This window comes from Brassica napus, chromosome C4 (genome assembly GCF_020379485.1).
Source record: "Brassica napus cultivar Da-Ae chromosome C4, Da-Ae, whole genome shotgun sequence".
NCBI lineage: Eukaryota > Viridiplantae > Streptophyta > Magnoliopsida > Brassicales > Brassicaceae > Brassica > Brassica napus.
In genome coordinates, this window is record NC_063447.1 from 2,096,604 (window position 1) to 2,168,485 (window position 71,882).

Genomic DNA, 71,882 nt, shown 5'->3' on the forward strand with positions numbered 1-71,882 from the left:
AATTTTAAAAACAGAGTTTAGTAAATAAACAAGGGAACTCATAAACAAGCGGGTAGCTGATAAAGGTATTATTAATACATATGAACAAGTGGCTTATTTCATTTAACGGGTATTTTCGTCATAAATTGGTTCAGATCTAATATCGAGTGTAGTATTTAACCCCTCTCTGTACTTCACCAATTTTTGTTTAATTAGTTTATAATTTTAAATACATCATGATATTGTATAGTTTTTTTTCATACATCATTTGGTAGTTTAAAAAGTTCAATATTTAATCTCCCCACAAAGTGTTATATAACAAAAATGGGAATAGACATTTAGTTACGGAAAGATGAGACTGATAAACAGAAATGTATACATGCACAATTGCACATAAATATATAAACTGCATTTATATAGAGCACTTTAAAAGAAAAGTCCGAGATCTATCACATGAGACCATCTTACACGAAGCTAAAAGCCCTTAATTTGCTCCGTACATACATAAATATATATATAGACACTTTTATACATGTTTGTGAAATGGATATACATCTGTACGGTCGGTGCGGAAGTCTGCGACACCACTCATCAGGGTTCAAGAGGTTCTACCGAGAGGCTAGGCTCATTAGAAGGAGAAAAGGCCAAGAAAATTAGGAGAATCATGAGGAGGAGAGGGAGCAGGAGGAGCGTGGCTGGAGGCGGTGGAAGCGGTGGAAGGAACGGTGGCAGAATCAGAAGAAGCAGAGAGACAAAGAGAAGAACTGCGACGGATCTCGCCGTGATCAAAGAACTTCCGGTCAAACCCATCGGCTTGGGTGTGATATCAACTCTCAGCCGTTGATTATGTACCCTCATTTTTCATGAGTAGTAGTTTATCTACAAAATAAATACTTTTGTTCTTTTGGTTTAGTGACTTATAATCCTTCTGCGGTCTCTCTACCTTTGTCTCTCTGTGGCTCTCTACTTATAGTGTGGGAAATTGGGATAGTTGGAATATCTACGTCCATAAATGTTTATATTCTTGTCCGGTATATTTTTTACTTAGAAGTGTACATTTTCCATAATTACAACCTACACATTGTAATAAATCAATGTAACATGTAAAAAATAGTTTACAATTTTTAAGAGGTTTTCAATTTGATTAATATTTGGCAAAATATTTTACTTAACCAATTTAATTTGTTTATTAACTTTATAAAAAAACTTCTAGAAGAATAAAGTCATAAAGCTAAACAAGTTAGCAAAAAGAAGAAGAAGCTAAACTAATATTTTACTGCAAGCAACGTGAAGAGGTAGATGCATGAACATCCCAAGCTTTATCGGTATGTTGACGGTGACCGGAGGCTGAAGTACTTTTCTGTACATTGTTTTTGAAGTTCCCAAGGCGGTTCTTTGTCTAAATTCGCCTTCTTTAGAAAATCACAAATCTGACATAAAAACAATACATGATTATATACTGCATCTAATAAAACATTTAGACTTTATTATATGATATCACAAAATAATAATGATAAATTTAAATTTTACCAGAAATTTGATTCTACTTTTCAAATTTATATTTAAAAGATAATCATTTTTATGAATAACTAAATGTATGATCAAAAAGACTAAACTAACTCTACGAAATCATTTATATGTGTTTAAAAATTATTTATATGTTTATAAATACAATCCAGCCCTAAATATTAAACCATAAACAATAAATATTAAATTCTAAATCAAAATATTATAATATTTTTTAAAAAATTATTTAAAAAATTAGTATTCAATTAATAGTATTTTAATTATTTTCTCAAATAATATCGACTTCTTAATTTGCATTTTCTCATACCACAATTACTGAATTATGCAGTAAAATAGAAGAAATACTCAGATTGTAGTGTGAACAATTGTTGGGAAATAAATGAACAGACGAACTAAACAGTATAATGGATTTATTTTGTTGATATAAAATGTAAATATTATTGATAACTATTAATTTGATTGACCAAAAACTAGCCATGTCATTAGTTACTTACGTGAGACATTTGGAGTAGTAAAACCATATATATATTTTTTTTTTTTTGAAAAAATAGTAAAACCATATTTAGTTTTAATTATTTATGTATGTCACGACATATATATACAATCTTTTATATACGTAATATCATCATCATCATCATATATATTGTATATATATATACACTTACAAAACAATTATATTTCGCTTGTGTTTATCAGATGAAAACACAGACATGACTAACGTTGATGGTCAAGTGTTTTCATTTCCTTTAAAAATGGACATATATTATCAGATAAAAACACAGACATAAAATTTCTCACGTAATATCATCATCATCATCATATATATTGTATATATACACTCACATGGTAGAATTCTACTGTGTGAGTTTTAAAAATGGACATATATTAGCCATTTAGCCTAAATACTAACCTTTGAATCTGAACGCTTGTGAAAACGTCATGAGAACTAAAAAATGATGTGCTTTTCCTTTTGCCAACAGTGATGCGGTTAATCACGGGTAAAACGTATTTCACTAAAAAGTTGGGTCATGCCTGTGAAAAATATTGAGAAATTTTCATTCCTAACTGGAGAATGCATTGCACCTAACTGCACTATTTTGTATACTTTCCCGTGTATTTGGTATTATTATTTGACCATTTGGTTATTTTTAACTTTTTCCATTTTAAGTAGTTTCATTTTCTATTTGGCCATCTCGTTCCCAACTTGGTAGGCTTTACAGCTTCGTTGATGCAGTCAGCCTAAAAAAGTTATATTCCCTTTTGCAGTTCTTTTGGTACCAACAAAAAAGAAGCATTGAATCAATCGTTAGATATAGTTGAAGAAAAACTCAATGTTTAATCATTCGACAGTCTTTTTACTTTTTAACAGCACATTGTATTACACATTAGTTACAATACTAGGTAATATATTCGAACATGTTATAATTCTTTGACAGTACAAAATAATTATAAAAATTAAAATCAAGATATAAACAACGTTTCTGTCGGACAAGTGATACAAGAATCATTTGTAATAATGTCTCATTAGGATTAGGATAAGAAATGCGCTTTGCGCAGGGTGAGTTTATTTGTATATATTATCGATAGTTTTTTTTATATATGTGATCATTTTATTTATATATATAAAATATTTTTTTGTTGTTATTATATAATTTCTTTCCGATGGATCGGATCAATTTTTATTAAAAATAATGGAACAAAATTATAATTAATACATCATGGGTTGATCGGATTGGACATTAAACAAATTATAACATAAAAACTTTATTTTTCCCATTGAACACATTCTTGAAAAAAGTGAACAGTATTGTTTTCACAGTTGAATTATTTTGACTTTTATCTTCCATATGGTTTTGAAAGCTTTCAAATCAACCATCGAATTGATACATGTCATTTTAATGTTTTTAATCGTATACTTAAGGAAAACTTACATTTTTGTAATTTAAAGTCGTTTTAAAAAATTCAAAATATAACATCTAAGAAAAAATCTAACATATAAGGTGTCCTCATTTTTGTATTTTAAAGTCTTTTTAAAAAAAAATAACATATAAGGTTTCCTCCTTTTTGTAATTTAAAGTCATTTTAAAAAATTCAAAATATAACATATAAGAAAAAATCTAATTTTTTATTATATGGTTAATGTGATTGTTTATTTTTTAATAATATAAAATTAAACAAAAATGAAGAAGGATGCACAAATTGTTATCAAATCTTTATTATTCATAATCATTAATTGTCATATATATGTAAATCATATTAGGTAATTCTGTAGTTTTTATTTAAGGAAAGAATACACACTTCTTATATTTTAGGTTAATATAATGTTCTCTAGTGGACATTAAACAAAATATGACATAAAAACTTTATTTTTTCCAGCGAACACATTCTTGAAAAAAGTGAACAGTATTGTTTTCACAGTTGAATTATTTTGACTTTTAACTTACATATGGTTTTGAAAGCTTTCAAATCAACCATCGAACTGATACATGTCATTTTAATGTTTTTAATCGTATACTTAAGGAAAACTTACATTTTTGTAATTTAAAGTTGTTTTCAAAAATTCAAAATATAACATATAAGAAAAAATCTAACATATAAGGTGTCCTCATTTTTGTATTTTAAAGTCTTTTTTTAAAAAAATAACATATAAGGTTTCCTCATTTTTGTAATTTAAAGTCATTTTAAAAAATTCAAAATATAACATATAAGAAAAAATCTAATTTTTTATTATATGGTTAATGTGATTGTTTATTTTTTTAATAATATAAAATTAAACAAAAATGAAGAAGGATGCACAAATTGTTATCAAATCTTTATTATTCATAATCATTAATTGTCATATATATGTAAATCATATTAGGTAATTCTGTAGCTTTTATTTAAGGAAAGAATACACACTTCTTATATTTTAGGTTAATATAATGTTCTCTAGTGGACATTAAACAAAATATGACATAAAAACCTTATTTTTTCCAGCGAACACATTCTTGAAAAAAGTGAACAGTATTGTTTTCACAGTTGAATTATTTTGACTTTTATCTTCCATATAGTTTTGAAAGCTTTCAAATCAACCATCGAATTGATACATGTCATTTTAATGTTTTTAGTCGTATACTTAAGGAAAACTTATATTTTTGTAGTTTAAAGTCGTTTTAAAAAAATCAAAATATAACATATAAGAAAATTCTAACATATAAGAAAAATATAACATATAAGGTGTACTCATTTTTGTATTTTAAAGTCGTTTAAAAAAATATATAACATATAAAGGTTTCCTCATTTTTGTAATTTAAAGTCATTTTAAAAAATTCAAAATATAGGATATAAGAAAAAATCTAATTTTTTTATTATATGGTAAATGTGATTGTTTAAGTTTTTTTTAATAATATAAATTTAAACAAAAATGAAGAAGGATGCAAAAATTGTTATCAAATCTTTATTATTGATAATCATTAATTTCCGTATATATGTAAATCAAATTAGGTAATTCCGTAGCTTTTATTTAAGGAAAGAATACACACTTCATATATTTTAGGTTAATATAATATTCTCTAGTGTTATATAATTATGGAATAATGTGACACTATTAGATTAAACTATACTTTATATTAGATGCTATAGAATTTTTTGAAATGAAATTTAGAAGGCATTTAAAATGCCACCTAGGATTTGGAGTTTTTTTTAATTAATACAAAATTAAGGTTCTAATTTTTCAAATGCTTCTCAATTAATATATATGGGATATAAGTAATCTACTTGATGGCTTGATGCCTTGTGTTTATTTGTTTACTCAACAATTTCGTCTTCTCACCTTAATTATTGATAAAAAAAAAATTGGGCCCTTGCTTCAAGTTATCAAATGTTGGTTGTTCAAAAAAAAAACTGGGCCCTCCAGTTACGGCTCAAACTTTGATCATTAACCTAATCTTACACCATGATTAATGGAGAGTTCTTAAGGTGAAATTTTTATCGGAATATAAGAACCTGTCTCTTAACTTTTAACTAAAAAAACTAAGAACCGGTTTTATTTAAGAGCCGGTTCTTAATTTTTTTAGTTAAAAGTTAAGAGACGGGTTCTTATATTCTGTAATAACTTCACCCTAAGAACCTCCCATTAATCATACTCTAATCCCTTAATGTTAAGGCCCACAATTTGATCATTAACCTAGTCTTAGTCCCTTAATTATATATCAGCTACAATTATTATCGAAAAAAGAGTATAACTACATGTTAGAGGTGTTCTTAGCCGGTGCATGATTAACTCCAGTCTCTTAGCCGGGATTTTTAACTTATGATTTGATATTTTTTTGCTTTTTGTTTTTTGTTTTACATTTTTTTCAGCTAAGAGACACCTTTTAGAACATCATTATCCATGTATGTTAGGGGAGTTTTCGGAGGAAATTACGATTAAAAAAAAAAAGCAACTAAAACAAGAAACGCATCTTAAATTCGTCTCTTAAGTACACGTGTTGAGACTTGGCTTTTCCTTCTTCCTCTTTTGATTCTCCTCTTGGATCAATCTCCGGCGCCATGGCTCCCAATCAGTTTCCTTTCCCATCAGTTTCGGCGCCATGGCTCCCAATGACGATGAATCTGTGAAGCTCTTCCTCAGCATCGGTCTGGACGAGAAAACCGCCACCACTACCATCAACAACCCCAAGGTCACCGCTAATCTCACCGCCGTTATCCACGAGGTATCGTTTCTAGTCTCTCCTCCTCCTTCTTCTCCCCTTTCGCCATCAGTATGTATTCTGATGAAATTGGATTGAAGATGAATAAGTATCGTTTTACCTTTCTCATATGTTGACTGAATCCAAATTTTATGAACTCGATTCGAAATTCTTGGTTTGATTGATGATTTGGATTCTTTGCATGTATGCATCTGGTTTAATTTGATCACTTGGTTTGCTCAATTCCATTATCAAAGCTCTCTTATCTTTTGTACAGGCTGGTGTAACTAATGGATGCGATCGAACTACTGGAAATCTGTTGTACACGGTGAGATTTGTTTTGATTAGCGTTTTGAATTTGTATCAATGCTGGAAAGAAACTTATTGATGTGTTAAAACTCCAGCACAATTGGATGCCGCAGTTTCGTTTTTTGACAATCACGCGCTCCTGAGGACTTCAAGTTAAATGAATTTGAGGAGGCATGTGGTGTTGGTAAGGCGTTTGGGTCATACTAGCCGGGATTATATTTATTTTTCAATGCTAGCATGTATAGAGTTTCTGTTTTCTTTATTTAAATGATGCTTAGAGGTTATATGTTGTTGTGTTTTATATGAATTTGGAGATGAGATCTTCATTATCTTTTTGGAATAGGGGTTGAAGTTTCTGCAGAAGATATTGAGAAAGCAGCTGATGAAGTTTTTGAAGAGAATAAGAAAACAATAGTTGAGCAGCGCTACCGAACTAATGGTTAGTCTGTGCGCTTTACCTGTTTTTTTTTTCCTGAGGCATATCCTTCTGTGCATTTCTCTATATATTGTTTTCACATAACCAACTTATTATGTTTCTTGGTTGAACTTGATGTATTTGTGTTGTGTAGTGGGTCAATTGCTTGGACTGTCTGGAAAAGTTTGCCATGGGCAGATCCTAAGATTGTAAAGGTGAGCTAACCATTTTAGCACACTGCCTTCTTTGCTAGCCAGAAACGAAATCTTAGTTTTCTTATTTTGTCGTATTTCTGTAATAGGACGTCATAGCCAGAAAAATGTATGAACTGCTTGGTGTTCTTTGCTGTTCATTTCTGTTAACCTGTGTGTAACAAACAAAGTTCACTTGATGAGCAAGAAACTGAATAAAGCTTTTAGGTTATACTAATCTTCGTTTTTTTTTTTTTTTAAATCTATGTTCAAAATGTTATGTTTAAGAATTTAATAAATAAATTTGAAGTTTAATAAAATAATGTTTAATATTTTTTTTTAAGAACCCTTAAATAAGAGACTTGCAATGGACCACACAAATATACCCGTCTCTTAACTAAGTCTCTTAAACTCACTTTTCCAACTAAAAATTATTAAAAAAAGATTAAAAACCCCTAAATGAGTATGTGGGATAATGATGCTTTTATATCTCTTATTTAAAAGACAGTTCTTACCTTTTTTTAGTTAAAATCAAAGAAAAGTTAAGAACCATCTCTTAGCCGAAGGTAAGAACCCAATCAAGAGACTAGGGTTAATCGGTCTCCCTTAGTTATATCAACTACATTTTCTTATGTAGACCCATTCTTTGGTTTCGAGTTAGTTAGGGATCGCACAAAACACATCGTGTTCTTGTACTCAACAATTAACAAACTTTTTTTTTACAAAAATAAAATTATTATACAAAGGACAACCTACTTGTTTAAGCAGAAGGTACAAATTCATACTATTTCGATTCTAAACTTGAGTTTTAAGGAGAGACAAAAGAAAAGACCAAATCACATCAATAGTTATTGTATTATTTACACGAGTTTCCACATTTCTCGTACAAATACAACAACCTATCATTTAACTCTTCGAAATTCAGATTGCAATTATCCATCTGAAATAAGTGTAAAAGAGTCTCTCTCCTTGAGACCTTGAAGATGAAGCATCCATAAGAACCAACCCATCTTCTTCTATTCCACCCAGTAAATTTCCAAACGAACACTTTACAGTCTGTAACGATGAAATTTGGACCATTACTTCTGTTTCACCGAGCCTAGTCGCAGATACAGTTGATGCATAACGTGTGCCCCCTTTCTCTGGATTACCGTTTTGGTCAGCGTAAACCAGATCCTTTTGACCCGAGATTTGGAAAGAGAGGTCATCTTTCTTCTTTATGAGCTGCTTGACTTGCTCTTGCAGCTCTGGTATGTAGTTCAATGCATGTGAAACTGTTGCGGAAACACTTAACTTCTTCTGCAAGAAATATTTAAAATATCTGATCTTTCATTGCGTTTAAAAACACGGATCACAGTGTTTTCTATATAAAAAAATTAAAGTTGCAAAAGCAAATGAATGAGCATAAACCTTAATTATGATGTTATACTTTTATGTTGAATATTTTTTTTTTGGATCAAATATGTTGAATGTTTTTTTGGATCAAATAAATATGTTGAATGTTTAACTTGTAAATTTTAATGCAACTGTACGAGTTTTCGTTTTAATTTTTATTTGGAGTAAAAAGTAAACTTATTTGAATTGATTGTTACCGATTGATCGGAAGCTGGAAGACAAGAACGAAGAGATGAGAACATAGTGTTGATCTTTTTGCGACGCTCACGCTCACTCGCGTTGTGATTAAGCTTCTTCATCACGACCTGATTCTTTACCTCTAAGATTCCATGTCTCTCCGACGACACATTCTGATGAGCCACCTCCAAGTCCGGCAACGGAAATCAAGAAACGTGTTGGTTAGGTCGTCGTTTACATAATAGAAGCTCTGGTCTCCACAAGGCCAGTCGAAATGGGGAAATAATGGAGGGACGAGTGCACACATTTTGTTTAGATAGTGTAAAGGATCTGTTATTTTTTTAGTCTTTTTCTCTAGAAGCTATTTCGGTTGGAATATGCTGGTGAGTTAGTTGGATTATTCACGTCTCATTCATTTATATATATATACACACGGATACAAACAAAATAGAAATAAACAAAAATTATCCAGTGTATAATATCTATGATATGTAAGTTAAAATAATACTATAGGGCGAAATGTATGGGCCACGAGTGGACATGCGTTGTCACGTGGTTAAGTATTTTCTCCCCAAGCAGGAGCATGTTCCAAGGATCACCAGTTGACACACTACATGCATGTAGAACTCTTTAATACTATGATATGATGAAATCTAAGTTATCTATGGAGTGATGTAACTCTATTTATGTCATTACACTAATCAAAATGTGGTAAAGCGAAAACATAAACTTCAAACGATAAAAAAAAACTCTAAATATTCTCTTAATGTGGTCGAATATAAATTTTTCATTAGAATTATGTATGTTTTTTTTTTTTTTTGAATTATGTATTATGTATGTTTTACATAACTATAAGTTTATAACCCTGAGGGGCACACGAGGGATACACGGGTTTGGTGGACGTGGAACTGTCGAGAGGCACGTGCAAAGTACGTGGAATACTTTTAGGCTTTTCTCCTGGTAACAAGCATATCTATGTAATTAACCGGTAAGCATGTACTATGTAATTAACCAGTAAGCGTGTACCTAAGAGCATGATTAACTCCAATCTCTTAACTGGAATTCTTAGCTTCGGCTAAGAGACGAGTCTTAGTTTTTCTTAGATTTTAACTAAGAAAAACTAAGAACCGTTTTTTAAATAAGAGATATAAGAACACCTTTAACCAAAGTGGTTTATAGAGTGCTTAATGATTTTTAGATTTAAAAAAAAAGGAAAATGATGAAATAAGGGAGGAAGCGGTGCTTAATTAGGCACATGAAGAAGCGCGTCTTATTGGACACGCGTCAACAACTCGTCGACCCTCGTCCCTCGTCTCTCTCTCTCTCTCTCTCTCTCTCTCTCTCTCTCTCTCTCTCTCTCTCTCTCTCTCTCTCTCTCTCTCTCTCTCTCTCTCTCTCTCTCTCTCACGAAACACAAGTTTTGTGTTTCTCTCTCGACGACTCCGCCTCATCGTCTTCTCTCAACCGATCTCCCCTCGACTCCACCTCGACGGTGCCGTGATCAATCGACGATGATCTCTCCTCGTCTCTCTCGTTCTCCTCGACGCCTCCGTGATCAATCGACGATGAAAGCGTCTTCGTCTCTCTCGCTCTCCTCAACGCCTCCGTGATCAATCGACGATGAAAGCGTCTTCGTCTCTCTCGCTCTCCTCGACGCCTCCTCGACGAAATCGAGGATGATCTCTCCTCGTCTCTCTGTCTCTATCCTCGACGAAATCGAGGATGATCTCTCCTCGTCTCTCTGTCTCTCTCCTCGACGACTCCGCGATGAATCTCTCGGCGTCTCGCGGTGTCGATCTCCTCGAGGATCATGGAACAAGCCATCTCTCTCTTGACGACTCACCTCTCTCAGGGCCTGAGCTCTCCTCTACGAAATCAAAAGCAAGGTAAAGCTATCTATGGTGCCTTTTATTAGTTTGTTCTGTTCGTTCCATCCTCATGATTTGTCTCTGTCTTTGTTTCTTCAGATGGACTGAGCAAGAGACGAAGGTTCGTCAAACAAGACGACTACAACAAAGGGTCTGTGATTCTCGTCTGCAATACAGGTAAAACTTCAACACGATTCGATCTGTCTAATGCATTGAACGTTTGATAAAAAGCTGTGGTTATATGCGTAGCTCGTTTATAATTGAGTTGAGATGGTATGAAATTGAATCGAGATAGTATGAACTGATTGTTTATGATCATGTGAAATTGAATGGAGATAGTATGAACTGATCGTTTTTGATATTGAGTGTCGTTCTTGTCTGAGTTGAATAGATTGTTTTATGATCATGTGATTTGTGTCTCTGTTTTATGTACACCAATTGATCCGTAACTTAACTGAACCGAGAGTCATCAATGGTTATGGTCTAAATTGATAAAGAGTGAAATTATATTATTTAGGGTCATGAATTGGTTTCCTTGATACTCGTTTTTGTTTTCTTTCTGTGTGTATGTCGGTTGAGTTGCATGGATCAAGGTTGCTGAGGAAGAATCGTCGAAGCTGAGGATTGCATTTACTCGACCAATACAGGTAAATGTCTTCATCTTTTAATGTTTTGGTCAGTGGGCATTGATGTTCGTATTTAATAGAAGTGATGTTGAATTGAGAAAATGTTTGAGTGTGGTTGAGTTGGGTAGTTGAATGAGTTGCTTCGTTTTTGAAATTGAATTGATTACGGTTGTATGTGGTTTGTGTTTGATTACGGTTGTGCAATGGTAATTAATATAAATTAGATATATGTCAACTCCATTCTTTCTTTCTATCTGTTATTTCTTTCTTGAATGGATTCTTTCTTTCTATCTGTTTTTTCTCTTCCATCTTTAAAACACTGCCATTGTATTCTACATAATATCTCTCTTCCATCTTTAAAACTCCTTCCTTCTTTCTTCTTCCAACAGATTCTCATATGTTTTTTCTCTCCTCATTCACTTGGGAAATGAATTTTAATTCATTCACTGAGCCTTCAAACTTTGTTGAACTGCTTAGCAGTCAACAAAATGTTATCTTTGGTAACGTATCAAATAGCGTGTCACAATCTTCACCGCAAGTTCCCTTCACCGATGATTCAAACTTTTGTGAAGACAGTCAAGCAGGGCCAAAGGAAAGAAGGACTTGGACGCCTTCTGACGATGTGGTGCTCATCAGCTCGTGGTTAAACACGAGCAAAGATCCCGTAGTAGGGAATGAGCAAAGGTCTAATGCTTTCTGAAAAAGAATAGCTGATTACTTCTCTGCTAGTCGAAAGCTTGCTGGTAGTGACAAGAGAGAGGCTTATCACTGCAATAATCGGTGGCAGAATATCAATGACCTAGTATACAAGTTTGCTGGAGCATATGAGGCTGCATCGAGAGAGAGAACCAGTGGGAAAAATGAGAATGATGTTCTCAAAGTAGCCCACGAAATCTTCTTCCCTAACCATAAAACAAAGTTTTCTCTTGAGCTTGCTTGGAAAGAGTTGCGTAATGATCAGAAGTGGTGTGCCTTGTCTACTGAAAAAAAAAGAAGGAAGCTCCAAGAAGAGACGTTGTGAGGATGGTTCAGACTCCACAAGCTACAAAGCAACCGAAGAAGATTCTGCTCTTGATGATGAAGGAACACGTCGACCCCCGGGAGTTAAGGCCGTGAAGAAAGGCAGCAATGAAAGGCTGTCTAAGAAGACAGTGGATGACGGGAAGGAGCTGGCTCAGTTTGAGACAATGTGGAGCCTCAAGAAGCAGGATTTAGTGGTGAAAGAAAGGCTGTCCAAGATGAAGTTATTGGACAGTCTCATTGCTAAAAAAGACCCTCTTGCGGATTATGAAAAAGCTTTGAAGAAGAAACTCATTCATGAGTTAATGTCAAATTAGTTTAAGTGGTTTCAGTTTGTCTTCTATGTCTTGTTTGTTATGTGTTGTTGTTCATCTTGTTGCTTAAGTTTCTATTGTCATGGAGTGTAACTTGTTGCTTAAGTTTCTGTTTAATATATATGTTTCGTGTTCTAATGTTGATCTTGTTTTTGTTGTCAGGTGAACGAATGAAGCATCCTTGTTCTGTTGGAGCATCCGTGTGCCATTGGAGCAACAAGCTTCTGTTGTCTTTTATTTGCTTCTATCACGGACCTTGAGTCTTTTGTCTTCTTGTGCATTGTCTGTTTTGTTTGCTTCTATCACGAACGGCTGGAGCAGCCTTGTTTTGTTGTGCATTGTCTGCTTGTATCACGGACCTCTTGTATCTTGTATCATAGATTGCATCTCTCGTTTGTATGCATGTGTTGCATTATATTGTTTCACGAGACTTGTACCAAGTCATTGTACCAAATCATGTCTAGCATTATAAAGTATTCAAGCTTCAGTCTTTCTTTGTACCAAATCATTTTCTCTCCTTCTCATAGTTTCATCGAACATTAAATCCCTTCTCTCCTTTGATCAAAGTCACCAAACCTTCTCGTATAAACATCAAAGTCACCAAACCTTTGATTAAATCGCTTCTCTCCTTTGCTCACCATTTCTTCCATCTCAAGTTATCTCTTTAATCTCAACCGCAACCTCACTCCCGATTTAAAAAAAAGCAACCATAAAGAAACACTCTCAACCTCACCCATATCCAAAACACCAAAGTTTATTTCTTTACTCATCTTTTCTTTTCAATCACCAAATATGGCTTCTTCTTCTTCTCAAAAAACTTTAGATGATTCATTTGATGAAACATTTGATGAAGCATTTGATCAAATGTTTAATCAATATTTTGATCAAACATTTGAGAAATTAACCATCAATAATGATCAAGAAGAACAAAGGAAAAAAAGAAAAAAAGAGCTTATATCGAAAGAAATCGTGAAGAAGGCAATGTACGTTTATGGAATGATTATTTCAGTGAAACGCCCACGTATCCTGAAAATTATTTCCGACGACGTTTTAGAATGAACAAGCCATTGTTCATGCACATTGTTGATCGACTCTCCAATGAAGTTGACTTCTTTCGCCAAAAAAAAAGATGGTCTTGGAAGACTTGGTCTCTCAGCACTCCAAAAGTGTACATCAGCCATTCGTGTCTTGGCATATGGCAGTGCGGCTGATACGGTCGACGAATACCTCCGGCTCGGTGAAACGACAACTCGGTCATGTGTGGAGAATTTTGTGGAGGAAATAATTTATTTGTTCGGCGATGAGTACCTACGAAGACCAACACCGGCTGATCTTCAACGTCTACTTGATATTGGAGAGTATCGTGGATTTTCCAGGATGATAGGAAGCATCGATTGTATGCATTGAGAGTGGAAGAATTGTCCCACCGCTTGGAAATGGCAATATTCTCGTGGTTCGGGCAAACCAACAATCGTTTTAGAGGCGGTTGCTTCATATGATCTCTGGATATGGCATGCATTTTTCGGACCTCCAGATACCTTAAATGATATCAATGTTCCTCCTCACTCACCTGTTTTTGACGTCATAATAAAAGGTCAAGCTCCGCAAGTGACTTACTCTGTCAATGGAAAAGAGTATCATTTGGCTTACTATCTCACAGACGGTATTTACCCGAAATGGGCAACTTTTATCCAATCTATTTCACTACCACAAGGGCCGAAAGCAGTGCTATTTGCTCAACGTCAAGAAGCTTTCCGAAAAGATGTCGAGCGTGCTTTTGGAGTCTTGCAAGCTCGCTTTGCCATCGTTAAAAATCCAGCACTTTTTTTGGGAAAAAGTCAAAATTGGTAAGATTATGAGAGCATGTATTATACTCCACAATATGATAGTAGAAGACGAACGAGATGGATACACTCAATTTGATGTTTCCGAATTCCAACAAGGAGAAGACAACGGAAGTTCACATGTCGATCTCACGTATTCTACAGATATCCCAAAAAATATCGCCAATATGATGGGTGTTCGAACTAGAATTCGTGATTGACAAATGCATGAACAACTGAAAGCTTATTTGGTTGAACATGTATGAAGTAAATTTGGACGTGATGAAGACAACAATTGAGCTCAGATTTTTCTTTCAAATTATTCTTGATTATTGTACTAATCTTCGTTTTTATGTTTTTTTTAAAAAAATCTATGTTTTAAATGTTATCATTAAATATGTTTTATATAGTAAATAAATTTTATCTTTTATAAAACAATGTTAAATAAATTTTTTTAAGCACCCCAAAATAAGAAACATGCATTGGAGGTAAAAAAATTAGAAGTTTCTTAATAAAATGCTTAACACATATTTTATACTAAAAAAATGATTAAGCACCCCATTAGGGGTGCTAGGAATAATGGTGCTCTAAGGGCATGATTAACCCCGGTCTCTTAGCCGGAGTTCTTAACTCATGATTTGATATTTTTTTTATTTTATTTTTTTTACATTTTTCGGTTAAGAGACGGCTCTTAGAGCATGTTTAATGGGAAGTTCTTAGGGTGAGGTTCTTAGCGGAATATAACTTTTAGCTAAAAAAGCTAAGAACCGGTTCCTAAATAAGATATTTAAGAACCGGTTCTTAGCTTTTTTAGTTAAAAGTTTAGAGACGGGTTCTTATATTCCGCTAAGAACCCCACCCTAAGAATTCTCCATTAAACATGCTCTTATATTTCTTATCTAAGAGACGGTTCTTAGCTTTTCTTAGTTAAAAAACTAAGAAAAGCTAAGAACCGTCTCTTATCCGAAGCTAAAAACTCCGGTTAAGAGATTGAGGTTAATCATGGTCTAAGAGCCGTCTCTTAACCGAAAAGTGTAAAAAAAAAATTGTCAAATCATGAGTTAAGATCTCCGGCTAAGAGACCGGCGTTAATCATGCTTTAAGCATTTCCCTTTATTAAATTTAGCAAGTGTAGATTCCCTATTTAAAACTTATTAGCTAAACTTTTGGTAGTGTAGTGGCTAACGTTTTTATATATATACTTTTAAACTCATGTAGCATAAGAATATTAGTATAAAGGTCAACTCCAATCATCTCGGTTAGGCTAAAAATGCCTTGATTCTAGTTCTGAACAGATAACGGCCGATATTTGAGATTTAGTCGCTCCATTTAGGTCCATCAAATCAAAAGAACCTAATGGTTTATTAATAAATAATAACGATGGGCCCAAAATATTTGTTTTAATTATTTTAAGTTATAGGAAAAAGAGTGAAAAATAAATAAATTTCAGGATATCCAGTGAGTGCAGCACGCATCACTATGTATCTCTAGCATATGCAGGATGAACCGAAACATAAGGTTTGTCTACAGAAAGCAGTTAACCTATACAAGAGATACCCTGGCAAAAAAGAAACAAAAAACAGGGTATCAATCAGCTTGAGAAAACAAATAACTCCAGGAACAAGCTCATGGAGAGACAGAAAGAAGAGCAGCTAAAAGGGTCATATTTTCATATGAGCCAAAGTGTCATAAGGGAGCAGAACAAGCTCATGGAGAGACGTTTGGTGTTTTGTTCATGCATTACATTGTCGAAGTTCAAGTTTGCAAGAAAATGTCATTACGTAGGTTACTATTGCTTTTAAACTCTTAAGAGATTTGAGCAAGCCTGAGAGATTGGTTTTACCTCTTTAAACCAAGTAAATTCACTTTCCTAGAGCCACTTGTTACAGCCTGCGTCTCTAGCAGCGCCCCATTTATCGTTCATACGGTTATTACATGCATGAAATGTTTCTTCAGATCCACTCCTAATAATTTACAAGCGGTCAAAAGATTTTGTAAAATATACTTTTTAGTGTACATACCTCCAAATTTTTTGTTAACTACACTTTTAGTGTAACTTTTCTATTTTTAGATGAGAAATTCTTGGGTTCACCCCCTAGGTTCACCAACCAATAGTGGTTGAGTATTTGATATTTGATATCTTTTAAAAAAGGAAATAAAATTGAATATCCAAATTAGATTATATTTTTAAAATAAAATAATAAAAATACATAAAAATAGTTACAAAAAATAAATAAATTAATATTGTTAAATCTTCAGCAAAATACTAAACTCTATACCCTAAATCCTAAATCCTAAACCCTAAACGTTAAACCTTAAACTTTGGATAAACTCTAAACCGTTGGAAAATCTTAAACCCTAAATCATACATTAAAAACTAAATTTTACTAACACTAAACCCTAAATCTTAATCACTAAACCCTAAACCCTTGGGTAAACCCTAAACCCTTGGGTAAACTCTGAACCCTTGGATAAATCATAAATTCTAGGGTTTAATTTTAAATATTTTTGATTTAGAGTTTATGATTTATCCAAGGGTTCAGGGTTTATCCAAGGGTTTAGGGTTTAGTGATTAGGGTTTAGGGTTTAGTGTTATTAAGATTTAGTTTTTAATGTATGATTTAGGGTTTAAAATTTTCTAATAGTTTACGGTTTATCCAAGATTTAAGGTTTTTAATTTAGGGTTTGGAGTTTAGGATTTAGGGTATAGGATTTAGTATTTTGCTAAAAGTTTATCAATATTTATTTATTTATTTTTTGTAACTATTTTATGTATTTTTATTGTTTTATTTTAAAAATATAATCTTATTTGGAAATTCAATTTTGTTTCCTTTTTTAAAAGATATCAAATATCAAATACTCAAACACTATTGGTTGATGAATCTAGAGGTTCACCCTAGGGGGTGAACCCAAGAATTTCTCTTTTTAGATTATCTATATAGATATTATATATATATATATATATATATAGAAAAATAAAAATAACAATGTTCTTCGAAAATAATACTTGTTGCCTTACTTTAATCTCCAAATTTCCATTATTCTAGATCCAATTTCCATTCTTCTTCTTGATCACCAGATATCTTCCAAATTTCCATATAAAAAGAAACTTTTTGTTCTTTACAAAGAACTCAATTTTCCATTTTTACGGAGGTCGATGAGCAAGCGCGTAGTTATATATAAACTTGTGTAATCATATTCTTTTCTCTTTGATCACCTTCTCTTCAGTCTTCACCGTGCAACTTTTTAGCTCTCTTAAAAGATGGTTCGTTTCTTTTTTTTAGCAAACCTATCGAGCAAAATATAAATGCAATTACTATACAAATCCAATGAAGTGTTTTTTCTTATGAGATAACTAAAGCTTTCGTTTTATTTCATTGTTTGTAGTCGTCGAAAATTGTTTTTAAGTATCGGGGTTTTAACGAAGAAACCAGGAGGAAAGCACTTCGAAGTCTGTCTCATCGTACCGGTACACCAACATCCCAATAAACGGCCTTACACCATTGAGACACTTAGAATAAACTGCTGGCTTAACTGAACCAAGTTAAACCATGTGTTATATATATATATATAGAGAGAGAGAGATAAAGATGTTACTTTTAGTTAGGTTTTCAATTTTGAACAATGTGTAATAATGTTTTATTCTTTGTTTTATAGGATATGAGTATGCGGATTTTAATTTAGACCTAGACGTTCTAACGGTGACGGGACAAAACATGAATCGAAGTAAAATCCTGAAGAAATTGAAGAAGATTTTTTACTCTATCGACATTCTTCAGACGTTGTGTGTTCCCCCTAATTAGTATGGTTTTTAAAGCAAGTTCTATTGATATTTTGATAATTAGTGTTGCTTTTTGTATGTTTATCTCTTTTTAATAATGGTGTGTTTTGTTATATTTTTCGTTTTGCGCATTAGAAGCTATATAAACTATTGGGGTGGAAGGCCCAATCAGTTCATTTCAGTGTTTTTAAAACCGGACCGGAAGCTGAACCAGAAATATTTTGGGTCACAGTTCAATATGGTTCGACCGGGCCAAACCTGGTTCAATAATATGATTTAATATTTTTTTAGTATGTAAATATAAGAGTAATATTAGTAAATATGATGCATAGTTAAAATATAAATCAATTTTGAACAAAAAATATTATAAATATAAATTAGTTTTTTGTTTATATGGATGGTTTATAGATTTTTGATAGTTTTAGTGGTTTTTATTGGTTTAATAATTTTAAAATATAATCCAGCTACGTGGCCGGTTCATGGTCGAACCAATTACTAGACCAACCTGACTATATAACTGGTTCATGGTCGAACCCGGTCCAACTATCGGGTCGGTCCGGTTTTAAAAACACTGGTTCATTTCTTATTTTAGACGAAGGCTTTAAAATTTTATAACAGTGAAAGTTATGGGTTTTATCCTTATGTTTGTCTCCCAGACCTAAAGTCAGTTTTTAAAAAATATTTTAACTAAAAGATAAAAAAATATACTAAAAGTAATTTGAATTCGAGCCACAAAAAAATTAACCCTTTATATTATCACTAGACTATCAACACTTGATTTTTTTTTTAACACTTGATAATTTTAGTGATTTTTTGAAAAGAAAAATATTTATTTATTCATTGCAAATTATACTGATCTTTACCAAAAGAAATTAAGGGTTTGATTTAAGATTTTGTGATTGCTTTTGGAATGAATAGATGGGCATTATCCGTTCGAATGGTGGGCTTTGAAGTCTAAGATGAGTTAGACTTCGTGACTATTATTTTGACGTGTACACACCATGGGTATGTCCAGAGCATGTAATTTACACATGGAACGACATAGATGAGTTTCAACATTCAACTACTGCCATGGGTTTTTGACAGGAAGCAAGAGCGGGTATTTGATATATATATATGCAGTTTTATCAAGTACACCTAATTTGATTTGTCCGATAGTTTTTACAGCTCTTTTGTAATCGACTGGGACATATATCTCCAATTTTATTTTTTATTTTTTTGTGCACACAATATTTTTTTTTCAAAATCACATTTCTAATGTTTTTCCTTTCAAAATCACAGTTCTAATAATATCGGTGATGAACTTATAAGTTATAATACGATGATTACGCCTGCCGATGCCCAAATATTAATCGAAGGGATTTTCAATCAGAACGAGTGTGCTCATTGATATATTTATTTTCACATTTTCTATAAAGCGTAAAAATCGTTTCCCCCCATTAAATATGTCGTTATCTCCCCTCACTCACTCGACATAATTGACCGGTCTCTTGTCGCAATGTTTTGCAGCCCAACTATTAATAGATGTGCTGTGGTCATACACTCTTCACTACCAAAAACATCTATCCTCACAACAAACCGAACAAGCTCAAGTAACGAAATCAAAGCATGGGAAGCCTCAAGTCTCTGGTTATCTTGGCTTTGCTTTTTTCCCTCTCTCTCGCTGTTTTTGCCGACACATCCAACGATGCTTCTACACGTATACAACTCTATATTTATCATTTCCCTTGTATAGTTTCACATTACTGATGATCGAATGTTTTATACATAGCCTGACGCAAATAACATGAACATCACACGTGCAGCTAAAGATGAAGTGAAGCCAAGTGAAGCGACCGATGCCATAGGGCAACATCAACCCCAGGCTGCGGAGGCCGAAACCGAGGCCAACGATGTTGTTGTTGAACCTCAGCAGCGGGTCCGTTGTGGCTGTATAAACGGATGTTGCGGAATCTGCCGTTATGGACGGTGCAGCTACTGTTGTCCCAGACCACAATCCGAGGAGGCCGTGGAAACCGAAGCTATTGATGCCAACTTTGTTGAACCTCAGCAAGGGGGCCGTTGTGGCTGTAGATACAGATGTTGCGGAATCTGCCATTATGGACGGTGCAGCTACTGTTGCCCACGTGCTCAAGCGGAGGCTGAAGTTGTTGAGCCCCAACAACGTAGCAGATGTAGGTACGGTTGCTGCGGAAGCTACGCTTATGGGCAGTGCAGTGCTTGTTGTTCCAAGAAGATGGCTACTGAAGAAGCGGAGAAAAAGGAAGAAGCTAAGCCATGAATGGTGTGTAACACAAACTCTATGTTTGTACTTTGTATGCATGGACGCATGGTATATATTACTGTTTCGTACATATGTCAAAATAAGAGAAAAATGATGCTATGAGAAGGTCTATAGCTCAATAAAAAAAGTCACAGGATCATATAATATGTATTTTGTTATGGAGTGTTTTCCTCGTGAAGATTGTAATAATAACTACTGTTTAAATATTAAATCGTTGATTGCAACATTTAAATTGTAATCGTGAAAAAGCATGTATAGCTAGGTCAATAAAACCACACAGCGTTGTATAATATGGCATCACGTAGACTTATAATTTTGCGAAAAGAGAAATATTCATTTATTCATAGTAAATTATAATAATTTTTATTAGATACAAAATATCATACATAATTAGTTGGAAGAGATCTCAAGCAATATATAAAGATAGATGAACTAATACACTTATTATCAATTGGTTTTATATTGAAAACCCATCTATTTTAACATGATATCAAAGTCCGATCCACGCAGTCCAACCCGATCCATGCAGTCCAACCCGATCCACATCGATCTGGTCCAAAGATGGTCCATCGATAGACACCAAAGAACCATCATCTCGAAGAGGCGTATTAGACACAAACTCTCTCAAATCAGTAGTTAAAAATGATCTTAAACAATATATAAAATTAGATGGACCAATCCACTTATCACCAATTAGTTTTAGGTAATAATTTTATCAAAAGAGAAGGTGTTTGATTTAAGATTTTGTGATTATTTTTGGAGTGTATAGATGGACGTTATCCTTTCCAATGGTGGGCTGTCTAAGTCTAAGAGTTAGTCTTTGTGACAATTATTTTGACGTGTAAACACCAGGGGTCATGTACAGAGCATGTCATTTACACATGGAACGACATAGAGGAGTTTCAACATTCAACTACTGCCATGGGTTTTTTGGCCAGAAGCAAGAGCGGGTGTTTGATATATACGTAGTTTTGTCAAGTATTGCTAATTCGGTTCTTGTCGGATAATTTTTACTCAGCTCTTTTGTAAGGGACTGGGACATGCCTCTAATGTTTTTCTTTTCAAAATCACATGTCTAATTTTTTTTTTCACATGTCTAATTAATATTTTCTCTTTCAAATTACATCTCTAATATTATCATAAATGAATTTATAATACAGTGACTACATCTGCCGATACCATGTATTAATAAGGGAATCAACCAGACGAATGTGCTCATTGCTATATTTATTCTTACATTTTCTATGAAGTGTAAAAATCGTTTTCCCCATTAAATATGTCGTTATCTTCCCTCACTCACTCGACATAATTGACCTGTCTCTTGTCGCCATGTTTTGCCGCCGAACTATAAATAGATGTGTTGTGGTCATACATTCTTCACTACCAAAAACAGCTATCCTCACAACAAACCGAACAAGCTCAAGTAAGGAAATCAAAGCATGGGAAGGCTCAAGTCTCTGGTTATCTTGGCTTTGCTTTTTTCCCTCTCTTTCGCTGTTTTTGCCGACTCATCCAAGGATGCTTCTACACATGGTATACAACTCTATATTTATCATTTCCCTTTTTTAATTTCACATAACTGGTGATCGAATGTTTTAAACATAGCCTGACGTAAATAAAATATAAATCATACGTGCAGCTAAGGATGAAGTGAAGCCAAGTGAAGCGACCGATGCCCAGGCTGCGGAGGCCGTGGCCAAAGATGTTGTTGCAGAGCCCCAGCAAGGATGGCGTGGTGGTTGTAGGTACGGATGTTGCGGTGGCTGGTTTTTTGGACGGTGCAACTACTGTTGTCGTAGTCCACAAGCCGAGGAGACCGTGGAAACTGAAGCTGTTGAGGCCAACGTTGTTGAACCTCAGCAGGGGGGTCGTGGTGGCTGTAGATATGGATGTTGCGGATCCTGGCGTTATGGACGGTGCAGCTACTGTTGTCGCAGTCCACAAGCCGAGACCGTGGAAACCGAAGCTGTTGATGCCAACGTTGTAGAACCTCAACAGGGGGGTCGTGGTGGCTGTAGATACGGATGTTGCGGATCCTGGCGTTATGGAAGGTGCAGCTACTGTTGTCGCAGTCCACAAACCGAGACCGTGGAAACCGAAGCTGTTGATGCCAACGTTGTTGAACCTCAGCAGGGGGGTCGTGGTGGCTGTAGATACGGATGTTGCGGATCCTGGCGTTATGGACGGTGCAGCTACTGTTGCCGAGGTGCTCAAGCGGAGTCTGAAGGGCAGAAAAAGGAAGAAGCTAAGCCATGAATGGTGTGTAAAACAAACTCTATGTTTGTATGCATGGATGCATGGTTTATATTACTGTTTCGTACGTATGTCAAAATAAGGAAAAAGTGTTGCTATAAAGTCTATAGCTCAATAAAAAAATGTCGTAGGTTCATATAATATGTATTTTGTTATGTAGTGTTTTCCTCGTGAAGATTGTAATAATAACTACTGTTTAAATACTAAATCTTGGATTGCAATATTTAAATTATAATAATGAAAAAGCATGTGCCTAGGTCAATGAAAACCACATAGGTTTTATGGTATCACGTAGATTTGTGATCCTAAACATGCATTATGAAAGACGACTTGACATATAAAATAAAACTAAAGCGTTGGTTAGAATATCTTTATTTATTCTGTTTCATTTTAATGATGTTTAAAGTTGATGCATATTTATTAAAAATTCAACTTTGATAAATTTATTTTAATTTTATAAAAGTAACATCAAATAAAATTAGTAAACTAATAAAAATCTACAATACTATATAATTGGTCATAAATACAAAAAACATTAAATTTTTATTTAAAACAATGAGAACATTACTTATTTTGCACAAAAAAATTCTTAAACATCAAATAAATTGAAATGTAGAAAGTATCATTATATGTTGTATGAATAACAATTGAAGATTTGTTTAGATTTTATACACTCCAGTGTAGGGAGTATTCACCGATCCAACCCATAGAGTTCCATCACGCTCCTCCACCTCACTTATAGAGATCCACTTATTTCCAATTGTACCCTGGAAAACCTCCGATATTACGCCACTACCTTCGCTCAACCTCACGGCCATCCCGTTCCCTTTGTACTTAGCCCAATACGAATGAACTTTCATCCAGTCCACCGGCAAGCCCAAAGCGGCGCGTCCTAGCCAGGCATTCGACATGGCGAACTTTGTCAGCTTTGAGTGTTTTGTATTCAGGCCTACCCAAAATCCACCACGTGGACACCTCTTTATGTTGTCGGGGAACCCAGGGAGCCCCTCCGCGAAAATCTCATACTTCTCGTGAGATTTAGAAACCGACCTGTCGTTGAGCCAGTAGCGTAGGACTCGAGATGTGGCAGTCTCTGCCACGAGAAGGTAATCCCCGTTTTGGCTCATAACAACGCCGTTTGCGAACGCAAGGTTGCTTAGAAGAGTTGTCACTTGGTTCGTATTTGGATCGTATTTCATCAATCTACCGGTTCTGTCCCCACTCATTATTGCACCTATATAATTCCTGAAAAAATTAAACAATTTACGCTCTTATATGTAAGATGAATCATGAATGATCGAATATTTGCAGAATTTTAAGTTATAAAAAAAAAAAAAAGGAAAAAGATATTTGCAGAATTTTACCTTCGTTGATAAACCGAACTACTATCAGTGAAGTAGACAACTCCAGTCCGTGGATCTATTTCCACAGCGTTGGTAAACCTAAGGGGCTTATCCAGCTGACGTGTAGATACTTGATTGGCTAAACCACCTTCTCGACCAACTTTAAGAAGTCCCATATAAGCATCGGCAATATAAAGATCACCAGTGGATTTTTCAAAGGCCAGGCCCAATGGTCGACCACACTCATGTTCCGTTCGTTGGTGCTCGTGCGGGCCCTCGCAACCTTCTCTGCATTTAATTAAAACGTTAAATACAATAGTCATCCAAGTGTTAAGGAACCCTAAGTGTGAACAATGAACAGATCCCATCATAAGTAACTATTTTCATAACTATAACTATTCTTTTATATCAAGGCTACCATCAACGCTGGGTTTAATGAGTTGTTTAATTTTTTTTTTTTTTTTGCTAAATTGTAAATATCATAGATGAAAGGAAAATTTTACAAAGTAAAGACCTTAGTTCTGCACCATCTTGGCAAAAAAGAATAAAAACAAGATGAGACAAAAGAAATAAACACCAACAAAAGATAGGTAAGCTAGTTTTATCTCAACCAAAGGGTCATGAGAGGCCTGAAGCGCTTGTTGTGTCTCCTGGAGGAAATGATGTTTATGATCTCCCTGTCTATACCATGAAACACAATAAGACCTTAGTTGTTTAATTTTCTTTACATGATTGTTGTGATAATGAGATAATGATATGTAATATTTAGATAATGATGTAAATATTAGAGGGTTTATCTCTAATATAGTCGGCTAAGTAGATAAGGCCAAAGTCGAGTTGTATATAAAGAGCTCCAAGCTCACGATCAATAACACAAAATATTCAGCATTACTTTACTTTACATGGTATCAGAGCATAGATCCAACTAAAGATTTATACTCGTTTTTTTCTTCTTTTCATAACTTATCTCTCTTTGTGATCATCATCTACGATCATGGGAGACGACAAGGTAGTTGTGGCTGGCGTGACCGGCGAAAAGGGAGCAAGTTCTCCTTATTCAATCTTTGCTTCTGATAATCCAGGAGCTTTGATCACCTCTGTTCAGTTGAAAGGTGAAAATTATAACGAGTGGGCTACGAAGATGTTGAACGCACTTCAAGCCAAAAGGAAGGCAGGTTTCGTTGATGGTACGTTGCAGAAGCCGCCTGAGGGACACGTAGACTTGGAAAGTTGGCTTAGTGTCAATTCTATGATTGTCGGTTGGCTGAGGACGTCGATCGAACCAAAAGTAAGGTCGACCGTGACCTTTATTACTGACGCACACAAGCTTTGGGAGAATCTAAGAGAAAGGTTCTCAGTGGGGAATAAGGTGCGAGTTCATCAGTTGATGGCAAAGCTTGCCTCGTGTAGGCAAGATGGAGACGCGGTGATCGATTACTATGGGCGACTTGCGAAGATGTGGGAGGAGTTGCAAACATATCAACCACCACCTACGTGTACCTGAGATGCAGCAGCTCTTTACGAGAAGGAAAGAGAGGATGAACGTGTTCATCAATTTGTTATGGGGCTAGATGAATCACGTTTTGGGCATGTTGTTACGGCCATAATCGAAGCAGACGCTCTACCGGATCTTGGAAAGGCACACAACAAGATAGTTAGAGAGGAGGATCGCTTGAATTCAGCAAAGACACGGGAACAACAGCAAGATGCCGTTGGTTTTGTGTCTCGGCGTGAAAATAGTAATGGTGATTTGAGTGGAGGACGTGGAGGAGTGCGTGATGAGTTTGGTTCATCAACGTCAAACTCACAAAACAGAGGAAAAGATAGAAGTTGCTCAAATTGCGGTAGAACCGGTCACGATAAGAACACATGTTGGCAGTTGATCGGCTATCCTGAGTGGTTTACAGAACGAGGAGGACGAGGAACTCGTGGTACAAGTAGAGGAGGAGGACGCAGTGGAGCAAGCAGAGGAAGGGGTCAGTCTAACGCTGCTTACGCTACCAGTGCCAATCCCGGTGCAACAATTCCTGAGCTTACCGCAGAGCAATGGAGAGCTATAAGTCAGATACTCCAGGAGAAGCCCAGTGGTAGTTCAGATAAAATGTCTGGTAAGAAATTGGGAGATGTGATACTTGATACAGGAGCATCGCACCATATGACTGGTGATATCAATCTACTTATTAATCTTGAAGATATCTCTTCATGTAAGATCGGATTTGCTGATGGAAGTAGTACGGTTGCAAAGAAGATAGGCGTGTTGCCTTTGTCCGACCGTATCTCGTTATATGGAGTTTTATACGTACCAGACTTGAATTACTCATTGATCTCTGTCTCGAAACTCCTCAAGCAATCAAATTGTTTTGCGTTTTTCACAGATACGTTGTGTATTTTGCAGGACCGGTGTTCGAGGACGCTGATTGGAGCAGGTGAGGAGCGTGATGGGGTGTACTATTTCACGGATGCTAAAGCTGCTCGTGTCAACAAAGCTGCGAAGGTCGAGGATAAGGTTTTGTGGCATCAGCAACTCGGACATCCAGGGTTTTCAGTTTAATCTTCTTTATCTGTGTTTTCTGGTGTTAAAGATTCTGCAAGTTTAGATTCATGTGAGGTCTGTTTTAAGGCTAAGCAAGCAAGAGATTTGTTTCCCGAAAGTTTAATAAAACTAAAGCATGTTTTGAGTTGATTCATATTGATGTCTGGGGGCCATATCGAGTTCAGGCCTCTAACGGAGCTTCATATTTTTTAACCGTGGTAGACGACTATTCACGTACTGTATGGACCTATTTGCTTCTCGAGAAATCAGAAGTTAAAGAAGTGGTGCAGAAATTTTACGCTTATGCAGAGACACAGTTTGGAAAGCGAATCAAGAAGGTTCAAAGTGATAATGGCACAGAGTTTGTGTGCCTTGGCTCATTTTTCAAGTCAAAAGGGATAATACATCAAACTTCATGTGTGGGAACGCCGCAGCAGAACGGTAGAGTAGAAAGGAAACATCGTCATTTGTTAAACGTAGCGAGATCATTGATGTTTCAGGCGAAGATGCCAATCAAGTTCTGGGGGGAAGCTGTGCTTACAGCGGCTCATGTCATTAATCTTACTCCAACCAGAATACTGAAAGGAAAGTGTCCTCATGAGGTGTTGTTCGGGTCCACTCCATCGTACTCGAAGCTACGAGTGTTTGGCTCTTTGTGCTTTGCACATAAGCAACTACGCGACAAGAACAAGTTTGTTCCTCGCAGTAGAAAGTGTGTGTTTGTCGGATATCCTTTCGGGAAAAAGGGTTGGAAGTTATATGATTTGGAAACCGGTGAGTTTTTTGTGTCTCGGGATGTAGTTTTCAGAGAGGAAAAGTTTCCATTTTCTGAAGTTGTCGCAGAGAAGCCCTCTCCTGTCAGTATGGAGAGTTTTGATGATGAGTTGGTAACAAGCGATGTGGAGGTTGTTGAGGCTAGGGGGAGTAATGTCGATCAGTCTGAGGAAACACTAGCCTCACAGGACTCTGCAATCATTGAAGTTGGGCCAGAGGTTTCGAGTACTAATGAACAAGACAATGTAGCTCCAGTAGAAGCTCCAGCAAATACTCCGCCGGAAACAGAGAGCTCGCTTGGTAGAGGACAATGTGTTAAACAACCTTCTGTAAGGTTAAACGATTACGTCACCTACAAGACAGCATGCAGTAATAGTACCCCTCACGTCCTCACCACCGATCGCTCTTTCAGTGTCTACTTCGACCCTGTCTCAGGTAATACTTTGTACCCACTTACTGAATATATTTCAGATGAACAATTTTCTGGCGGACACAAAGCTTTTCTTGCAGCTGTTTGTGCTGATAGTGAGCCTAAGAATTTTAAAGAAGCTATGCGTGATAAGAGGTGGACAAAAGCTGTTTACAAAGAAGTTGATGCACTAGAGGTCGCACACACTTGGAGCGTGGTTGATTTGCCTCCTGGCCGAGTGGCTTTGGGAACAATGTGGGTCTTTAAAATCAAATATAATGCTGACGGGACTGTGGAACGGTTCAAGACAAGGTTGGTGGTGCTTGGAAACCGCCAGAAAGCTGGTTGTGATTATGATGAAACGTTTGCTCCAGTTGCAAAAATGACTACGGTACGAAGCCTATTGAAGATAGTAGCTACTCAGGATTGGGAGGTACATCAGATGGATGTGCACAACGCTTTTCTCCATGGTGATTTGGAGGAAGAAGTGTATATCAAGCTTCCGCAGGGTGTCAATAACTCAGATCCAAACAAAGTGTGTCGGTTACATAAATCTCTTTATGAACTAAAGCAAGCTCCTCGGTGTTGGTTTGAAAAGCTCACAAAGGCACTGATCAAGGCAGGGTTTGTTCAATCTCTGTCCGATTATTCTTTGTTCATTTACTCACGTGGTACTGTTGAGATTCGAGTGTTGATTTATGTGGATGATCTCATTGTTTGTGGGAATGATGGTGAAGCAATTACAAAGTTTAAAGGCTATCTTGGTGAATGTTTTCACATGAAAGATCTAGGGAGGTTGAAGTACTTTCTTGGAATCGAGATTGGGCGTAATAAAGAAGGTTTTGTGCTGAGTCAAAGAAAGTATGCTTTGGACATTGTTAAGGAGACTGATCAGGTTGATTCAAAGCCTGTTGCAACTCCCATGGAACAGAATCATCATCTTGCTAGAGACGACAGCCCCTTCACGGCTGAACCGGCGCGTTATAGACGTCTAGTAGGAAGGCTCATCTACCTTACTAATACGCGACCTGATATATCTTACTCAATACATATACTGTCTCAGTTCATGCAGAAACCACGAGAAGGTCATATGGAAGCAGCACTGCGTGTGGTGCGGTTTCTCAAAGGGACAGTCGGGCAAGGGATATTGCTCAAATCAGAAACGGATCTGCAGGTCTCCATCTACTGCGACGCTGATTGGGCGGCGTGTCCACTAACTAGAAGGTCGTTGACTGCTTATGTTGCCATGATAGGAGGTTCTCCAGTTTCTTGGAAAACAAAGAAACAGAAAGTAGTGTCGCATTCTTCGGCCGAGGCAGAGTATCGCGCCATGTCTATTGCAACTCATGAGGTGCAATGGCTGCGACAGCTCTTGAGGGATTTGGGTTTCACGCAAAAAACTCCATCTCGTCTTTATTGTGATAGTAAGTCCGCGATATATAAAGCCACGAATCCGGTATTTCATGAACGCACTAAACACGTAGAGATCGATTGTCATCGTATGCGTGATGCTCTGAAGTCACGAGTGATTACTGCAACACATATTGGTACTAAAGAGCAACTGGCGGACGTTTTAACAAAAGCTTTGGGGAAGGTTCAGTTCAATCATCTTATGTCCAAGTTGGGCATTTGTAGTACGCATACTCCAACTTGAGGGGGAGTGTTGTGATAATGAGATAATGATATGTAATATTTAGATAATGATGTAAATATTAAAGAGTTTATCTCTAATATAGTCGGCTAAGTAGATAAGGCCAAAGTCGAGTTGTATATACAGAGCTCCAAGCTCACGATCAATAACACAAAATATTCAGCATTACTTTGCTTTACAATGATTGTTATTCCATCCTTTTGCTTAGTGGTATATTGAATAAATGCATTGCTGTCTATCTAAAATATGCTGTAATCTTTCTGAAAACGTGTATAGAAAATATAACAGTTTTAGCACAGATCTGGACCACCAAAAAGTCAATATCAAATTTCCCATCTTGGTTGTGTACTCATGACTCCAGTAAATAAAAAGAATGTAAGTTAAAAAAAAAGAAGAAGAATGCAGCATTTTCACACAGCAACAGATAAAATAATCAAAGGAAACTAAAGAAGCAATTAAGTTGCATAGTCAAATGTGCATATATATATAATCAATGCACATGGAAATTGAATTTTAAGATCCCTTCAAAATGGGAACTTCACATGCATGCCCAGATAACAAATTGTGATTCAGAAAGTTAAACTTGCAACTCAAAACAGCCAAGTTGACCACGTGAAAACTGAAGTACATATGCAGAAACAAAAGAAGTACCTTTCATTTGGTCAGGAACTCATAACTAATTGTATCATAAATAGTTTAGTTATATTCAAAAGATTAAAGTCAAACACTGTTGGCATTTCAAAGGATAATTTTATTATTCTGATAATTTAGATCGTTTATCTCGGTAGGGCAAAGGGAGTTAGTTGGATACAGTTGAAGGATTTTGCTTTATTTTTCGGTTCAATTTTTTTTGGCTCAACTTCAACTTATATCAACCAAATTTGAATTGACAATCTTATCCAATTTCTACATTTTGATCACAAATACACAGTTAAGATTGATATATATCACCTAAAAACATTCAAAAGGCTATCTACGCTACTCTATCAAAACCTATAGTGTGCACGAAAAAGACTTACAAAACAAATTCAAATACCCAGGGTTTATTATGAAGATACATTCCCAATAAAAGTGGAAAATGAAAAGGAGAAATAATTGTGTACCTTGTTGGAGTGGTGACGGCGAAATCCATCCAACGACTCTCATTAGCTGTCCACTTAACAATTCGACCATCAGATAAACCGGTGAATGGACCGTCGCCGTAGAAATCGAAGGCGAAACTCTCCGGTCCCAAAGCGCCGGTGGTAGGAATCAGATGGAAGTCAGGGAAATGAACTGTCAACATTGACTCTCCATGTTTTGGACTCTCGCCAGAAGAATCGAAGAGGCTTAAGAGAAGGGCAAATGATATCGCCAACACAAAGAAGAGTTTCATCATTCTCCCTTTTCTTCCCACCCTAAACTGTGGCTTGTGGTAAGAGTGATTATTCTCTTATATATAAACTAATGTCAAAATTAATAAATAGTTATTCTTATACATGTCGACTTCGTGTCAAAAACTCAACACTAAATAGTTATATTATTGTATTCTTGGGGTTCGTGGATCATGCATTCGTCATCATGCATTTGTTAGTTCATATGTTAATTTTTTTCTGTTCAAACATTTCTTTCTTACTGCTTTATTATGAAAGATACATTTCCTTCTTACTTACCAGACATTCATACATGATACTACTCACGTAACTAACATTGTCAAGATAAAAGTTTTGCCGTTTATGGAATGAGATTACAAAGAAATCAAACAATATATTCTTCTAGTCTGCCTCAATTCGTGTATCAATTATGCATATATGACATATAAAGTTTCAATGATTATATATAATTTGTCCGGACGAGGTAGTCCAAGTGGCAGGACGGGCCTGTGGTGGCAACCACCATCCGGGTTCGATTCCCTCCCCATGCGGAAACTACCCTGCCTCTTCTGGACACCAAAGCGGTACTGGGTTCGATCCAACCTAGGTAAAGTCCTCCCGGGTGAAGTGGACCGCTGTCTGACCGGACCCAGGGGAATGACCCGCGAAGCGGGGAACCCCTGGATTATCAAAAAAAAAATGATTATATATAATATGATTATTCATTTCTAAATTGTCTATAAATAAACATTTAAACAAAAAAAAGTAAAATTCATACTCTCTCTGTTTTTAATATAAGTCGTTTTATAATTGTGCACGTAGATTAAGAAAATCATTATTTTTTTATATTTTCTAAACAAAAACATTATTAATTATTTACCTAACCACAAATCAACCAATAATAAAATAGAATGTATATTATCATTGGTCATATAACATTAAGTGTTAATAAATTTTACATAGAAAAACGAAAACGTCATATAATTTGAAACAAAAAAATTTCTTTAAAACGATTTATATTAAAAAAACGGAAGGAGTATTATATTTCTCTTATTAAAACAAAAACATTCACTTGGACCCAATTATTTTTGTAAGATTTTAAATTAAATATATCCTTATACTATAAAGTTATACCCACATGTATCTATTAAATTATTCCTTCCTTATAAGTTGAATGTTTTAGGAAATAAAATAACCAACACTTTTAATTATATATTTTTATTTCTTTACAAACCAACATTTTTTAGATATATCTATTAATTAGCTTTTTTTTTGAATCAAAACCTGCCCAACCGAATGCATATATATAATAAAATTATTTTAATAACTAATGTAAGTACGTGGAAGCCTCCTTGGTCCAGTGGTTTGATTAATGGTTCATTAATGCTTCTACACCATGAGGTCTGGGGTTCAAATTATGCAGATTCCGGCGAAAAAAAGTTACAACAGGTTTAAAATAAAAAACTAATCTAAGTACATGTTTTCTGTAATTTATTTTTTAATAAAATTGAAAACATGACCCGCTCGGATACGCCAGTCCAGATCTAGTTAGATGGAGTATGTTTGTGATTTTTTATGCATAGTATACATGTAGATGGTATGATTGCTTACAAAACGCCGGAGATCGAGGGATCACATTTAGATCATTGTATTAAAAGTAGATATATTTTGCGTATTCTCTGTAATTTTCCCCAAAAAATTCTGCAGATTTGATGTTTATCTAATTAGCATCAGTTTTACAGGTTTGGGTAAAGTAATGTTATTCGACGACCAAAACAAATTATATATGGAAAATTAACATTTTCCTTACACAGAAAATTAAACGTTGAATGAGGAAGAATGGAAGAGGTAAAAGACAAAAATACATTTATATCATAGCATTAACTAATCTAGATTTAAGGTTTAGAATTAAAGAGTTGAATTTTGAAAATATGATTTCAAATTAAAAAAATAGAACATTTATATTAAAATTTTCAAAATAAAAATGATTATTTTGGTTATTTTTCTAATTAAATACTATTTTTGTGACAAAAAAAAATTAAAATGGTTACTTGAGAAAATTGCTCAAATTTAAACATTTAAAACCAAAAATAATATAAAACCACAACGCGATCAATATCTTAATACTTACATTTTATTTTGTAACAAAAAATAAATGTTTTTTTGTTCACCAAATAATAAATGCTTTTGTTTGATTTTTTAGGCATAAATAAAACATAATTTTTTAATGATAATAATTATAATTATAATAATTAAAAAAAGACAAAGGAGGTTGGAGGAGGTGAATCGCAGGAGAAGGGGGGCAATGGACAGAAAAAGAAAAGGCATGCAGCCCCACTCAGCAACCTATTCGTTTTTTTGGTAAAAACATCCTATTCGTTGTGTTGCCTTCTGAATTCTGACCATTTTAAAATTTTTGTTTGCCATCAAACCCATCCAAACAAACAATGCCATAAACATCAGAGTCAATTAAAGGAAATAATCATATAAAAGAATGTGACAACCATATTAGTAGAAGAGAACAAGAATGTGACCACATATTGTTTACAAGTATCCCGTTTTTATCTTGTCTATTATGGTTAGTGGTCTGAACTGCACAGGCTGGTCATAAGCCTCGCACCTTTTCAGATTGGTTTATGAACTTCAGATTTTTTTTTGAACTTCGAAATTTATATATATATATATATATATATATAACGGAGCACTCGCATGTCTTTAATACTAAATATATCCCTATTCACCACATAGGAACCGGCCGGAGCTTTACTAATTACTAATCATAAAATGTTGACCGAACAGTAAGCCATTTATCTGGATCTCATTTACCTGATGCTGCAACCATGACTCACTACAAGAAAACACATGCTTAACGAGGAAATTTAATGAGGAAAAACAATCTTCGTAAATTTACGTCGATTTTACGAAAAACTTACGTGGAAAACTAATGTCATCGTTATTTCCTCGTAAAGTAACGACAAAAGCGTTTCGTCGTAAAGTGAATGTAATTTGACGAGTATTTTACGAGGAAATAGTTTACGTGTATTTAGCGAGGAAATTTTGAATCCACCAACTTTGTAGGTGTACACGTTTTTTTTTGCCACCTAATTAATTTTCGTCGTAAATTCATAGAAAAATTACAACTACCAGATTCAAAATTTCCTATAAATATGGATGTTTGAACATCATTTTAAACACACCAACAACAAAAAACGTGAAAGAAAAAAAAATGGCTGGCTCCGGGACTATTTACGAGTTGCGAAAGTGGATGTATATGCATAGAGATGCTAACGGGAGAGTGGCGAAAGAATACCTTGCGGGCCTGGAGACATTTATGCATCAAACAGATTCAACACCGCTCGCCCAAGAAAGTGGTAAGATGTTCTGTCCTTGTCGGAAATGCAACAATTCGAAACTGGCAAACCGTTAAAATGTTTGGAAGCATTTAATAAATAGAGGTTTCACGCCAAATTACTATATCTGGTTTCAACATGGAGAAGGTTTTAATTATGATCAAAATGAAGCTACTAGTAGTAATAGCAATTTTCACGAAAAAGAACCGGTTGATCATCATTTGCATAATGAACATAGTTACCATCAGGAGGAGATGATAGATTATGATAGTGTTCATGATATGGTAGCTGATGCATTCATAGCTCATGATGAAGATGAAGAACCTAATATAGATGCAAAAAAGTTTTACGAAATGTTAAACGCGGCGAATAAACCACTTTACAGTAGTTGTAGAGAATAGTTGTAGAGAAGGTCTCTCTAAATTGTCGTTAGCTGCTAGAATGATGAATATTAAAACTGATCACAATCTACCTGAAAGTTGCATGAACGAATGGGCGGACTTGTTTAAAGAGTATTTGCCGGAAGACAATGTGTCTGCTGATTCTTATTATGAGATTCAGAAACTGGTTTATAGTCGTGAGTTGCCTTCGGAGATGATAGATGTTTGCATCGACAACTGCATGATCTATTGGGGAGATGATGAGAAGCTAGAAGAATGTCGATTCTGCAAGAAGCCACGATTCAACCCGCAAGGACGTGGACGTAATAGGGTACCGTACCAAAGGATGTGGTACCTACCAATTACAGATAGATTAAAAAGATTGTTTCAATCAGAGCAGACTGCTGGAAAGATGAGATGACATGCCGAGCATACTCAGACGGATGGTGAGATGACTCATCCATCAGATGTAAGAGCCTGGAAACATTTCAACAAAGTACATCTGGATTTCGCTAGCAATAGCCGGAATGTGTATCTCGGACTATGCACAGATGGATTTAGTCCGTTCGGAATGTCAGGGAGACAATATTCATTGTGGCCAGTCTTTCTTACACCATACAACCTGCCACCGGAGATGTGCATGCAACGAGAGTTGCTATTCTTGACCATATTAATACCTGGTCCGAACCATCCAAAAAGGTCCCTGGATGTTTTCCTACAACCACTGATAAAAGAGTTGAAGGATTTGTGGTCAACAGGGGTGAGGATGTATGACTGTTCAACGAAGACGAATTTTATGATGCGAGCAATGCTTTTGTGGACCATAAGTAATTTTTCTGCCTATGGGATGTTGTCTAGATGGACTACACATGGGAGATTAACTTGTACATATTGTAATGGAACGACATATGCGTTTCAACTGAAGAATGGTAGGAAGACAAGTTGGTTTGATTGTCACCCTCGATTTCTTCCCATTGGCCATCCTTACCGAAGAAACAAGAATTTTTTTAGGCACAAAAGGGTTGTGAGAGACACTCCTCCTCCATACCTAACTGGAGAACAAATTGAAGCGCAAATCGACTACTACGGAGCTAACGAAACAGTTCGTTGGGGTGGTAATTAGCATGTCCCTCGTAATATGCATGATTCTTACGGTGTTCATCACAACTGGCACAAGAAGAGTATATTTTGGGAGTTGCCATATTGGAAGGATCTTCTTATGCTCCACAACCTCGATGTGATGCATATAGAGAAGAATTTCTTTGAGAACATCATGAATACAATATTGAATGTCCCTGGGAAGACAAAAGACAACATAAAATCGAGGTTGGACTTGCCGGATATTTGCTCAAGAAGCGAGTTACATATTAAAAGCAATGGACAAGTTCCCGTTCCAATATTCAGATTATCTTCAGAAAAAAAGTCGGTGTTGTTCAACTGGGTGGCATCAGAAGTGAAGTTCCCCGATGGGTATGTTTCGAATCTCTCTAGATGTGTTGAAAATGGTCAAAAGTTCTCCGGGATGAAGAGTCATGATTGTCATGTCTTTATGGAACGACTACTGCCTTTTGCATTTGAGGAGCTACTTCCAACAAACGTACATGAAGCACTTGCAAGTACGTAGTGTACATGAAGAGGGTGAGGAAGAAGTTTAACGCGAAGGCGAAAGTTCGCTTGTTGGACACAGTTTCCAACTGGAAGGGTGACTGGATCGTGAAGGGGTATGAGCGTGGCAAACCCGCTGAGCTCACCACGGATGTGTGGGATGGCCTCATCCGTTATTGGCGTCTTCCTGATTCTATTAGAATCGCCCAGTCTTGCCCTAACTCCCGTAACACGGTCGATGAGCACGGAAACGGGCCGATGCTTTACACTACGGGCCAAACACCCCACGCCGGTATCCGTTTGCAAATGGTAATTAAATATTTTATTAAATAAAATTTTTAATAGATATTTTTATTCTAACTTTCTTATTTTTAATAAATATTTTTATTTTTTGGGACATCTCCCGTCTCTTATGGAACTTTACGAGAGGACCCACAAGAACAAGGCGAGCGTATTTGTAGATGGCAAGTCCGAGCAAATCTACAACGACGTGGTTGCTCGGGTTGAAGACCGCCAGACCCAGCTGACCCAGCAGTCTACCGACGGATTATCTGTCACCTTATGCACACTTGAAGTGGATAAGATTTACGAGGAGGTAAATTTTCTAAAATTTTAATTTTTTATTATTCATTTAATTTAACCTTGAATTTTTACTAACAATATTTATTTTTTGTTTTTAAGGTTGTCCCTAAAAAAAAGGGACAGACGTTGGGGATTGGTTCCGTCGACGATGTTCCGAGAGCGACATCGTCTTATGGTCAGCGATGGGATGATGAAGTCACTGAGCTGCGTAACGAGTTGGCCGCGACAAAATCTCGTATGGGTGGAGTCGAGGGCTTCTTGGACGTTATAGTGGCCACAAATCCGGAATGGGAGTCCATGTTGAGGAACATGCAACAACAACATCCCATTCAAGGCGAGTCATCCGACATACATAACGAGGCGGATGTTGCAAGGAGGAGTGATGAATTCTACCAGGCGATGAACAACCCTTAGTTCTTTTTTTCCGGTTGTTGTATTATAAATTCAAAATTATTTATATATAAAATATTTTTGTATTGATTTATTTTTATTCTAAATTATAATTTTTTTAATGAATTAAATAAATTTAATTATTTTTTTAATTATATTTTTAAATTCTGTAAAATAATAAAAACAAAGTAAATTCGTAGCTAATGTACGACCTATTTACGTGGAAACCTTACGAGGAAATGACGAGAAAAAATAAACGAGTATTTTACGAGAAAACATTTACGAGGAAATGACGAGGAAAGATAAACGAGTATTTTACGAGAAAATACATTCGTGGTAGTTACGTGTATTTTGCGAGAAAACACTTTCAAGGTATTTACGTGTAGTTTACGAGGAACTCGTTTCGAGGTATTTACGAGGAAATATAATGACCTCCTTACGTGGAATATTTACGTGGTCTTTACGACGAAATGATGTACTTCGTCTTTACGACAAAATATTTTCCTCGCTAAGTTACGATGAATTGGCGAGGAAATATGTGTTATGATGGATGAGTAACGAGCAAACGTGTTTCCTCGCTAATTCGTCGTAAAGCCTCTTTAACGACGAACTCACGAGGAAAACCGCCCTCGTTAAGCTTATGTTTTCTTGTAGTGACTTTATTATTGACTGGACTCTCCTATACTCGGAATTGCAGGTGGTTCGATCCCCTAAAGTAAAGGCAAGCGCATAGGCTATAGAATCCAAAATAGAGCTCCTTCGGCTCTAAACTGCTACTGTGCTTATTTGGTCTATCAGCAACTCGGCCAGCTACTGACCTAATTGGTAACTTTTCAGTCAAGGTATGGATCACTCACTTCTGAGTCTTTTTGTTGCAGACAAGCTGCTTTGGTCTCACTCCTAGCTTTTCTTATCGAAAGGAAAAAAGAAGGATCGTCTCACTCCAGTCAAATATGTATGTGGTTGGGAACTTTCTGTGCTGTTATGATTCCATGATCTTCATCGCCACCTCTGTCCTATAACGCTTTCCTTTATAGCAGTTATTGCTCCGGTTCCTGAAGGTATAGCTCTTGCCGAGGAATTCCTTTGAAATCGGAGACTGTTCAAATTTCCTACTGAGATAGGCAAGCGAAGGGAGAACTAGAGGTATCTTGCTAGGCAAAGAAGGTTAGAATGTATAGCTCGCGGGTGGGATTGTCTCACACCGCCTAACATGAGAAATATCCTTTTGGAGAACCATTAACCAAGACAGAGAGCTTGACAGCGTCGAGGTGCTTTAGCAACTCGACTGAAAGGAGAGGAACCACACCCATGACTAGCTTGTTTCTGCTTGTTCGTTCGCTTGTAGGTTGCTACGCTGTTTTGCGAGTCATTCCATTCTCTTCCCTTAAACTACTACGTGAGGATCGGAGGGTCGCTACGAGATTCCTTTCTTCTTATCTTAATAGGAACGTAGGGCGTGTTATGGCTTGAACCCTTTCGAAAAGGTCAGGGCGAAGGGCATCCAACCAAGCAACAAGGAAAATTACGAGAACAGAACAAAAGAAGAAAATACCAATTCAATTTGAATGGATTCAAAACAAGGTTACTGTATGGATCTAGATTAAAAATTCTTCTGTTTTCATCTATTAAATAAGAGTGAATTATTTGAAAAATATATTTGAAGTTATCAAGTTGCAAATATTTAATTAAACAGATCTGACGTGACGCGAATAATAAGCGTGTAATCATTGTCAAAAGCTAATACCTATTGTGGGATATGCCCTGTAGGCAGGAGTAAGAAGGTCAGCTAGGAAATCAACAGATAACAACAACAACGGAGGGAATGAGTTCCTCCGGCATCTAGGTAGAACCTTCCAGAAAACCGGGAAAGTAGGGCATCATATAGTAAAGTAGGACTACTCCCAGAATCTATAATTGTCGCAAAAAGTCCAATATACATACATTATTGGATCTTTTGAATAACAGTCTAGAAGACCTTATCAAAATGGAACATTTTCACATAGAAGATGTAAAAAAGATTTTAGACATTTTAGAAAAAAATAAAAAAGGCATAAAAAAAAAATTGATTACATTGAAAAAAAAATTTAATTTTTGGTAGAGCACAACATGTGATGTTCCAAATAGAACTGTACCACAAGAAAAGAAGAAAAAAAGACATATATATATATACATGTGCATTCTTTTTTATTTTAATAATAAGAAAAATTAATAAATAAAAAACATACTTCTTGATTTACAATATTTGAGTCTTTGGAGTACTTGGGGATTATATTCCGCGCCGAGGATTTGTGCTTGTGGGCTAGGGTGAATATTGCAGACCAGCGAATCTGGTGGTCGACAATCGTTCGGACATGGTAAAGGTTGTCGCGGCATCTGTAGTAGGACAGAGGACTTATCGCGATGTCCGTGGACCAATTTACGATGTCTACGTCACTGACGTTTTCGTCAAGCAGGCCACGTGGATTGGCCAGGATCTTCTTCGGCTAATGATACCTCGATCCCGAAGCCTTCGGAGTATCTTTTTTATAGGTGCCTCTATCTTTACGGGGAATTCGCTGCTGATATATCCCGCCCAGTGTCCTCCTCCCTCCCCCGCCGCCTTCCGACCCGGGGAGTATACAATGACAACTTACGGGCATGAGTGCCCGATCGTGAGACTACCTTGCTAGTTTTACCTCCGACATAGCTGACTGGGGCTTGTGCCTTTCCTTAGCCCTGCTTGATTGACTCAATATCTTTCCAGGATGATAACGTTGTGATCAGTAATAATAATTGTAGTTTTTTTTACAAGGATCCGAATTTAATTATCAACTTTTTAATTTTATAAAAAAAATTTTAAATTTCGATCTAAAAAGAAGGATTTTAAAAATTTATTTATGGATTCGCTCTGAGTGGTATCTATGTCATTAATTCAATGAATCTCATGTATTAAGATTTAATTTAAAACAATCTCTCGCATTTGTGTATCCAATTGTTTTCATATACCGTAACTTATATTATATATTTTTCATATATACAAATATGTTTATCCTGGGATCTAAGTATACAAACATACATAAAAGAAGCTTTGGCCTACCAGAATATATTCGGATATAAAAGTAATAGCCAACATAAATAAGAATTTGAAACTGAAAAATTCGTTTCTTACATTGAATGTGTCAACAGTGCCATGCGAAAGCGCATAGTAACCTTTGCTAGTTAAATTGCTATTCGGTTATTTAAATTATGCGTTTTAAATTGGCACTTTTTGTTCCATCATTAGATATTCCTCTCTTTGAGCTTGTAGATAGGATCTAACAATTCACTTTTTAGTTGAATATATTAACATTAAAACTCGAAAATATAATCAAATTGAAAGAAAAAAATGGAAGTGAACCATAGGGAAATCAAAATCTCCTTTAACAAAAGAGAGGAAGCCAACATTTCAGTAAATTATAAAACCAAAAGTCTTGAAAGGATTTATAAGTTTAAGTGCAAACCTAACCGGAACCGGCAAATACTTTTTAAAAATTAATTATCAAATCTACACACATGGGAAAATGACAGTGTAGGAGCACAATATAGATTCTATAATGACGGTACAGATTTAAAACAGTTCAAGGAAGCCGTAACTTTAGATCACTGACGATCGAGAACCCAAACAGAAGGCAGAAACACAGACCCAAACCAGAGCTTACCATCTCTCTCTTGAACCTCACTTACGAATTTCATGTTCTTCCCTTCACTATCCTCAAGAACCTCCATAACCTCACCGGTCTTGCCGCAGAGCTTCACGGCACCTGCATGAGGCTTTCCTCCTTCAAATAGAAAAACCAACAGGTCCATATTCAACGTTTTCATGAAAAACTTCCCAATCCACGGATGCATCAACGAAAGCCTAGAAAACGGAGTTTTCTTAGAATGCAAGGCAACCCAAAAATCCCCTGTCTCGGTCCTCCTGATGTTATCAGCGTAACCCGGGAGCTTAGCGAATATGTCGCGGGTCCCTGCTTTAGGTCCTTTGACCCAATATCGATGAACAAGTTGCGTTGGAACCTCACAGGAAAGCACGAACGAACCATCGTTGCTTATGGCAAGACCATTAGGGAAATGTAGACCGTCCATTATAACTTTGGCCTCTTTTGTCTTCTTGTCATATCGAATCGCTCTTCCCGTCTTTTCGCCACACAGAAACGCGTAGAATACGTCCCTGATCCATGCACGAACGTAATAATTTTAGCATATGTCGACAGAAAGTAAATTTATACGTTTTACTAATAACTTGGTAAAAAAAAAAAACTTGGTAAAAAAGAAAAGTGGATTTTTCTTTGGGTTTACATGTTATAATGAAACCAAAAATTAGTACTTAAATATATAATTTCTTGTTTTAAAAAGCTCATGATATCCAGCCTACTAGTTTATGATTTGTCATTGCATCACCATTATATTCCAATATACATAATGCTTATTATTTAGCAAAAAAAAAACTATTAACATTTTTTGGAAACAAAAAACTCTAAACGCAAATGAAAAGAGAAACTTATTTTACGTTGGGTGTTTTCGGTTTTCCTATATGCAAAAAAACACACACAAAATCATAAAAACATAAGTGCTTTTATCTTTAGTTTTATCTTCACTTATAAATGCAAAATAATATTTACCCTTTTAAGACAATTTCAAATTTGCAATATAAAATTCTAAAACTCGTGGGTTTATCAGGAAGCATATTATTGTAAACATTTTAAGGAAAACGTTAACAAACAACCCAAATTTGATTCCCGAATTAAATAGATAATTAAAGGAAGTAATATAGAGGTGAAGTTATAATACCCAAAGTGGTAGGTGTCGCTGCTATCATTGAAGTAAATAGCATCGTCTTCTTCGTCTATATCCATTTGATTCGCAAACATAATTTTCTGACCTTCTACCTCGTCCACGACCTTCTCGGCCAATCCTCCGTTAGGCCCAACTTTCATTACCCCTAAGTAACCGTCACAAAAGTACAAATCTCCCGATTTTTTTTCGAAGCTCAGGCCTAAGGGCCTTCCACACGCAGGTTCCACCTTATGTCTCGAACAGTTCCCTCTTCATTTATACACCAAATACAAACATTGAAAATTTATCATGTATGTGACTCCTATAATCATTAATCTATAAACAGATTTATTCTAGCCTTTGAATTAATATCCATATACATTTACGATGTGTAAATGTTTTTATTAATCCTTGTGGAATAGTGAACAAAGTCATCACTGAAAACATATGTGCATGGAAACACTCAGTCTTTTGGGCATATACAAGTTAAACAAACCTGTCGGGAGTTGAGTAGGCGAATTTGACCCAGCTAAGATCCGCACCGCGCCATTTGAGTATGCTACCATCGGTGACGCCGACGTATGGGCCTTCCCCTTGTGGGTCCCAGTCCAGGCTCTCCGGTCCATCAACGGGAAGCGGGATCATCGTCGCCTTGGTTAGGACGTTCTTCGAGCCCACTATACTCTCCGGTCCGATGATGGATGGCCCGACGAAGATGACCAGGACAGCTATAACTGCCGTAACAACGGCCCATGTCCGAAATTTCCGGCTTATTGGCATTGTTGTGTAGCTGCTAGCTTTACCTTCTCTTCCGAAAAATGTGTGTGTTTAAGTGTAGTTTGGAATGGCTAATTACTCAATTAAATGCATGATTACTTTACTAGTTGGATGTTTCATGTTTGAGAATACGTGAGAGAGAAGGAATGAATAGAGAAAAGCATAAGCGATGAAGAGAAGCGACCAATATTACTACTTTATCTTTTTTACTTCTGTATTTTCCGAATATTACTTTTCTATTTAGTTGTTTTTTACATGGACGAAATGGACTTAGAGTTCAATAAGGATTTCTGACAAAAAAAAAGTAAGAGGGATTGAAATAAAGATTTAGTACAACTGTTAAATTATCAAGTTGAAAGTTAAATTTGCGATTTTCCTAAAAATATTTGGTTTGTATAATTTTAATCATATTTATTGATAAACCAACCGTTCTGCCATGCAGCATCTTGTGAGAATCTCACTTTGTGAAAAGGAAGAACGACATTCCAGAATATTTTTGACGTGTCTCTCTGTCTTTTTTTTTTCTTTTGAAAAATATTCTGGTTGTGTCGGAAAGAAAAGGAGTACTAGTCTGCTTCACGTTTTCTTCTTTTATACTTGAATACCATATTGTTTTTCATAACTCATTTGCGAAGATTCTCCTTATTAATTTACAATCAAAGTTTATGGATTTATTGTCATATGTTAAAATCCCCGGAAAGCAATTAGCTTGAATTTTCTTATAGAGAGGACATAAACAATACTAAATCGTCACGAAATAGCTATTCCAGGTTTCAGAATAATCAGAATTGAGAGTTGGTCTTGTAGCCTGAGAGAGTCGGCTCTTAGATCATAACTATTTGATGGTGATGCTTGGCTGGGCATCATCCTTGACTTGAGCCCAACTTATTATCGAGCCTTTTCTGATGCTTAAGAGTTACGTAAGACATTTTTGTCATTCTTCAGTGCCAAGTCTAGAATAATTTCAAAACTAATAATTTAAGAAACAACCCCATGACTTTGGATTAGTTTCAGATATAAGCCATGTCATGTATTTGCTATTTAACCCATTATATTATACTAACGAAGGGAAAATAGAAGATGAGGCTCGGTTCACTTTTATATCGAGTCCAATTTAGCCCAATAACATGTCAAGACGGGCCCGATAATGGTCGTATTATATATCAAACATCATTCCCTTAATACTCTCACTCAAGATACCTAATATTAATACTTAGATAGAGAGTCCATTGTGACCCTTAGAGACGTATCAATTATACATGTGTAAGACGATGATTAACCCGGTTCTTAGGATGAGGTTCTTAGCTTCGACTAAGAACCGTTTCTTAGCTTTTAACTAAGAAAAGGTAAGAACCGTCTCTTAAATAAGAGATATAAGAACCAGACTCTTAGCCGAAAAACATAAAAAAAAGAATGTCAAATCATAAGTTAAGAACTTCAATTTAAGAGCCCGGGTTAATCATGTTCTAATGATATCATCGAAATAGAACGATTGATATCATAACAAAGTAACCATTGTTCAAAAACCTCGTGAATACTCACCATAATATACATTTACTAATCAAACATTTTTAAAAAAAAATGTATCGACATAAATTTGTTTTCTTAAATACGTGTGTCAAGAAAGGTTGATAGTTTGGCAAGATAGGATCTCTATTGCTATCCCCTACTCCACTAGATTGGTACTAAACCTTGATATTATAACCAAACATCACTCTACAACAAAATAAAGATATTAATTGTGGTGTTAGAAAGAAAGTTAACGTGAGCTTTATAATCAAAAGGAAAAAAGTTGTTTACACGAACATAATGATACGTAGCATAAAATATAAAGATTTGGTGGGTAAACATTGGCCTTGTGTTCTATCGGAGGGGCACTAGTCAATTGTCTTAACATCGCTTGTAAGGGTATTTTAAAATTTAGTTTACTATTTTGTATTTTACGGACCTCAAGGACTAATGGTGAAACCATATAGGGGTAAGAAACATAAGGACTATCTACATTTCAACTTAATTAAATTCCACATGAAATTAACTTTACGATCCTATATCTACTTACACTCAAAAGTGTTAGCATGTAACTCAGAAGGAAATAAGATGGATCACAAGCAAACGAAGTTATTGGAATATGCAAAAGTTATATAACTAGAGTTTTTTCTTTTTTTTTGTCGACAAGTTGAGCTGTTAATATTCTCAAAGTAGATCTCAACGTCCGGTCGTATCTCCTAAATAATGGTCGAGGTTTGGTTCACCGTATTAGGACCATATATAAGCTCATTTCTTTTATAAAATCTAGTTATTAATAATGATATCACCGAAAACTAACGTGGTTCAACACTAATTTATACACACCGAAAAAATAACTACATAAACTAATAATAATGTAGGCCTATAATTGGTAGATACAATGTTAACATATTCCATCAATTATAAGACCCGTTGGGTACAACCACAGTCCACACGTAATATTCATTTTCTTATTAATTAGGTTGCTTTTTCTAGAACCATAATTAGGTGACTGTAAGGAACATAGTTTCCATAAGTTAACATGTCACATAGCCCTGGGACGGATCCGGATATCCGGAAAATTTAGGGTATCCGGATTCGGATCCGGATCCGTCGGATCCGTGGATTTAATATCCGGATCCGGATTCGTGGTTTCCGGATATCCGGATTTCGGATATCCGTCTCGATATTCTATTATCCGAGGATATCCGGATCCGGATCCGGATCCGTCAAAATAATTAAAAATAATTTTTTAACAAAAAATATTAATTTTTTAACAAAAAAATATTAATTTTTAACAAAAAATATTAATTTTTTTAACAAAAAATACTATTTTTTAATATAATACATAAATTAAATATTTATAAATATATTTATATATGTTTATAATATTGTAAAACTAAAATATAATATTATAAGATTAATTCATGTATAAATATTAATATATCAAATATAAATATTAATAAAATTTAAAAATTTAATGTATTTTAAAAATACGGATCCGGATCCGGATATCCGGACCTAAAAATTACGATATCCGGATCCGGATTCGGTTTGCACGGATCCAAGATTTTACTATCCGAATTCGGATCCGGGCACCCCGGATATCCTATTTTCGGAGCGGATACGGAGCGGATCTCGGATCGAATCCGGATATCGGATAATAAGTCTCAGGCCTAAATTGTCACACAACTAGCATGTATTTATGATTTAAATGATGAGAAATATAAAATGAAAATGAAAATCTATGATGGTCAAGTGGTTAACTTAAAAGAAGCGATATCAAGAGTCTTCTCATCAAACATATTTTGCCACTATGAATGTTTTAGATGCTAAAATATATCGTGATCCACATACTGTTTCTGATAGAGTTTTATTATTAGGGAGAGTAGATACTAGATTGTTAAATTTTAATAATGATTGTGAAAAATTAGACAAAATTAATATGTCTAAAATAAAATAAGCAAATCAAAGGTGGAGGCCACCAGATGCGATCAACCATATCTTCTTTCATGTCACATGCCGACGTCTCTCTATGCGTTAATAATTTAGTGCATTGACTTTGCATTTATACCAATCTTAAATCTTATTTTTATACCCATGGATATAGTTTTGAGCCGAATATAAAATCATATCACAATTTACTAGTCAAATACTAAATATTCGTCGAATATGATTTGGAAATTACACAATGGGTTTCTTTCAAAGGTCAAGTCATAAAGTTGAAAATTTTCAAAGTAAAATGGTATGTTCTTAGTATTCGTGTAGAACAAGTCAAATAATTACTTTTGTTTTGCTTATTACAAGGATTCTACTTTTGTGATAATAAATGAGAATTCGGCCTAAAGAAACCTCAACTTTGCACGAATTGCCAAAATAAACATAAACTTTTGGGCTGACAAAAAAAACACCAAATTTCATTGACTTTAGAATTAATTAACAATGTTTTCGCTGACTTGCCAATTTAGCACGCCGTCAACAAATTTATCAGAAATATTTGACGTCGTTTATTATTGGCGTTAAGTGAAACGACGTCGTTTTCAAATGATGTAAAACGACGTCGTTTTACATGATTTGAAATTAAAAATATGTAGATCTCTGGATTCGAACCCAGGTTGGTTGGTCAAATGGCAAGGTATTTTACCACTGGGCTACTGGCACTCTAAATGAACTTCTTAACATGTTTACTTTTATTTGGTACATATTAAATATAAAAAATTCTCTAAAAACTTAATAAGATCTTTAAAATTCCAAAAAAAATTAAAAAATAAAGAAGATTTTTATAAAATTAATTTAGAAATTAAAATTTAAAATAAAATTTTATTTTTCTTTTAAAAAAATAAAAACTCTTCCAAAATTTTCTAAAAACTTAAAAAGATCTTTAAAATTCCAAAAGTTGAAAAAATAAAGAAATTTTTTATAAAATTAATTTTGAAATTAAAATAGAATTTTTTTATAAAATTAAATTTGAAATTAAAATAGAATTTTTTTTTATAAAATTAATTTTGAAATTAAAATAGAAAATAAAATTTTATTTTTTCTTTTCAAAAAACACGAACTTTTCACGAATTGAAAAGAAAAAATAAAATTTTATTTTCTATTTTAATTTCAAAATTAATTTTATAAAAAAATTCTTTATTTTTTCAATTTTTTGGAATTTTAAAGATCTTTTTAAGTTTTTAGAAAATTTTGGAAGAGTTTTTATTTTTTAAAAAGAAAAATAAAATTTTATTTTTAGTTTTAATTTTTCTAAATTAATTTTATAAAAATCTTCTTTATTTTTTTAATTTTTTTGGAATTTTAAAGATCTTATTAAGTTTTTAGAGAATTTTTTATATTTAATATGTAACAAATAAAAGTAAACATGTTAGTAAGTACATTGAAAGAGCCAGTAGCCCAGTGGTAAAATACCTTGTCATTTGACCAACCAGCCTGGGTTCGAATCCAGGGGTCTACATATTTTTAATTTTGTAAAACGACGTCGTTTTACATCATTTTACATCATTTGAAAACGACGTCGTTTCACTTAACGCCAACAATAAACGACGTCAAATATTTCTGTTAAATTTGTTGACGGCGTGCTAAATTGGCAAGTCAGCTAAAACATTTTTAATTAATTCTAAAGTCAATGAAAGTTTGGTGTTTTTTTTGTCAGCCCAAAAGTTTATGTTTCTTTTGGCAATTTGTGCAAAGTAGTGGTTTTTTTTTGGCCGAATTCTCGATAATAAATAGTCTTGATAATGTTTTTATCGTCGTTAATCTGATAAAGACATACATATTCCAACAAATTATTATTTGTTATAAGATAAACATTTAAATGATCATCCACTCCTTTACCAATTCAAGCATTATGATCATCTACTCATCAAACACTATAATCACCCACTCATTTACCAAATTAAGCACCATCTTTGTTATTTTATGTATTGTTGTTCACTATAAATACCATCACTCATCTCACTCTTTGATATAACAAAATAAGAAGAAGAGTTTATAATCAAAGAATCATTACATCTCATCTCTCTTCTCCCTCTTTATAATAAATATTCTCTCTTGCATATTTATTGTATATCTTCTTTCTGCGGGGAGAAATTTTCGCCCTTATTTAAATTTATCGACACTATAAAATCATAAGTTATTTTACAACACGTTATCAGCACGATCGTCCTCTAAATTGAAATGGATAAGAAAGCAAATGGAACAACAACTAAACAAATTGGTAGAGAAGTTTGCATACCAGATAGTGGCACAACGCACACCATACTGAAGGATAAGAGATATTTCTCTACTTTAAAATCAGTAAAAATGATTGTAAACACTATATCAGGTCCTACAGACCTGATCGAAGGAATTGGCAAGGCAAACTTTATGTTGCCTAATAGAACAAAGTTTTCCATAGATAATGCCTTATATTCTCCAAATTCTAAGAGAAATTTGTTGAGTTTCAAAGATATATACCGTCAAGGGTATAACACTCAGTCTGCAACTGAGAATGGAAAGAAGTATTTGTATATAACTTCTGAAAAATCAGGCAAAAGCCTTGTACTGGAAAAATTCCAGAACTTCCTTCTGGATTGCATCACACTTAGATTGATGCTATAGAATCACATCTTGTGATCAAAAGAAATCCAGAAGATGTTACATTATGGCATGATCGTCTTGGTCACCCAGACACTACAATGACGCGAAAAATCATTGAAAGCTCACATGGTCATTCAATAAAAATCCAAGATATATACCAAAGTAATAAAATGACATGTGATGCGTGTGCTCTTGAGAAATTAATCATAAGACCATCACCAACCAAAACTGACAAAGAATCACCAAATTTTTTGGAAAGAATCCAAGGTGATATTTGTGGACCAATACATCCACAGTGTGGACCATTCTACTACTTTATGGTATTAATCGATGCATCGAGTAGATGGTCACATGTTTGTTTGTTATCATCTCGAAATATGACATTTGCGAGATTTCTAACTCAGATAATCAAATTAAGAGCACAGTTCTCAGATTATCCAATTAAAAGAGTTAGATTAGATAACGCTGATGAATTCACATCCCAACCTTTTAATGATTATTGTATGGTATCAGGGATTGAAGTAGAGCATTCTGTTGCTCATGTTCATACACAAAATGGTTTGGCAGAATCATTAATTAAACGGCTGCAACTAATTGCAAGGCCATTGATCATGAGATCAAAACTCCCAACCTCTGTATGGGGACATGCTATTTTGCATGCAGAAGCACTAATTCGGATAAGGCCAAGTGCATACCATAGATATTCCCCATTACAGTTAGCATTTGGAAAAGAACCAAATATCTCTCATCTAAAAATCTTTGGTTGTGCGGTTTATATTCCAATAGCACCACCACAACGTACAAAGATGGGACCGCAAAGACAGTTGGGAATATATATTGGCTATGATTCTCCATCAATAATAAGATACCTAGAACCACAAACTGGTGATGTGTTTACGGCACGATTTGCCGATTGTCATTTCAATGAGAAAGAATTCCCAACTCTAGGGGGAGACAATAAACAAATAGGAAAAGAGATCAAATGGAGTGTACCATCGTTATTACACCTTGATCCTCCTACGAAACAGTCAGAACTAGAAGTTCGACGTATCATGCATTTACAAAATATAGCAAATCAGCTACCTAATGCATTTGCTGATACCAAAATGGTAACTAAATCACATATACCCGCTGCAAATACTCCTGCTCGTATTGAAATACCACAAAACGGTGGAACGGCAGTTGATACACGTGAATCAGGAACACGTTTAATGCGCGGTAGACCTATTGGTTCAAAGGATAAACTTCCTAGAAAACGTAAGGAATGTGAAAAGCATGATACTCCCAAAATAACATAAAATATTTTGGGCGAAGAAAATTGTGAATCTAACGACAATATACAGCATCATGAATTTGAAGGAAATCACAAGATTTGTATCAATTACATCCATAATGGAAAGATATGGAAACGAAATAAGATAGATGATATTGATGACATTTTCTCATACCTTTTAGCAAAGGAAATAAATGAAGAAAACGAAGATCCAGAGCCAAAGTCTGGATATGAATGTCAAAAGAGACATGACTGAATAAAATGGAAAGATGCAATTCAAGTCGAATTAGATTCGCTTAACAAACGAAATGTATTCGGACCTATTGTGCTCACACCCAAAGATGTAAAACCTGTTGGGTACAAATGGGTGTTTGTCCGAAAAAGAAATGAGAAAAACGAGATTACAAGATACAAAGCTCGTCTTGTAGCCCAAGGTTTCTCTCAAAGGCCAGGAATTGATTATGAGGAAACTTATTCTCCCGTTATGGACGCAATCACATTTAGATTCCTGATGAGCCTAGCGGCCAATGAAAATTTAGAAATGCGTCTCATGGATGTCATTACGGCATATTTATATGGATCATTAGATACTGATATCTATATGAGAATCCTAGATGGATTTAAAATGCCAGAAACGTTAAGTTCCAAACCTAAAGAGTTATGTGCAATAAAATTGCAAAGATCATTATATGGGTTAAAACAATCTGGACGAATGTGGTATAATCGTCTCAGTGAACACTTAACAAAAGAAGGATACACGAATGATCCTATATGTCCTTGTGTTTTCATAAAGAAAACAACATCCAGATTTGTGATAATCGCAGTGTACGTTGATGATCTTAATATTATTGGAACTCAAAACGAAATCCAAAAGGCATCAAACTATCTGAAAGGAGAATTTTAGATGAAAGATCTCGGGCAGACAAAATATTGTCTAGGATTACAAATTGAGCATTCTCGAAAGAGTATATTTGTACACCAGTCTACATATACCAAACGAGTATTGAAACGCTTTAACATGGATAAAGCAACTTCTCTTAGCACCCCGATGGTCGTTAGATCACTTAATGTTGAAAATGATCCGTTTCGACCATCTGAGGAAAATGAAGAAATACTTGGTCCTGAAACTCCATATTTAAGTGCAATTGGAGCTCTTATGTATCTTACAAATTGTACTCGACCTGACATATCTTTTGCCATTAATCTTTTAGCGAGATTCAGTTCGTCTCCTACACGAAGACATTGGAATGGAATTAAACATGTCTTTCGTTACCTTCAAGGAACAACTGATTTAGGCTTGTTTTATCCTAAAAGTTCAAAAGGTCAAATGATTGGTTTTACAGATGGAGGTTATTTGTCAGATCCACACAAAGCTCGATCCCAGACAGAATATGTTTTTACAATTGGAGGCACCGCCATATCTTGGCGTTCTCAGAAGCAGACACTTGTTGCTACTTCTTCAAATCACGCTGAGATCATTGCACTCCATTAAGCAAGTAGAGAATGTGTATGGCTAAGATCAATAAGCCGACACATCTGTTCAAGCAGTGGGATTGGCGAAAATACGGAGCCAACTATTCTATATGAAGATAATGCAGCATGTGTTGCTCAAACAAAGGAAGGATATATCAAAAGCGATAGAACCAAACATATACCTCCGAAGTTCTTCTCATACACTCAAGAGCTCGAGAAGAATAAAGAGATCGAAGTAAGATATGTTCGATCATGCGACAATGCAGCCTACCTCTTCACAAAATCACTACCTACCTCGGTATTCAGAAAACATGTCCATAACATTGGAATGCGCCATCAGAAGGATCTATGATTGCTCATTCGAGGGAGAGCTTACGTAGTTGTACTCTTTTTACCTTACTATGGTTTTTCCCATTGGGTTTTCCATGACTGAGTTTTTAACGAGGCACTACATAATACAAGATGGATGATCAAGGGGGAGTGTTATAAGATAAACATTGAAATGATCACCCACTCATTTACCAACTCAAGCACTATGATCATCTACTCATCAAGCACTATGATCATCTACTCATCAAGCACTATGATCACCCACTCATTTACCAAATTAAGCACCATCTTTGTTATTTTATGTATTGTTGTTCACTATAAATACCATCACTCATCTCACTCTTTGATATAACAAAATAAGAAGAAGAGTTTATAATCAAAGAATCATTACATCTCATCTCTCTTCTCCCTCTTTATAATAAATATTCTCTCTTGCATATTTATTGTATATCTTTTTTCTGCGGGGAGAAATTTTCGCCCTTATTTAAATTTCTCGACACTATAAAATCATAAGTTATTTTACAACATTATTATTATTTTTCTTCTCTTTGCCAGTTCTTTTTACGTCATAGACAGAAAATCATAGAAAAATCTTAACTGATTACTAGCTAGGGCAAATACATAACTACTTACAATCTATTATTTTCACTGGTAAGTGTATGTGTTGGTTTAGAATGTAGGGGTTTAGGATTTTTTAATTTATACTTGCTAAATGTATGTATCGTCTAATTTACATCCACTTGATAGTTTCACTCACCCCACTAACTCGTGTCGTGGTCTTCTTCTTCAAACTTGTAGGGTCAAAAGTTGTGATGATAAATTTATATATATGAATGTTTTGAAGAAGAGGAGGGGTCCTCTATCATCAAAGAGACATGGATGGTTGTTTTAAAGAGACAAGATCTCAATCTAAGATCTATCCGACTATACATATATCTTTAGGGTTATTGAGATTCAAAGCATGTCTACCCGACACATCGTGCATTACAATTTCATGATCACTCCATTCATCAAATCGTTTTTAGTCAACACCATGATCTTTTTGACTCTTGCGTCTCGATCTCTTTGATTACTAGATTGGATGTACATATATATATATATATATATATATATATATATATATATATATATATATAAATTAATTTTTGTTTCCGTCTGGTTGATCTTCAAGGTAAAAATACGATATGCAAGACTATAAAATCAAGTGGGAATTTATTTTTCTTGATAACTAGTTAGAAACAGATTGTTTTGGCCGTGCAATTCATATTCCAAATATGTCAACAAGTTGTGTTGATCCGTGGCAAGTATTAGACTAGAATAAACTAAAATGATTCCATTCATTCAAATAAAGAATTTGAAAATTTGTTGATGTTGACATTCGATTCAGCCACCCTTCATAAAAGTGGTGGTATAGCAATTCTTATCACATAACTTATCTTAGGTAATCAAAACGGCATAATTTATCTCATATATAGTTGTATGAGTAAAAATGTTCTATATTAGTTTAAGAGATTGAACATTAGTATGAAGCGATCAAATTTTAATATTTGAAATCAGTAGGAATCTTGTCATTGCGAACAGTCTGTTAACAAACAAAATAAAAAGTTTATTAAAAAGTGATAAGGGAAGATTGAAAAGGCCAAAAATTGGGGAAAATGTTGAAATGGGGAGGACAATATGGAACCCACTAGAGCAATAAGAGGGCAAGATAATTTGGAGGGACCTTTCATGTGTGTCTACCATACTTAAGATACGTGTCGTGCAAAAAGATGACGATGATTGATAAATGGTGATGATGGGCATGACTATGGGAGGCAAATCTTTGGCAGAGAATCAAGTGAACATTGCCATGTCTTTGCCACTACCGCATAACCCCAAGTGCTAACAGTTTCCTATTCTTCTGCCAACGAATCTTACTGCCAAGTATACGTTAATTGAAGATGTTATAATCCCATTGAAATTTGGAAGTGTATGTGTATAAGTTATAGACAACAAAAAAACACTCAAACACATGTTATTATTATTCTTTGCCAGCCTTCTAAAACAACTAAACTATCTGTGGGCGGTAAAATAACAATGCATGTGGTTGTGGTAGTATACACATTAATCAAATCCCTCATCTTCTTATCTTAATCCTTTAAAATCTTCATACAGATTTCTTTTCATTATTTTAATCCATTAACCAAAGTTTCTTTATTTCCTTCCTCGTTGTCTACTTATCAGAACATTACTTTAATCCCTCAAAACTTGCTTAGTCCGTAACTCAAAGCTAGATCCAAACTTTAGTTTTATTCTCTTTCTCTCTCCCTCTCTTTCTCTCCATCTTTTATTTCCCCTCCATTTCTAAGCTCACTGAAAACAAAAAAAAAAATAAAAGTTAGAAACTTAGCACAATGGGTATGGTGAGAGAGTCACAGTTCCATGTTTTGGCTGTTGATGATAGTCACTTGGATCGGAAAATGATAGAGAGATTGCTGCAAAAGTCTTCATGTCAAGGTAAAACAGAACAAAAACCAAAATCTTTCAGTTATGTTCTTGGAGAAACATAGAAAATATTCTAAAAAACGCTTTTTTTTGTCGTATGTTTGCAGTAACTACAGTTGATTCCGGCTCCAAAGCTCTAGAGTTTCTAGGTTTGAGAGAAAGTAACGACCAAAATGCACTCGAAACTCATCAGGTTCTGTTCTTTTTCATCATTCATTTGGTCTTTGTTCAAAATTTACAATCATCTTCTTGTTTTTTTGAATGTTTTGTTGGTTTTTTGGTTTAAGCAGGAAGTTGAAATAAATCTCATAATCACAGACTACTGTATGCCTGGCATGACTGGTTACGATTTGCTCAAGAAAGTTAAAGAATCAGTAGCGTTTAGAAGCATTCCTGTAGTAATAATGTCATCAGAGAACGTTCCTGCTAGAATCTCCAGGTAAAACCTCCGCTTCATTTGATATGTGAATAGACATTAGTATTACTTGAGCAACAAGTCTCCAGACCTAAAAAACATTAGCTGTGTAGTTTTCTTGCAATGGATGTGGTTTAAATGTCCTGAAAATGTGAACTACAGATGTCTGGAAGAAGGAGCTGAAGAGTTTTTCTTGAAGCCAGTAAAGTTGGCTGATGTTACCAAGTTGAAACCTCACATGATGAAAACCAAGTTGAAGAAAGAAGGTGAGAAACCATCAGAAGAAGAGAATGCAACTTTGAAACCTGAAGAATCATTGGTGGTTGAAATGATCTTGCCTCTGAATCAAGAACTTGAGTTGGAACAAAAAGAACCAATGTTGAGTAGTAATAAGAGGAAAGCAATGGAAGAAGTGATATCTGCTGACCGGTCACGTCCTAAATACAATGACATCACAACCTCGGTCTGACCCGTTCGGTGTCCTCAATGCTTCAGAGTTTCTTTGCATAGGAATGCTTCTTCTGGTAAATACAGAGAGAATGAAGATGGAAGATAAATGTAGATGATGGTAATGGTAACAGTTGTTACTTGTATTTCATTATATGAAAAATCAGCAGATTCTCAGTTTTGATACTTGTTAGTTTCCTGGTTTAAAACAATCTCAAGAGTAAATAAAATCTACTTACTTTCTTGTTTATTTATTTATCCAAGTTTTGTCTCAGCTTTGTTTGTTTTGAAGCAAAAGAAAATATGATTAAGCTCTATAAGACTTCTGAAGCATAATCATTCTTTTTTTATTTCCCCATATAAAGTGGACCTCAAAACCGTTGCACTAGCAGCTACACTATGCCAGAAGCCCTCCTACATTTGAGTTTGGAGGTGGTATTCGACATAACGGATTGAGTTTCCAGTACCCTCAGATATGGAATTAGCAGCACAGCTACTAAGGCAATCCAAATGGACAGATACATGACCTAGAAGGACTTTATCCACTGCATTTGCAGCCGAAGCCAACACCTCAATATGGAATAAGCAACGGGTTTCACTATGGATAAGACAGCAAAATGGAGAAAGCATTGACCAACAGTTATGTCATAACTTTGACACAAACCAAGAATCCATATATTTGGTAACTAGCAAAAAACTTTTCTCACAGTACAAGTCTGGTTTGGTATTATAGCTATATTTTTGTCATCACTTCTCTTTTCATTAAGGAGATGGGACATGAACAAGGGCTAAGAAGAAGCATAAGATTCAGTAATCTTATAAAAACGGACTTACACACTTTGATGAAAACAAACACCATAAATGTGAAGTTAGTAACACAAGATGGCATTTTCCAGAGAAGATAACTAACACACACAGGCAAGGGATAACGTATACAAGGTGAATACAGAGAGGTTCAACAATCAAGTCCAGAAAGCAACTCAGAGAAGCAGAGAGAGCGGAAGCAAAGCACGGGATTTACGAAGCTGCAAATCTCCAAGTCCTGAATCGAAGAAAGACTTGATGACTACATTTCTGATAAGAATAGCCTTATATTTGTCCCACATCGGAAACACAAAGCTTTTCTTAGTTGTATATAATAGATAAGTTTCTCGTGATTGAACGTCGAGCTCGGTAACATGGGCTTGTAATCCAAGCGGAGACAATAAGATGATGGGACGTTGGATCGATCTCATTGGGCCGGGTTTGGTTGGGCTTATTATGGCTTGCCCATTCCAAGTTGGGAGTTGAAGCATGCGGCTTGTGCGTAGGCTTTGGTCACGTGTTTCTTAGAGTGGGGGAGACTGCGTGAGGCTGGTTTCACAGAGCAGCGTACACCTCCCGCTCTTGACGGTGGAAGGATAACAGGCCTTCGCCTTCTGAGCCCACAATGACCCAATAAGCCGATTCCGATTGGACCATCATCTTTTTCATTCTTTTTTTTGTATAAGCGAATCAGTTTTACGTCGTATAAATTTGCAGGCAAGAAGAACACGCCTGAATCACACAACTCGTTGTCTTCCGACACTCTGATTAACACATGGGAGCTTATGAACGGTCACGAAGAAGATTGGATTCATTTGCATTCTAAACCTAAGCTCCTCTGTGGAAACATCTGGCTGAAGAATCGTTTCTCTCTGGCTTAGATCCTCGCATCTTAAAAGAGAGCGTTATCTTCCTCCAAACTACTTGGCAAAAACACCAAACCGGTCACATGCAGCCACTCAAATTAAACGAATTCAATCAGCTGACAAGTGAGTTCTCATGAAGACCAAGGTTGCGTGAGACAGAAGACAACAATAACAAGATAGTATTGTACTTCACTAGCCTCAGAGGAATTCGAAAGACGTATGAGGATTGCTGTTTTGTTTGGGCGGTATTGAGAGGGTTTAGGGTTGGAGTAGAGGAACGTGATATCTTAATGGACTCAGATTACAGAACAGAGCTTCAGATTTCACTTGGGGAAGAGAAACCGATTTGAATGCCTCAGGTTTTCGTAAAGAGGCATCCACATTGGTGGTGTTGAGGAGCTCAAAAAACTGAACGATGAAGGTGAATTGGGAATATATCTTAATCAAGATTCAAGAATACCTACCTGTATGGTAAGGAATTATGATTTGGAGAAGATTTATTCTTCTTTGGTGCTGGAATACATAACATAATAAGTTGTTCCAGAACCAACCAAGTTCCTATGTTGTTTATTTGGATCACTCTTTGATTTTATTAGTTAGTTTATTGTGGTTTGTCCCGAATGAGGATATGAAATATGAAGTTTTACTAAATTAATTTATAAAAAATAGAATGATGTCCATGTATCATAAAAAGAGTTTAGAATACATTAATACCAATGTAGAATGTGGTTAGAAATTTTAAAATAACACTAAAGATTATAGGCTTCAGTATATAGAATATTTACCGAAAAACTTAATATTTTGTAGGGGGTTAACACATAGATTTTGAGAAAAATTCAAAAATATGAAAATATTGTTTTAATGCATAGTTGTATCATGAACTAACATATGATGGTGGCCAGAGAAGTTTGGAACCTTTGTTGTCTGTTTTCTCTACAATAGCGATTTTATTGTGGTTTGTCAACTGATTTAGGGAGCATATGAAATTTTACTAAATTAATTGATAAAAAGTAGAATGATGTCTATGTAAAATGAAAGAGAGTTTAGAATACATTAATACAAATATAGAATGTGGTTAGAAATTTTCAAATAACACTAAAGATTATAGGCTTCTGTACATAGAGCATTTACCGAAAAATTGAATATTTTGTAGGGTTAACACATAGATTTTGAGAAAATTTTCTAAAAATGACAATATTGTTTGAATGCATAGTTGTATCAAGAACTAGCATATGATGGAGGTCAGAGAGGTTTGAAACCTTTGTTGTCTCCGTTTCTCTAGAATACTGATTTAGGGAGCATATGAAGTTTTACTAAATTAATTGATAAAAAATAGAACGATGCCTATATACCATGAAAGAGAGTTTAGAATACATTAATACAAATGTGGAATGTGGTTAGAAATTTTAAAATAACACTAAAGATTATAGGGTTCAGTATATTATCCATTTTCACAAAAAACTGAATATTTTGTAGGGGTTAACACATAGATTTTGAGAAAAATTCAAAAAATATGACAATATTTTTATTAATGCATAGTTGTATCATGAACTAATATGAAGTGACCAGAGAGGTTTGAAACATTTGTTGTCTCTGTTTCACTAGAATAGCGATTTTATTGTGGTTTGTAAACTGATTTAGGGAGCATATGAAGTTTTACTAAATTAACTGATAAAAAATAGAATGATGCACATGTACCATGAAAGAGAGTTTAGAATACATTAATACAATTGTATAATGTGATTTGAAATTTTAAAACAACACTAAAGATTATAGGCTTCAGTACATAGAGCATTACAACACATAGATTTTGAGATTTTTTTTTAAAAATGACAATATTATTTTAATGCATAGTTGTATCATGAACTAACATATGATGCTGGTCAGATAGGTTTAAAACCTATTTTTGTCTCTGTTTCTCTAGAATAACGATTTTATTGTGCTTTGTCCACTGATTTAGGGAGTATATAATATTTTACTAAATTAATTGATAAAAAAATAGAATGATGCACAAATACCATGAAAGATAGTTTAGAATACATTAATACAATTGTAGAATGTGGTTAGAAATTAAAAAAAAACACTAAAGATTATAGGATTCAGTATATTAACCATTTACCGAAAAATTGAATATTTTGTAGATATTACACATAGATTTTGAGAAAAATTCAAAAACTATGACAATATTGTTTTAATGCATAGTTATATTATGAACTAACATATGATAATGGTCCGATAGGTTTGGAACCTTTGTTGTCTCCGTTTTTCTAGGATAGCGATTTTATTGTGGTTTGTCCCTTGATTTAGGGAACTTATGAAGTTTTACTAAATTAATTGATAAAAAAAAAGAGAACGATGCCCATGTACCATGTAAGAGAGTTTAAAATACATTCATACAAACTTGGAATGTGGTTAAAAATTGCAAAACAACACTAAAGATTATAAGCTTCAGTATATTAACCATTTACCAAAAAACTGAATACTTTGTAGGGTAACACATAGATTTTGATGCATATTTATATCATGAACAAACATATGATGATGGTCAGAGAGGTTTGGAACCTTTGTTGTCTTCGTTTCTCTAGAATAGTGATTTCATTGTGGTTTGTCCCTTGATTTAGGGAGCATATAAAGTTTTACTAAATTAATTGATAAAAAATAGAACGAGCCCATGTACCATATAAGAGAGTTTATAATACATTAATACAACTGTGGAATGTGGTTACAAATTTACAAAAAACACTAAAGATTATAGATTTCAATATATTAACCATTTACCGAAAAATTGAATATTTTATAGGGGTTAACACATAGATTTTGAAAAAAAATCAAAAATATGACAATATTGTTTTAATGCATAATTGTATCATGAACTACCATATGATGATGGTCATAGAGGTTTTGAACCTTTTTTGTCTCCGTTTCTTTAGAATCGCGATTTATTGTGGTTTGTCTACTGATTTAGGGAGCATATGGAGTTTTACTAAATTAATTGATAAAAAAATAGAACGATATCCATGTACCATGAAAGATAGTTTAGAAAACATTAATACAAATGTACAATGTGGTTAGAAATTTCAAAACAACACTAAAGATTATAGGATTCAGTATATAGAGCATTTACCGAAAAACTGAATATTTGGTAGGGGTTGTTAACACATAGATTTTGAAAAAAGTTAAAAAAATGACAATATTATTTTAATTCATAGTTATAACATGAAATTACATATGATGATGGTCAGAGAGGTTTGGAACCCTTGTTATCTCCGTTTCTCTAGAATAGTGATTTTATTGTGGTTTGTCAACTGATTTATAGAGCATATGAAGTTTTACTAAATTAATTGATAAGAACATAGAATGATTCTCATGTAACATGAAAGAGAGTTTATAATACATTAATACAAATGTAGAATGTGATAAGAATTTTTTAAACAACACTAAAAATTATAGGCTTCAATATATAATCCATTTACCGAGAAACTGAATATTTTATAGGGGTTAACACATAGATTTTGAGAAAAATTTAAAAATATGACAATATTTTTTTAATGCATAATTTTATGATGAAATAACATATGATGATGGTCTGAGAGGTTTGGAACCTTTGTTGTCTTTGTATCTCTAGAATAGCAATTTTATTGTGGTTTGTCCTCTGATTTAAGGAGCATATGAAATTTTACTAAATTAATTGATAAAAATAGAAAAATGCCCATCTACCACGAAAAAGAGTTTAGAATACATTAATACAAATGTAGAATGTGGTTAGAAATTTTAAAATGACACTAAAGATTATAGGTTTCAGTATATAGAACATTTACCGAAAAACTAAATATTTTGTATGGGTACACATAGATTTTAAGAAAAATATGACAATATTGTTTTAATGCATTTTTGTATCGTGAAATAACATATGATGCTGGTATGAGAGGTTTGGAACCTCTGTTGTGTCTGTTTCTCTATAATAGCGATTTTATTGTAGTTTGTCAACTGATTTAAGGAGCATATGAAGTTTAATAAATTAATTGATAAAAAAATAGAACGATCCCGATGTACCATGAAATGAAAGAGAGTTTAGTATACATTAATCCAAATGTTCAATGTGGTTTTAAATTTTAAAACAACACTAAAGATTATAGATTTCAGTATATTAACAATTTACCAAAAAACTGAATATTTTGTAGGGGTTAACACATAAATTTTGAGAAAAATTCAAAAAATGACAATATTGTTTTCATACATAGTTGTATCATGAACTAACATATGATGATGGTCAGAGAGGTTTGGAACCTTTGTTGTCTCAGTTTTTCTAGAATAGTTCTTTTATTGTGGTGTGTCCACTGATTTAAGGAGCATATGAAGTTTTACTAAATTAATTGAATAAAAATAGAATGATGCCCATGTACCAAGAAAGAGAATTTAGAATACATTAATAAAAATGTAGAATGTGGGTTGAAATTTTAAAATAACACTAAATATTATAGGCTTCAGTATATAAAGCATTTACCGAAAAACTGAATATTTTGTAGGGGTTAACACATAGATTTTGAGAAAAATTCAAAAAATATGAAAATTGTTTTAATGCATAGTTGTATCATGAACTAATATATGATGATGGTCATAGAGGTTTGGAACCTTTGTTGTCTCCGTTACTCTAAAATAGCGATTTTATTGTGGTTTGTCAACTGATTTAGGGAACATATGAAGTTTTAATAAATTAATTGATAAAAAATATAATAATGCCCATGTAACATGAAAGAGAGTTTTGAAAAAAATTATACAAATGTAGAATGTGGTTAGAAATTTAAAAACAACACTAAAAATTATAGGCTTCAGTATATTATCCATTTACCGAAAAATTGAATATTTTATAGCGGTTAACACATATAGTTTGAGAAAAATTCAAAAAATATGGTAATATTGTTTTAATGCATTTCTGTATCTTTAACTAACATATGATGATGGTCAGAGAGGTTTGAAATCTTTGTTGTCTCCGTTTCTCTCGAATAGCGATTTCGTTGTGGTTGTCCACTAATTTAAGGAGCAGATGTAGTTTTACTAAATTAATTGATAAAAGTATAGAATGATGCCTATGTACCCTGAAAGCGAGATTAGAATACGTTAATACAAATATAGAATGTGGTTAGAAATTTAAAAATAACACTAAAGATTATAGACAGAAGTATATAGAGCATTTACCGAAAAACTGAATATTTTGTAAGGGTTAACACATAGAATTTGAGAAAAATACGACAATATTGTTTTAATGCATAGTTGTATAATGAACTAACATATGATGATGGCCAGAGAGGTTTGGAACATTTGTTGTCTCAGTTTCTCTATAATTGTGATTTTATTGTCGATTGTCAACTGATTTATGGAAAATATGTACCTTGAAAGAGAGTTTAGACTACATTAATACAAATGTGGAATGTGGTTAGAAGTTTTAAAATAACATTAAAGATTATAGGATTCAGTACATTATCCATTTACTTAAAAACTGAATATGTTGTTGGGGTGTTAACACATAGATTTTGAGAAAAAATCTACAAAATAAAAATATTATTTTAATGCATAGTTGTATCATGAACTAACATATGATGGTGGTCAGAGAGGTTTGGAACCTTTGTTGTTTCTGCTTTTCTAGAATACTGATTTTATTGTGGTTTGTCAACTGATTTAGGGAGCATATCAAATTTTACTAAATTAATTGATAAAAAATAGAACGATGACTATATCCCAAGAAAGAGATTTTATAATACATTAATACAAATTTGGAATGTGGTTATAAATTTTAAAATGACACTAAAGATTATATGCTTAAGTATATAGAGCATTTACCGAAAAACTGAATATTTTGTAGGCGTTAACACTTAGATTTTGAGAAAAAATCAACAAAATAACAATATTGTTTTAATGCATAGTTGTATCATGAACTAATATATGATGATGGTCAGGGAGGTTTGAAACCTTTGTTGTCTCCGTTTCTCTAGAATAGCTATTTAGGGAATATATGAAGTTTTACTAAATTAATTTATAAAAAATATAATGATGCCCATGTACCCTGAAAGAGAGTTTAGAATACATTAATACAAATTTAGAATGTGGTTATAAATTTTAAAATAACACTAAAGATTATAGGCTTCAGTATATAGAGCATTTACCGGAAAACTTAATATTTTGTAGGGGTTAGTTAACACATAGATTTTGAAAAAAATTCAAAAAATATGACAATATTTTTTTAATGCATAGTTGTATCATGAACTAACATCTGATGATGGTCAGAGAGGTTTGAAACTTTTTTTTGTCTCCGTTTCTCTAGAATAGCGATTTTATTGTAGTTTGTCAACTGATTTATGAAGCATATGAAGTTTTACTAAATTAATTGATAAACAATAGAACGATGCCTATGTACAATGAAAGAGAATTTAGAATGCATTAATATAAATTTTGAATGTGGTTAGAAATTTTAAAATGACACGAAAGATTATACGCTTCAGTATATAGAGCATTTACCGAAAAACTAAATATTTTGTAGGTTAACACATAGATTTTGCAAAAAATTCAAAAAATATGAAAATATTGTTTTAATGAATAGTTGTATCATGAAATAACATACGATTATGGTCTGAGATGTTTGGAACCTTTGTTGTCTCCGTTTCTCTATAGTAGCGATTTTATTGTGGTTTGTCAACTGATTTAGGAATGAAGTTTTACTAAATTAATTAGTTGACAATAGGACGATGCATATGTACCATGAAAGAGAGTTTTGAATACATTAATACAAATGTATAATGTGTTTAGAAATTTTAAAATAACACTAAAGATTATAGATTTCAGTATATTAACAATTTACCGAAAAACTGAATATTTTGTAGGGGTTAACACATCAATTTTGAGAAAAATTCAAAAAAATGACAATATTGTTTTCATACAAAGTTGTATTATGAACTAATATATGATGATGGTCTAAGAGGTTTGGAACCTTTGTTGTCTACATTTCTCTAGAATAGCGATTTTATTTTGGTTTATCGACTGATTTAGGGAGCATATGAAGTTTTTACTAAATTAATTGATAAAAAATAAAACGATGCCTATGTAAAATGAAAGAGAGTTTAGAATATATTAATACAAATGTGGAATGTGGTTGGAAATTTTAAAATAACACTAAAGATTAGATGCTGCAGTATATAGAATATTTACCGAAAAACTGAATATTTTGTAGGGGTTAACACATATATTTTAAGAAAAATTCAAGAAATATGAAAATATTGTTTTGATGCATAGTTGTATCATGAAATAACATATGATGATGGTCTGAGAGGTTTCGAACCTTTGTTGTCTCCGTTTCTCTAGAATAGCAATTTTATTGTGGTTTGTCAACTGATTTAGGGAGCGTACGAAGTTTTACTAAATTAATTGATAAAAAAATAGAACGATGCCGGTATACCTTGAAAGAGATTTTAGTATACATTAATACAAATTTAGAATGTGGTTAAAAATTTTAAAACAACACTAAAAATTATAGGATTCAGTATATTATCTATTTACCGAAATACTGAATATTTTGTAGGGGTTAACACGTAGATTTTGAGAAAAATTCAAAAAATGGCAATATTTTTTTAATGCATAATTGTATCATGAACTAATATATGATGATGGTCATAGAGGTTTGGAACCTTTGTTATCTCCGTTTATCTAGAATAGCGATTTTATGGTGGTTTTTCCACTGATTAAGGGAGCATATGAAGTTTTACTATATTAATTGATAAAAAAAATCGAAGATGTTCATGTACCATGAAAGGGAGTTTAGAATATATTAATACAAATATAGAATGTGGTTAGAAATTTTTAAAATAACACTAAAGATTATAGGCTTCAGTATATAGAGCATTTTACCTAAAAACTGAACATTTTGTAGAGGTTAACACATGGATTATGAGAAAAATTCAACAAAATGATAATATTGTTTTAATGCATAGTTGTACGATGAACTAAAATATGATGATGGTCAGAGAGATTTGGAACCTTTGCTGTCTCCCTTTCTCTATAATAGCGATTTTATTGTGGTTTGTCAACTGATTTAGGGAGCATATGAAGTTTTACTAAATTTATTGTTAAAAAATAGAACGATGCCTATGTACCGTGAAAGAGAGTTTAGAATACATTTATCGAAATGTAGAATGTGGTTAGAAATTTTTAAAACAACAATAAAAATTATATGCTTCAGTATATATACCATGAAAGAGAGTTTTGGAACCATTGTTGTCTCTGCTTCTCTAGAATCCCGATTTTATTGTGGTTTGTCAACTGCTTTAGGGAGCATAATAAATTTTACTAAATTAATTGATAAAAAAATAGAACGATGCCTAAGTACCATGAAAGAGACTTTAGAATACATTAATACAAATGAGAAATGTGGTTAGAAATTTTAAAATGACACTAAAGATTATAGGCTTCAGTATATAAAGCATTTACCGAAAAACTGAATATTTTGTAGGGAACACACATAGAGTTTGAGAAAAATTCAAAAAATATGAAAATATTGTTTTAATGCATAGTTGTATCATGAACTAATATATGATGATGGTCAGAGAGGTTTGAAACTTTTCTTGTCTCCGTTTCTCTAGAAGAACGATTTTATTATGGTTTGTCAATTGATTTAGGGAGCATATAAAGTTTTACTAAATTAATTAATAAAAACTAAAACGATGCCTACGTATCGTGAAAGAGAGTTTAGAATGCATTACTACAAATGTGGATTATGTTTAGAAATTTTAAAATAACACTAAAGATTATACGCTTCAGTATATAAAACATTTACCGAAAAACTGAATATTTCGTAGGGGTTAACACATAGATTTTGAGAAAAATTTGAAAATATGAAAATATTTTTTTAATGCATAATTGTATCATGAACTAACATAAGATGATGGTCAGAGAGGTTTGGAACCTTTGTTGTCTCCGTTTCTCTAGAATAGCGATTTTATTGTGGTTTGTCAACTGATTTAGGGAGCATATAAAATTTACAAAATTAATTGATAAAAAATAAAACGATTCCTATATACAATGAAAGAGAGTATAGAATACATTAATACAAATGTAGAATGTGGTTAGAAATTTTAAAATAACACTAAAGATTATAGGCTGCAGTATATAGAGCATTTACCGAAAAACTGAATATTTTGTAGGGGTTAACACGTAGATTTTAAGAAAAATTCAAAAAATATTAAAATATTGTTTTAATGCATAGTTGTATCATGAAATAACATATGATGAAGGTCTGAGAGGTTTCGAACCTTTGTTGTCTCCGTTTCTCTAGAATAGCGATTTTATTGTGGTTTATCAACTGATTTAGGGAGCATATGGAGTTTTACTAAATTAATTCATAAAAAATAGAACGTTGCCGGTTGGCCATAAAAGAGAGTTTAATATACGTTAATAGAAATGTAATATGTGGATAGAAAATTTAAAACAACTAAAAACTATAGGATTTAGTATATTATCTATTTACCGAAAAACTGAATATTTTGTAGGGGTTAGCACAGATTTTGAGAAAAATTCAAAAAATGGTAATATTGTTTTAATGCATAATTGTATCATGAACTAATATATGATGATGGTCAGAGAGATTTGGGACCTTTGTTATCTTCGTTTATCTAGAATATCGATCTTATTGTGGTTTGTCCACTGATTAACGGAGCATATGAAGTTTTACTATATTAATTGATAAAAAAATAGAAGATGTCCATGTACTATGAAAGGGAGTTTAGAATACATTATTACAAATTTAGAATGTGGTTAGAAATTTTAAAATAACACTAAAGATTATAGGTTTCAGTATATAGAACATTTTACCAAAAAACTGAACATTTTATAGGGGTTAACACATAGATTTTGAGAAAAATTCAACAAAATGATAATATTGTTTTAATGCATAGTTGTATCATGAACTAAAATATGATGATGGCCACAGAGGTTTGGAGCCTTTGTTATATATGTTTCTCTATAATAGCGATTTTATTGTGGTTTGTCAATTGATTTAGGGAGCATATGAAGTTTTACTAAATTAATTTTTAAAAAGTAGAACGATGCCTATGTACCTTGAAAGAGAGTTTAGAATACTTTTATACAAATGTAGAATGTGGTTAGAAATTTTTAAAACAACAATAAAAATTTGGAACAACAATAAAAATTCATAGAAGTTTGGAACTTTTGTTGTCTCTGTTACTCTAGAATAGCGATTTTATTGTGGTTTGTCAACTGATTTAGGGAAAATATGAAGTTTTACTAAATTAATTGATAAAAAAATAAAATGATGCCCATGTACCATGAAAGAGAGTTTAGAATACATTTATACAAATATAGAATGTTGTCAGATATTTTAAAACAACAATAAAAATTATAAACTTCAGTATATTATCCATTTACCGAAAAACAGAATATTTTATAGGGGTTAACACATAGATTTTGAGAAAATTTCAAAAAATATGACCATATTGTTTTAATGCATATTTGTATCTTTAACTAACATATGATGATAGTCAGAGAGGTTTGGAACCTTTGTTGTCTCCGTATCTCTCGTATAGCAATTTTATTGTCGTTTTTCCACTAATTTAAGGAGCTTATGAAGTTTTACTAAATTAATTTATAAAAAAATAGAATGATGTCTATGTATCATGAAAGAGAGTTTACAATACATTAATAAAAATGTGGAATGTGGTTAGAAAGTTTAAAATAACACAAAAGATTATAGGTTTCAGTATATAGAGCACTTACCGAAAAATTGTATATTTTTGTAGGGGTTAACACATAGATTTTGCAAAAAAATCAAAAAATATGACAATATTGTTTTAATTCATAGTTGTATCATGAACTAATATATGATGATGGTCAGAGAGGTTTGGAACCATTGTTGTCTCCGTTTCTCTAGAATAGCGATTTTATTATGGTGTGTCAACTGATTTAGGGAGCATATGAAGTTTTACTAAATTAATTGATAAAAAAATAGATTGATGTCCATGTACCTTAAAAGAGAGTTTATAATACATTGATACAAATTTAGAATGTGGTTATAAATTTTAAAATAACAATAAAGATTATAGGCTTCAGTATATAGAGCATATTACCGAAAATCTGAATATTTTGTAGGGGTTAACAAATAGATTTTGAGAAAATTTCAAAAAATATGACAATATTTTTTTAATGCATAGTTGTATAATGAACTAACATACGATAATGGTCAGAGAGGTTTCGAACCTTTGATGTATCCGTTTCTCTAGAATAACAATTTTATTGTGGTTTGTCAACTGATTTAGTATATGAAGTTTTACTAAATTAATCAATAAAAAATAGGTTGATCCCTATGTACCATGAAAGAGAGTTTAAAATACATTAATACAAATGTGGAATGTGGTTAGAAATTTTAAAATGACACTAAAGATTATAGGCTTCAGTATATAGTGTAGTTACCGAAAAACTGAATATTTTATAAGGGTTAATACATAGATTTTAAGATAAAATTCGAAAAAATATGACAATATTGTTTTAATGCATAGTTGTATCATGAAATAACAAATGATGATGGTCTGAGAGGATTGGAACTTTTGCTGTCTACTTTTCTCTAGAATAGTAATTTTATTGTGGTTTGTCAACTGATTTAAGAAGCATATGAAGTTTTACTAAATTAATTGATAAAAAAACAGAACGATGCTGATGTACCATGAAAAAAGAGTATAGTATACATTAATACAAATGTAGAATGTGGTTAGAAATTTTAAAACAACACAAAAGATTATAGATTTCAGTATATTAACAATTTACCGAAAAACTGAATATTTTGTAGGGGTTAACAAATAGATTTTGAGAAAAATTCAAAAAAATGACAATATTGTTTTGATGTATATTTGTATCACGAACTAACATATGATGATTTTCAGAGAGGTTTGGAACCTTTGTTGTCTCGGTTTCTCCAGAATAGCGATTTTATTGTGGTTTGTCAACTGATTTAAGGACCATATGAAGTTTTACTAAATTAATTGACAAAAAAATAGAATGATGCCCATGTACCATGAAAGAGAGTTTAGAATACAGTAATACAAGTGTAGAATATGGTCAAAAGTTTTAAAATAACACTAAAGATTATAGGCTTCAGTATATAAAGCATTTACCGAAAAACTGTATATATTGTACGGGTTAACACATAGATTTTGAGAAATAAAAATATGTCAATATTGTTTTAATGCATAGTTGTTTCGTGAACTAACATATGATGATGGTCAGAGAGGTTTAGAACATTTTTTTGTCTCCGTTTCTCTATAATAGCTATTTTATTGTGGTTTGTCAACTGATTTAGGGAACATATGAAGTTGTACTAAATTAATTGTTAAAAATAGAACGATGTCCATGTACAATGAAAGGGAGTTTAGACAACATTAATACAAATGTGGAATATGCTTATAAATTTTAAAATAACACTAAATATTATACGCTTCAGTATATTAACACGTAGATTTTGAGAAAAATTCAAAAAATATGATAATATTTTTTAATGCATATTTGTATCTTGAACTAACATGTGATGATGGTCAGGGAGGTTTGGAATTTTTTTGTCTCCGTTTATCTACAATATTAATTTTATTGTGGTTTGTCGACTGATTTAGGGAGCATATGAAGTTTTATTAAATTAATTGTTAAAAAATAGAACGATGCATATGTACCATTAAAGAGAGTTTTGAATACATTAATACAAATGATGATGATCAGAGAGGTTTTGAACCTTCGTTGTCTCTGTTTCTCCAGAATAGCGATCTTATTATGGTTTGTCAACTGATTTAAGGAGCATATGAAGTTTTACTAAATTAATTGATAAAAAACAGACTGATGCCCATGTACCATAAAAGAGAGTTTAGAATACATTAATACAAATATAGAATGTGGTTAAATTTTTTAAAATAACACTAAAGATTATAGGCTTCAGTATATAAAGCATTTACCGAAAACTGAATTTATTATAGGGGTTAACACATAGATTTTGAGAAAAAAATTAAAAAATATGACAATATTGTTTTAATGCATAGTTGTATCATGAACTAACATATGATGATGGTCAGAGAAGTTTGAAACCTTTGTTGTCTCTGTTACTCTAGAATAGCGATCTTATTGTGGTTTGTCAACTGATTTAGGGAAAATACGAAGTTTTACTAAATTAATTGATAAAAAAAATAAAATGATGCCCATTACCCATGAAAGAGAGTTTACAATACATTTACAAAAATATAGAATGTTGTCAGAAATTTTAAAACAACAATTAAAATTATACGCTTCAGTATGTTATCCATTTACCGAAAAACATAATATTTTATAGGGGTTAACACATAGATTTTGGGAAAATTTCAAAACATATGACCATATTGTTTTAATGCATATTTGTATCTTTAACTGACATATGATGATGGTCAGAGAGGTTTGAAACCTTTATTGTCTCTGTATCTCTCGTATAGCGATTTTATTGTGGTTTGTCCACTAATTTAAGGAGCATATGAAGTTTTACTAAATTAATTGATAAAAAAATAGAATGATGCCTATGTACCATGAAAGAGAGTTTAAAATACATTAATACAAATGTGAAATGTGGTTAGAAATTTTAAAATAACACTAAAGATTATAGGTTTTAGTATATAGAGCATTTACCGAAAATTGTATATTTTTGAGAAAAATTCAAAAAATATGACAATGATGGTCTGAGAGGTTTCGAACCTTTGTTGTCTCCGTTTCTCTAGAATATCGATTTTATTGTGGTTTGTCAACTGATTTTGGTAGCGTACAAAGTTTTACTAAATTAATTGATAAAAAAATAGAACGATGCCGGTATACCATGAAAGAGATTTTAATATACATTAATACAAATTTAAAATGTGGTTAAAATTTTTACAACAACACTAAAAATTATAGGATTCAGTATATTATCTATTTACCGAAAAACTGAATATTTTGTAGGGGTCAACACATAGATTTTGAGAAAAATTCAACAAAATGATAATATTGTTTTAATGCATAGTTGTATCATGAACTAAAATATGATGATGGTCAGAGAGGTTTGAAACCTTTGTTGTCTCTGTTTCTCTATAATACCGATTTTATTGTGGTTTGTCAACTGATTTAGGGAGCATATGAAGTATTACTAAATTAATTGTTAAAAAATAGAACGATGCCTATGTACCGTGAAAGTGAGTTTAGAATACATTTATCGAAATGTAGAATGTGGTTAGAAATTTTTAAAACAACAATAAAAATTATATGCTTCAGTATACATTAATACAAATGTGGAATGTGGTTAGAAATTATAAAATGACACTAAATATTATATATTTCAGTATATTAACAATTTACCGAAAAACTGAATATTTTGTAAGGGCTAACACATAAATTTTGAGAAAAATTAAAAGAAATGACAATATTGTTTTCATACATAGTTGTATCATGAACTAATATATGATGATGGTATAAGAGGTTTGGAACCTTTGTTGTCTACGTTTCTCTAGAATAGCTATTTTATTGTGGTTTATAAACTGATTTAAGGAGTATATGAAGTTTTACTAAATTAATTGATAAAAAATAAAACGATGCCTATGTAAAATGAAAGAGATTTTATAATACATTAATACAAATGTGGAATGTGGTTATAAATTTTAAAGATTATATGCTTCAGTAAATAGAGCATTTACCGAAAAACTGAATATTTTGTATGCGTTAACACATAGATTTTGAGAAAAATTCAACAAAATAATAATATTGTTTTAATGCATAGTTGTATCATGAACTAATATATGATGATGGTCAGAGAGGTTTGGAACCTTTGTTGTTTTCGTTTCTCTAGAATAGCGATTTAGGGAATATATGAAGTTTTATTAAATTAATTGATAAAAAAATATAATGATGCCCATGTAACCTGAAAGAGAGTTTAGAATACATTAATACAAATTTAGAATGTGGTTATAAATTTTAAAATAACACTAAAGATTATAGGCTTCAGTATATAGAGCATTTACCGGAAAACTGAATATTTTGTAGGGGTTAGTTAATACATAGATTTTGAGAAAAATTCACAAATTATGACAATATTTTTTTAA

The 71,882-nt window shown here is 33.6% G+C and overlaps 8 protein-coding genes and 1 pseudogene across 8 annotated transcripts; 5 read left to right on the top strand and 4 right to left on the bottom strand.

The window, feature by feature from the left end:
• Positions 1-366: 366 nt before the first annotated feature.
• On the bottom strand, positions 367-945 carry LOC106395017 (protein ORGAN SIZE RELATED 1). The gene has a single exon (XM_013835550.3). It carries the CDS (start codon positions 835-837, stop codon positions 571-573), a length of 267 nt encoding a protein of 88 aa, XP_013691004.1. The 5' UTR covers positions 838-945; the 3' UTR covers positions 367-570.
• A 4,407-nt stretch (positions 946-5,352) lies between these two features.
• Positions 5,353-6,612, top strand: LOC125585417 (glutamine--tRNA ligase, cytoplasmic-like). Its single transcript, XM_048754437.1, has 2 exons — positions 5,353-6,200; positions 6,454-6,612. The coding sequence occupies exons 1-2, from the start codon at positions 6,078-6,080 to the stop codon at positions 6,562-6,564; spliced, it is 234 nt and encodes a 77-aa protein (XP_048610394.1). The 5' UTR covers positions 5,353-6,077; the 3' UTR covers positions 6,565-6,612.
• Positions 6,613-7,881: 1,269 nt separating this feature from the next.
• On the bottom strand, positions 7,882-9,319 carry LOC106395325 (annotated as a pseudogene).
• A 2,791-nt stretch (positions 9,320-12,110) lies between these two features.
• LOC111205214 lies at positions 12,111-12,494 on the top strand. The gene has a single exon (XM_022700717.1). It carries the CDS (start codon positions 12,111-12,113, stop codon positions 12,492-12,494), a length of 384 nt encoding a protein of 127 aa, XP_022556438.1.
• Positions 12,495-19,613: 7,119 nt separating this feature from the next.
• LOC111205856 (late embryogenesis abundant protein M17-like) lies at positions 19,614-20,590 on the top strand. The gene is made up of 2 exons (XM_022702173.2): positions 19,614-19,794; positions 19,901-20,590. Exons 1-2 carry the CDS (start codon positions 19,704-19,706, stop codon positions 20,374-20,376), a joined length of 567 nt encoding a protein of 188 aa, XP_022557894.1. The 5' UTR covers positions 19,614-19,703; the 3' UTR covers positions 20,377-20,590.
• A 1,155-nt stretch (positions 20,591-21,745) lies between these two features.
• LOC106391801 (late embryogenesis abundant protein M17-like) lies at positions 21,746-22,840 on the top strand. Its single transcript, XM_013832509.3, has 2 exons — positions 21,746-21,912; positions 22,019-22,840. The coding sequence occupies exons 1-2, from the start codon at positions 21,819-21,821 to the stop codon at positions 22,633-22,635; spliced, it is 711 nt and encodes a 236-aa protein (XP_013687963.2). The 5' UTR covers positions 21,746-21,818; the 3' UTR covers positions 22,636-22,840.
• Positions 22,841-23,156: 316 nt separating this feature from the next.
• Positions 23,157-30,815, bottom strand: LOC106395008 (protein STRICTOSIDINE SYNTHASE-LIKE 2). Its single transcript, XM_013835545.3, has 3 exons — positions 30,446-30,815; positions 23,997-24,263; positions 23,157-23,877 (listed from the first exon to the last, which is right to left on the bottom strand). The coding sequence occupies exons 1-3, from the start codon at positions 30,718-30,720 to the stop codon at positions 23,292-23,294; spliced, it is 1,128 nt and encodes a 375-aa protein (XP_013690999.1). The 5' UTR covers positions 30,721-30,815; the 3' UTR covers positions 23,157-23,291.
• Positions 30,816-38,993: 8,178 nt separating this feature from the next.
• Positions 38,994-42,738, bottom strand: LOC106390519 (protein STRICTOSIDINE SYNTHASE-LIKE 1). The gene is made up of 3 exons (XM_048754438.1): positions 42,295-42,738; positions 41,814-42,068; positions 38,994-41,193 (listed from the first exon to the last, which is right to left on the bottom strand). The coding sequence occupies exons 1-3, from the start codon at positions 42,576-42,578 to the stop codon at positions 40,623-40,625; spliced, it is 1,110 nt and encodes a 369-aa protein (XP_048610395.1). The 5' UTR covers positions 42,579-42,738; the 3' UTR covers positions 38,994-40,622.
• A 10,978-nt stretch (positions 42,739-53,716) lies between these two features.
• LOC106394725 (two-component response regulator ARR8-like) lies at positions 53,717-55,334 on the top strand. Its single transcript, XM_013835287.3, has 4 exons — positions 53,717-54,234; positions 54,330-54,415; positions 54,513-54,661; positions 54,800-55,334. Exons 1-4 carry the CDS (start codon positions 54,132-54,134, stop codon positions 55,104-55,106), a joined length of 645 nt encoding a protein of 214 aa, XP_013690741.1. The 5' UTR covers positions 53,717-54,131; the 3' UTR covers positions 55,107-55,334.
• The last annotated feature ends 16,548 nt before the right edge of the window (positions 55,335-71,882 follow it).

What these genes read in the sequence shown, in the direction of transcription:
- LOC106395017 (XM_013835550.3), bottom strand. Translation starts at nt 837, where the DNA reads ATGAGGGTACATAATCAACGGCTGAGAGTTGATATCACACCCAAGCCG.
- LOC111205214 (XM_022700717.1), top strand. Translation starts at nt 12,111, where the DNA reads ATGATCAGAAGTGGTGTGCCTTGTCTACTGAAAAAAAAAGAAGGAAGC.
- LOC125585417 (XM_048754437.1), top strand. Translation starts at nt 6,078, where the DNA reads ATGGCTCCCAATGACGATGAATCTGTGAAGCTCTTCCTCAGCATCGGT. An exon ending in TCACCGCCGTTATCCACGAG is followed by an intron (nt 6,201 to 6,453) that starts GTATCGTTTCTA and finishes TCTTTTGTACAG; the next exon opens with GCTGGTGTAACTAATGGATG.
- LOC106395008 (XM_013835545.3), bottom strand. Translation starts at nt 30,720, where the DNA reads ATGATGAAACTCTTCTTTGTGTTGGCGATATCATTTGCCCTTCTCTTA. An exon ending in GCCGTCACCACTCCAACAAG is followed by an intron (nt 24,264 to 30,445) that starts GTACACAATTAT and finishes AATTAAATGCAG; the next exon opens with AGAAGGTTGCGAGGGCCCGC. An exon ending in AGTTCGGTTTATCAACGAAG is followed by an intron (nt 23,878 to 23,996) that starts GTAAAATTCTGC and finishes TAATTTTTTCAG; the next exon opens with GAATTATATAGGTGCAATAA.
- LOC106390519 (XM_048754438.1), bottom strand. Translation starts at nt 42,578, where the DNA reads ATGCCAATAAGCCGGAAATTTCGGACATGGGCCGTTGTTACGGCAGTT. An exon ending in GCCTACTCAACTCCCGACAG is followed by an intron (nt 42,069 to 42,294) that starts GTTTGTTTAACT and finishes GTATAAATGAAG; the next exon opens with AGGGAACTGTTCGAGACATA. An exon ending in AGCGACACCTACCACTTTGG is followed by an intron (nt 41,194 to 41,813) that starts GTATTATAACTT and finishes TGCATGGATCAG; the next exon opens with GGACGTATTCTACGCGTTTC.
- LOC111205856 (XM_022702173.2), top strand. Translation starts at nt 19,704, where the DNA reads ATGGGAAGCCTCAAGTCTCTGGTTATCTTGGCTTTGCTTTTTTCCCTC. An exon ending in ATCCAACGATGCTTCTACAC is followed by an intron (nt 19,795 to 19,900) that starts GTATACAACTCT and finishes TCACACGTGCAG; the next exon opens with CTAAAGATGAAGTGAAGCCA.
- LOC106394725 (XM_013835287.3), top strand. Translation starts at nt 54,132, where the DNA reads ATGGGTATGGTGAGAGAGTCACAGTTCCATGTTTTGGCTGTTGATGAT. An exon ending in GCAAAAGTCTTCATGTCAAG is followed by an intron (nt 54,235 to 54,329) that starts GTAAAACAGAAC and finishes GTATGTTTGCAG; the next exon opens with TAACTACAGTTGATTCCGGC. An exon ending in GTTCCTGCTAGAATCTCCAG is followed by an intron (nt 54,662 to 54,799) that starts GTAAAACCTCCG and finishes TGTGAACTACAG; the next exon opens with ATGTCTGGAAGAAGGAGCTG.
- LOC106391801 (XM_013832509.3), top strand. Translation starts at nt 21,819, where the DNA reads ATGGGAAGGCTCAAGTCTCTGGTTATCTTGGCTTTGCTTTTTTCCCTC. An exon ending in CAAGGATGCTTCTACACATG is followed by an intron (nt 21,913 to 22,018) that starts GTATACAACTCT and finishes TCATACGTGCAG; the next exon opens with CTAAGGATGAAGTGAAGCCA.